Below are 55,015 nucleotides of genomic sequence, written 5' to 3' on the forward strand. Positions count from 1 at the left end.
CTGTATGTGGCGGTAGGGGTAGGGTTAGTTTTAGGGCTAGGTGCCCTAGGACGTGGTCAACTCTGGTGTGGGGCGTCATTCAGATGGTGTGTGTTGCAACTGCTAAACAGCTGTTCGGGGAGGAACTGTCAGTGATAACATACTGTGAAGTGTTTCACTCACTAAATCATCACACACCCACAGACACACATAGCCAGCCTCTAGGTCAGGACTCAGGAAAGGAGAGCATCACTCTTCTTGCTCCAAAGACATATGACAGCTCTAGCAGTAGAGGTTTTGTGTGTGTGTGTGCGCGCGTGTGAGTTTGTTTTTATATTTTTACCAAAAGCTTCCAGCTGACCTGTTTTCTCCTGCTGACACACTCCCTCTTCTCTTTCTGCTCCCTCCTCTCTTTCTGACTCTCCCTCTTCTCTTTCAGCTCCCTCCTCTTTTTCTAACTCTCCCTCTTCTCTTTCTCTTTCTGCTCCCACTTCTCTTTCTTCTCCCTCTTCTCTTTCTGCTCCCTCTTCTCTTTCTGCTCCCTCTTCTCTTTCTGCTCCCTCCTCTTTTTCTAACTCTCCCTCTTCTCTTTCTCTTGCTGCTCCCTCTTCTTTTTCTGACTCTCCCTCTTCTCTCTTTTTCTGCTCCCTCTTCTCTTTCTGCTCCCTCCTCTCTTTGTATCTCCCTCTTCTCTTTCTGCTCCCTTTTTCTCTTTCTGCTCCCTCCTCTTTTTCTGACTCTCCCTCTTCTTTCTCTTTCTGCTCTCTCCTCTCTTTCTCCGTCAGTCCCTCTCCTTGTTTTCTATCTTACAGAGAGGTTCCATCCAACCCACATGAACAATCTAATTGTAAGGGTTTTTGACTCAAGCTGATGTCAGCACATGTCCTACACTCACACTCACACATGCACGAACGCACGTACGCACACACGCACACACTCACACAAACACACACACAAACGATGTCAGTCTGATGTTTTTAGACTAGAATGCCTGTGTGTCTGTCCAGGCTGGAGTTTGTCTGTGCATCTGTCCAGTGAAAGGTTTTGCTGTCATGATTCAGCGTGAGCCATCACACATGGAAAGGTGCTTTATATGTTGGATGACGGACAGATGGAGCCAATCATACATTTTTCTGTCTGTCCTGTCCTGACCTAAAGTACTCATAACCATGCACGTATGTGTGTTTGATTGTGCGCGTGTGTGCGTGTGTCACGACTTCCACCGAAGTCGATTCCTCTCCTTGTTCAGGCGGCGTTCGACGGTCGGCGTCACCGGTCTTCTAGCCATCGTCGATCCACTTTTCATTTTCCATTTGTTTTGTCTTGTTTTCCTACAAACCTGGTTCTCATTTTCCTCATTAAGTGTTGTGTATTTAACCCTCTGTTCCCCCCATGTCTTTGTGTGGTATTGTTTGTTGTACGTGCTTGTGCACATGGTTGCTGGTGCGCGTCGGGTTTTGTACCCATGTTGGTTATTTCATGATGCAGTTGGTTTTGGAAATTAAACTGCTCCGGCTATTACCTAGTTCTGCTCTCCTGCGTCTGACTTCACTGCCACCAGTTACGCACCCCTTACAGCGTGTGTCGCGCCAATCCTAACTGTACCCCTTGGCTCATCTTTGTCATATTTTTGGAAAAGGGGCTGTACTACCTGAAATTGAATTGTACTACCTTGTCCAAAAACAAACCATAATTTTAGTTTTCTGCTTCAAATTGTTTTGCTACAGTGTTTGCTACGGAAACCTACTGAACAAAACCAGGCAATTAGCCAGCTGAAGTAGGCCAAAGCAGGCTCCAGGGCCTTGTAATCTGATTCTGTGTTAATATGCAGGGTTTTGGACCTCCCCAGGTTGAAAGTCCTTCCTTTTGTGAATCATTAGTTATTGGTGGTCAGCAGAGTTGTCCAGAATACCATTATGGTTTCTATAGCCACATCTGCCCGGCGTAATATAACAATATCTTGGGATTAAGTTTAATTACAGATAAGCAGAGCCCCTTACTAACAGGCTAATAACACTCTGCCTCTTATTAACTCTGGCCTCATTCATTATCCTCTCTTCCCCTCCAGTGACTTCTACGGAATATGTTTACATGCACACTAATAATTAAATATTAAACTGATTATGGGAGTAGGCCGAGTATGGCATTAGTCATGTAAACACCTTACTCTTCTTATCTTAATCGGTTTAAGGTCATAAACGAAGTAAGCATACACTGATTATAACACCTGATTTTCTGAGCAATCTTTCAAATTATTAGGACATGTAAACAGCTTAATCAGAGTTCAAGCGGTGTATTTGATCTGCACAAGTGGCAGCACCAGAGCGCAAACCTCCCTCTTATGTGCAAGTGAAGTGAGTTCAGAACAACCGAAAGCATGCATCTTAGAAATAGTTTGCACATACAAACTTTATATGCCCCAACTCAGAGTCAACTACGCTTCTCAAAAATAACATTTATCAAAGTCCCATCAGGTACCCTGTTTTTATATATATATAAACTCAGCAAAAAAAGAAACGTCCCTTTTTCAGGACCCTGTCTTTCAAAGATAATTCGTAAAAATCCAAATAACTTCACAGATCTTCATTGTAAAGGGTTTAAACACTGTTTCCCATGCTTGTTCAATGAACCATAAACAATTAATGAACATGCACCTGTGGAACGGTCGTTAAGACACTAACAGCTTACAGACGGTAGGCAATTAAGGTCACAGTTATGAAAACTTAGGACACTAAAGAGGCCTTTCTACTGACTCTGAAAAACACCAAAAGAAAGATGCCCAGGGTCCCTGCTCATCTGCGTGAACGTGCCTTAGGCATGCTGCAAGGAGGCATGAGGACTGCAGATGTGGCCAGGGCAATAAATTGCAATGTCCGTACTGTGAGACGCCTAAGACAGCGCTACAGGGAGACAGGATGAACAGCTGATATTCCTCGCAGTGGCAGACCATGTGTAACAAAACCTGCATGGGATCGGTACATCCGAACATCACACCTGCAGGACAGGTACAGGATGGCAACAACAACTGCCTGAGTTACACCAGGAATACACAATCCCCCCATCAGTGCTCAGACTGTCCGGAATAGGCTGAGAGAGGCTGGACTGAGGGCTTGTAGGCTTGTTGTAAGGCAGGTCCTCATCAGACATCTCCGGCAACAACGTCGCCTATGGGCACAAACCCACTGTCGCTGGACCAGACAGGACTGGCAAAAAGTGCTTTTCACTGACGAGTCGCGGTTTTGTCTCACCAGGGCTGATGGTTGGATTCGGGTTTATCGTCGAAAGGAATGAGCGTTACACCGAGGCCTGTACTCTGGAGCGGGATCGATTTGGAGGTGGAGGGTCCATCATGGTCTGGGGCGGTGTGTCACAGCATCATCGAACTGAGCTTGTTGTCATTGCAGGGAATCTCAACGCTGTGCGTTACAGGGAAGACATCCTCCTGCCTCATGTGGTACCCTTCCTGCAGGCTCATCCTGACATGACCGTCCAGCATGACAATGCTACCAGCCATACTGCTCATTCTGTGCGTCATTTCCTGCAAGACAGGAATGTCAGTGTTGGATTGGAGGGTGAGGGCTAGGGCCATTCCCCCCTGAAATGCGGGAACTTGCAGGTGCCTTGGTGGAAGAGTGGGGTAACATCTCACGGCAAGAACTGGCAAATCTGGTGCAGTCCATGAGGAGGAGATGCACTGCAGTACTTAATGCAGCTGGTGGCCACACCTGGTACTGACTGTTACTTTTGATTTTGACCTCCCCTTTGTTCAGGGACACATTATTCCATTTCTCTTAGTCACATGTCTGTGGAACTTGTTCAGTTTATGTCTCAGTTGTTGAATCTTGTTATGTTCATACAAATATTTACACATGTTAAGTTTGCTGAAAATAAACGCAGTTGACGGTGAGAGGACATTTCTTTTTTTGCTTAGTTCATATGTATATTTTTTATTTAACCTTTAACCTTTAGGGCACACATCACAACAATAGAGACAACACTACATAAAGATAGACTTAAGACAACAACATAGCAAGGCAGCAACACATGACAACACAGCATGGTAGCAACACAACATAACAACAACATGGTAGCAACACAACATGGTGGCAGCACAGAACATGGTACAAACATTATTGGGCACAGACAACAGCACAAACGGCAAGAAGTTAGAGACAACAATACATCACACAAAGCAGTCCATGTAAACATTGTTATTTTTGCAAAGAATTGAAACATTTAAATCAAACTATTAAATTAATCTGACTATCCATAATAATTGTATTATTGTGTGCGTGTAACCACACTCACTGTTTCTCTGCTTTTCTCTGATTATCTGCAATTTTTTTTAAATTCTGAAAATCAGTTCTGAAATCTATTAGAAAACCATTAAGAAGTAACACACAGAAACAAAAATATACTGTAGTTGTTCATAGGCTGAACCATCACAGTGTAGAAACCCAGGGAGGAGGCCACTGCCTTTATGACTTTACCATCCTCAAGACTAGTCTACATCCCCTGCTACCACAGATAACTATTGTGACCATTGCAACCAATGCAAGGTCTCTCTGGGCGCTATTACAACTGATGTTATAGTGTTGTAACTGTATTGTGAATGTAAGTGACTGTAGTCACGTAATTCATACAGTACACAGCTGCAGTTGAGGCCTGATTTCCTATCACTTCTGTGTTGAAAATAGCACTATCATGATGTGCTATTAGTGGTAGTAACTAAAGTAAAATGGTATTAGTGGTTACAAAAACTAAACTGCTCTTTCGGTAGTTCAGGGTAATTAGTTTGAATGGACTTAATTAAAAAGGAAAAAGTCTAACAAAGGACCTAGCAAACTGCAATCAGATTACTAAATAATCCAAATAAGTGTGTGTGTCCACATAGCGTTGGTGCTTGATCTTTATTGCAGTCTCTGTTTTTTTGTGCCTTTCATTTAGTGTTTTGGTTATTTTCTCACCATTTTTAAAGCTTCCACATTAACTGGATACACATATCAACAGCTAGCCTTGCGTCAGAAGATAGGGAAAGAAGGAGAGATCTAGAGGTGACTGAAGTAGAGTCCCCTCGCAACCCCTCTCTCCTCTTCTCTTACTCTCTCCTCTCCTCTCTCTAGTCTGAAACAGAACTGATATAGTGTATATAAAGTATACAGTATATCAAATCAAATTGCAATCGTCACATGCTTTGTAAACAACAGGTGTGGACGTGAAATGCTTAATGCTTAACAGTGAAATGCTTAATTACAGGCCCTTCCCAACAATGCAGGAAGAAAATAGAGAAATAACTAAGTAATAACAGATACACAATGAGTAATGATAACCTGGCTATATACAACGGGTATCAGTACCGAGTCCATGTGCAAGAATACAAGGTAATTAAGGTAGGTATACAGTATACTGTACATATAACTAGGAATAAGGTGACAGATAGTAGCAGCAGTGTACGTGACGGCTCAAAAAAGTTAGTGCCAAAAGTGTCAATGCAGATAGTCCGGGTACTTATTTAGTTCACTTTTTAACTAACTATTTAGTAGTCTTATGGCTTGGGGGTAGAAGCTGTTCAGAGTCCTGTTGGTTCCAGACTTGGTGCATCGATACTGCTTGCCATGCGGTAGCAGAGAGAATAGTCTATGACTTGGGTGGCTGGAGTATTTGACCATTTTTTCTTCCTCTGACACTGCCTGATACAGAGATCCTAGATGGCAGGGAGCTCGGCACCAGTGATGTACTGGGCCATATGCACTACCCTCTGAAACACCTTGAGGTCGGATGCCAAGCAGTTGCCATACCAAGCAGTGATGCAGCCAGTCAAGATGCTCTCAATGATGCAGCTGTATAACTTTTTGAGGATCTGAGGGTCCTTGCCAAATATTTTCAGCCTCCTGGGGGGGGGAATGCATTGCCCTCAGTGATGAGCTTGGAGGGCACTATGATGTTGAACGCTGAGCTGTAGTCAATGAACAGTATTCTCATGTAGCTGTTCCTTTTGTCCAAATGGGAAAGAGCAGTGTGGAGTGCAATTGAGATTGTGTCATCTGTAGATCTTTTGGGGCAGTATGTGAATTGGAGTGGGTCCAAGGTGTCTGAGATGATGATGTTAATGTGAGCCATGACCAGCCTTTCAAAGCATTTAGTGGCTACAGATGTGAGTGCTATGGGGCGATAGTAATTTAAACAGGTTACCTTGATGTTCTTGGGCACAGGGATTATGGTGGTCTGCTTGAAACATTTACACAGTAAAAATAAAAGTTTTAATTGAACTCCTATAGAGTTGAATTCAACACTGTTTCAGATAACATTTGGTCCCAGTCTACATATTGTTGAAGTTACTCTACTGGTAGTGTCACATTTTCAGAGTTAATTTGACACACAATGGTGTTCAAATTCCACTGAATTGAGTTGAATTTACACTGCAATGACTGTACAATTTTACACTCCGATTTAATTTACACTCTGATTTAATGACTCCTCATAATGTTGAAAATACTCATCCTGGGTTAAAATAAGTCAAAACTATAATTTTTACACCCCCTTTTTTACAGTGTTTTTATTACAGACTGGGTCAGGGAGAAGTTGAAAATGTCAGTGAAGTAACTTACTAGCTGGTCAGCCAGCGCATGCTCTAAGTACTTCCTGGTAATCCGTCTTGCCCTGCGAATGTTAACCTGTTTAAAGGTCTTACTCACATCAGCTACGGAGAGTGTGATTACACAGTCGTCCAGAACAGCTAGTGCTCTCAAGCATGGTTCATGTTGCTTGCCTCGAAGTGAGCATATAAAGCATTTAGCTCATCTGGTAGGCTTGCATCACTGGGCAGCTCACAGCTGGGTTTCCCTTTGTAATCTGTGATAGTTTCCAAACCCTGCCACATCCGACAAGCATCAGAGACGGTGAAGTAGGATTCGATCTTAGTCCTGTATTGTCACTTTGCCTGTTTAATGGTTCATCGGAGGGCATAGTGAGATGTCTTATAAGCATGCCGGTTAGTGTCCCGTTTCTTGAAAGCAGCAGCTCCAGCCTTTAGGTCAGTGCAGATGATGCCTGTAATCCATGGCTTCTGGTTGGGATATGTACATATGGTCACTGTGGGGACAACGTCATTGATGCACTTATTCATTTTTACATTTTAGTAGACGGTCTTGCCCAGAGTGACTGCATACATTTTCATATTTTGTTTGTACTGGTCGTCCATTGGAATCAAACCTACAACTCTGGTTGTTGCAAGTGCCATACTCTACCAACTGAGCCACACGGGACAATGAAGCTGCTGACTGATGTGGTAAACTCCTCAATGACATTGGATGAGTGCTGGAACATATTCCAGTCTGTTCTAGTGAAACATTCCTGTAGCTTAGCACCCGCTTCATCGGACCACTTCCTTATTGAGCACGTCACTGGTACTTCCTGTGTGATTTTTGCTTGCAAGCAGGATTTTACAAATGGAGGGCGAGAGAGAGCTTTGAATGCGTCTCTGTGTGTGGAGTAAAATGTGATCTAGAGTTATTTTGCATCTAGTTGCAGAGGTGATATATGGTTGTGGGCTACACTAGTTCATTTAGCAGGCAAGATTTGCTTAGAATTCCCGTGGCATTATTTTATAGTATGAAGAATACAATTGAACAAAGCTGGATAAAATAGAAAGGATATTTTCTCCAAACGATTTGAGGGAGTGCACACATGCTGTTATTCTGTGTTGAGCAGTTAACAAAAAATAGGTCCTCCTTCTTGCTTCATTTAGAGTTACTAATGTGACTTTAGTTGTTCTACAAACGTTGGGCTATATGTTTAGATTTTTCAATTATTGTAAGGTTGCATGATGTGACTAATGATGATTTGAAAAAAGTTGCTTGAAAGGCATGAGGTCTGCTTTGTTTATTGTGCAGGCTGTGAACACTGCATCAGTCACTCATTCACAATTTGACAAGCACTTGATAATGAATAGAATTTCACGGAGGCATCCCCTTTGTGTGGCCGTAATGCACCCTAAAAAAATCAGCCAACAAGATGAGTAGGCCTAAAGGACAGCAAAAGCACTAGCCTATGTCAATCTATTCTATTCTGTGCGTGAAATAAGTATTTCAAACATAGTCTGGGACAGTTGTGGGATGCGATAGATCCCAAATTAATACAACCACTAGCATCAAAAAATGTTTTGTTGATCAGAACATTTAGCTTAAAACGTTGACAAACTATTAGGCTATTTCTTCACATTATAAGCGCAGCAATGCGCACCTGACAGCGCGAAAGTTCCATTAGCAGAAAACACCATCATCAAAAGTGACCGCAAGTGCAATTATTACTATAAAGGTGCATTTCTATGGTGAAAATGATCTTCCCCAAACTTGAAACTCACGAGCTGCTTATATATGCCAGTTAGGCTACACCCCTTGTAAAGTGGATTAATGAGCTTACTTTTAAGAAGTTATTTAGCCACTTTAGTTGTGATACAAACCTTATTAAAACATATAGGCCTATGGGCTAGGCTACATGTCACTCCCTGACCTGAGTATTCTTTGTTTTCGTTTTATATTTTGGTGAGGTCAGGGTGTGACGAGGGTGATATGTGTGTTTTTGTCTCATCTAGGGTTTTGTACTGTCTAGGGGTTTTGTAGATTTATGGGGTTGTTTACCATCTAGGTGTTTATGTAGGTCTATGGTTGCCTAGATTGGTTCTCAATTAGAGGCAGGTGTTTATCGTTGTCTCTGATTGGGAAACATATTTTGGCAGCCATCTTCTTTGGGTATTTCGTGGGTTATTGTCTATGTCTATGTCTAGTTGCCTGTGTATGCACATTTATAGTATAGCTTCACGTTCGTTTTGTTGTTTTTGTAGTTTGTTTAGTGTCCGTCTTTATTAAAATATATAACATGTATTCTAATCCCGCTGCGCTTTGGCCTCCTCTTTACGACGAACATGACAGAATAACCCACCATAAAAGGACCAAGCAGCGTGGTAAAAGGCAGCGGCAGCGATCGCAGGACTCATGGACTTGGGTGGAAATTCTGGACGGCGAAGGACCCTGGACACAACCAGGGGAATATCGCCGCCCCAAGGCAGAGCTGGAGGCAGCGAAAGCAGAGAGGCGCCAGTATGAGGAGGCAGCACGGCTGCGCGGCTGGAAGCCCGAGAGGCAGCCCCAAAAATGTATTGGAGGGGGGCACTTGGAGCAGTCAACGAAGTTGAGGAGGGAGTCTGAGATTGTCGAGGAGTTATTGGACAGATTGGAGGAGAGTGAACGGAGGGGAGATTATGAGACATTCGAGGAGTTGTTGACGAGATTGGAGGAGAGTGAAGAGAGAGAGCTGTTGGTTTGGCGTAGTATGCCCAGCATTCGCCCTGAGGAGCGTGTTAGCTGTTCGATGCCACCTGTGTCAGTTCCTCGTACTCAGCCTGAAACTTGTGTTAAAGTTCTGGAAGATTTGATGGCGGCTATACACACCAGGTCTCCAGTACACCTTCACAACCTGGTGTGTCCTGTTCCTGCTTCTCGCACTCATCCTGAGGTGTGTGTTCTCAGCCCGGTACCACCAGTACCGGTACCACGTACCAGGCCTATAGTGCGCCTCGACAGTCCAATACGCCCTGGTCCTCTTCCCCGCACTCGCCCTGAGGTGCGTGTCCTCGGCCCAGTACCACCAGTGCCGGCACCACGTACCAGGTCTATAGTGCGCCTCGGCAGTCCAGTACGCCCTGTTCCTTCTCCCCGCACTCGCCATGAGGTGCGTGTCGCCAGCCCGGTACCACCAGTGCCAGCACCACGCACCAGGCCTATAGTGCGCCTCGGCAGTCCAGTACGCCCTGTTCCTTCTCCCCGCACTCGCCCTGAGGTGCGTGTCTCCAGCCCGGTACCACCAGTGCCGGCACCACGCACCAGGCCTATAGTGCAACTCGGCAGTCCAGTACGCCCTGTTCCTCCTGCCCGCACTCGCCCTGAGGTGCGTGTCCTCGGCCCAGTACCACCAGTGCCGGCACCACGCACCAGGCCCACAGTGCACCTCGCCAGTCCAGAGCGTCCAGCGACAGTACCCAGTCCAGAGCGCCCGGCTACAGTACCCAGTCCAGAGCGTCCGGCAACAGTACCCAGTCCAGAGCGTCCGGCAACAGTACCCAGTCCAAAGCGTCCGGCAACAGTACCCAGTCCAAAGCGTCCGGCAACAGTACCCAGTCCAGAGTGTCCGGCAACAGTACCCAGTCCAGAGCGTCCGGCAACAGTCTACAGACCGGAATATCCTGCGACGGGTCGCAGTCCGGAACCTACCACAACGGGTCATAGTCCGGAACCTACCACGATGGGTCATAGTCCGGAACCTACCACGGCAGGTCGCAGTCCGGAACCTACCACGACGGGTCATAGTCCGGAACCTACCACAACGGGTCATAGTCCGGAACCTACCACGGCGTGTCGCAGTCCGGAACCTACCATGGCGGGTCGCAGTCCGGAACCTACCAGTCCGGATCCGCCAGAGTCTCCCGTCTGTCCTGAGCTGCTAGAGTCTCCCGTCTGTCCTGAGCTGCTAGAGTCTCCCGTCTGTCCTGAGCTGCTAGAGTCTCCCGTCTGTCCTGAGCTGCTAGAGTCTCCCGTCTGTCCTGAGCTGCTAGAGTCTCCCGTCTGTCCTGAGCTGCTAAGGTCTCCCGTCTGTCCTGAGCTGCTAGAGTCTCCCGTCTGTCCTGAGCTGCTAGAGTCTCCCGTCTGTCCTGAGCTGCTAGAGCCGCCAGTGTATCCTGAGCCGTCAGTCAGCCAGGACCTGCCAGAGCCGCCAGCTGGCCAGTAGTCACCAGATCCGCCAGTCAGCCAGGAGCCGCCAGAGCCGTCAGCCAGCCAGGACCTGCCAGAGCCGTCAGCCAGCCAGGAGCTGCCAGAGCCGTCAGCCAGCCAGGAGCTGCCAGAGCCGTCAGCCAGTCCGGAGCTGCCCCTCAGTCCGGAGCTGCCCCTCAGTCCGGAGCTGCCCCTCAGTTCGGAGCTACCCCTCAGTTCGGAGCTGCCCCTCAATCCAGAGGCATTCCTCAGTCCAGTGGCGCCCTCTACGATGATCTTCAGTCCGGGGCCTGTGTATGCATATTTGTAGTATAGCTTCACGTTAGTTTAGTGTCCGTCTTTACTCAAATATATAACATGTATTGTAATCACGCTGCGCTTTGGTCTCCTCTTTACAACGAACGTGACACTACATGAGCTGTGTGACTATGATTAGAAAAAGTAGCAAAAATGACACTTTTTTATGCCTGGCCTCATTCACAAGTGATAATATATCATTCACAAGTGATATTGTAATGTTGTCACCCATCAGACTATTCTTGATTTAATCTTGTATTTACATTTATGAAATAATATATGTGTGACATTTGTTTTGATTTAGAATGGACCATTATCATGCACCTGTATCGAAACATGGGCAGCGGGAAAAAATACATATAATCTATGCATTTAAATAGAGAATGGAGGATGCTTTTAGTAGTAGGCCTAGTAGTACTTTTATATAGTAGGCCTAGTCTATAGAAAGCTGATGGGATCCTCCTCTTTTTATTAGTGGCCATCACTCTGTTTTCTCAAGCAATTGCATAGCATATAGAAATGAAGCGCAACATGAGCTCATGGGCTCTCATGAAGTGTTTGATTAGATGTTCTAATACATTTGCATTGATGTCAGAGTGATTGGAGGGACAATAGAGTGAGTATAGAGTGAATACCAGGCAGTTAGCTAGTTTAGTAGGCTACTAATGACCAGCAGCAGTATCAGAGCTTGGAGAAGCCTAATTACCGTGACTAAATGGTAATGTGGAATTTGACTGCCTGCATGACTCGTGACCACTGGTGTGGCGGTAATACGGTCACCGTAACAGCCCTACTCATGAGGCGTTTTGATAGTTACTGATGTTTGGTTAAAAAAGTCTGTGCCATACTCTGATGAGTCTCTAATTGGATATGTCTATAGATCTGACAAATCTGGGGGTGTCGCCATATTCATTAAGAACCACTTGAATGTTACTGTGTGTATTACCACCTCTGTCCCCAAGCAATTAGAAAATCTTTCCTAAATGTGGGCCTTGGTAATAATACCCAACTAATGTTAGTGGGAGTTTATCAACCTCCTTCATCCCTCCCAATTGCTCTTAGCAAATTGTCTGACTTGCTATCTAACTATACTAATTCTGAATTCTGAATTATTAATATTGGGTGATCTTAACCTGATCTTAACCTGGATTGATTTATGGCAGTATCAGATAGACAAAAATATATATTTGTACAGAGCTAAATTTAACTCAACTGAATCAACCCTCCCCAACTTAAAACACCCTGAAAAATAAGGTTTTTAAAAATATAATTCTGACAAACGCCCCTCATAAGTATACAGCCAATGGAATCTTCACTAACGAGCTCAGTGACCATTTTCCCATTGTCTACAAGAAAGATACTAAGCTACCGAAATCATGTCAACACATTATTAAAAATATACATTTTAGAACTTTCAATGAGCAACATTTCCTGTATAATCTGGGGTTGTATGATTGGGAGGGTGTGTCCTCTATCTCTGATTCAGATCAGGCCCTTAAATGTTTTACCTCTCTGTTTAACTCTGTTGTAGATAAGTATGCCCCATATAAGAGATTACAGGTAAAGGACAGATCTAACCTGTGCTCCACGCATGAATTGTCTGAAAGATTTTATGAAATAAACTTAACTTGGGCTAAGACTAGATTGGCTGATTCTTCCTGTGACTGGTAGTCCTTTAGTCATTTGAGAAATAGTAGAAAAGCAAAGTCAACATACTTTTTGAATTGTGAATCTGAGAGTGGTGTAAATCAAGCTAAATTCTGAAATCTGGTTAAGTCTTAGAGAAAAGAACTCCACACCCTCATTGCCCCAGCAGGTTGTGACAGCCTCTGGTCCCATAACAGACAAACATGACATTTGTGGTGCTTTTATTCATAACCATTTTGCCTCAACGGGCAAAAATACATCAACCTCCACTAGAGGGAGTCCTTTATTCACCTCTAAAGAAATAGCAGAGAATGATCCACTTCCTAGCACTAACTCTTTTTTTTCAATTGAAACATTTTATGCCAATGATGCCTTGACTTGCAAAAAATGTATGTGAAGAAAATCTAATTTGCTTGATCTAAGCTGACTCGAATCCCTTTCTACTGCAGCTTTCTGCCCCCCTCACTGTAGAACCTTTGGAATAATTTTGCACGCCCAATTTTTCAGTTTTTGATTTGTTAAAAAAGTTTGAAATATCCAATAAATGTCGTTCCACTTCATGATTGTGTCCCACTTGTTGTTGATTTTTCACAAAAAAATACAGTTTTATATCTTTATGTTTGAAGCCTGAAATGTGGCAAAAGTTCGCAAAGTTCAAGGAGGCCGAATACTTTCGCAAGGCACTGTAAATAAATAACAATTAACATTCTAACTCAGGCGAGCAGAACCTTGAGACATTCCTTAATATTAGAGATTGTGCACCAGCTGTTGTTAACAAAGAGACACACACCTCCCCCTTGAGCTTACCCGGCCCAGAGGAGAGTGGAATGTGAATGGATTTGGACACTATTTCCCCCTGAAGAACAGTTTTCACTATAAATGTCCATTCCATCAAGATTAAGTAGTTTAGATATCTCAGTCCATGCGATCGCTGTGCTCTGAGAGGATACGGCCAGCACAGTGGCTGTGTAAAAACAGCTATGATGGAAACACAACTACTTGATTATTATTGTTCTCTGCACTTCCTGTCCACTGTAACATTTTCCAGACTTTAGCAAGCCATGAGCTGAGAAACTGTCCCTCTAGGTAAGTCCCTAAAACACCCTCTCACTTTTTCTTTTACACACACACACACACTCACACACACACACACACACACACACACACACACACACACACACACACACACACACACACACACACACACACACACACACACACACACACACACACACACACACACACACACACACACACACACACACACACACACACACACACACAATTATTATCCTCTTATCCACATCTCAATCATCTCATATAAACAGGCAGACCAGAGTATAACTAAGCTGCTTTCACTGAGGAGGAGAGGAGAGAAGAGGACGAAAGGCGAGGGGAGAGGAAAGAATTAACAGAGTAGAGGAGACTTAGAACTCCAGTATATAATGGCCATGGTACAAAATGTCATTTCCATGTGCTCTCTCTTCTCCCTGCTCTCCCAATTTGCTCTTCCAATCTCTCTGTCTCCCTCTCTCTCTGATCTCCTCCTCTCCCCTCTTCCCCCCTCTGCTCTCTCCTCTCCTCTCCTCTCCTCTCCTCTCCTCTCCTCTCCTCTCCTCTCCTCTCCTCTCCTCTCCTCTCCTCTCCTCTCCTCTCCTCTCCTCTCCTCTCCTCTCCTCTCCTCTCCTCTCCTCTCCTCTCCGGTAGCCAGGTGGTCATGTTAATAGTAAATGCTGGTCTTCTCCCAGAGCCCAGTGCTACTAAACCATCTGTCTACTCTTTGTCCGGCCAGTTTACAACATGATGGAACAGCATTTAATCTGTTCTTATATAAACACATTTTTCTCCAAGAGACTCAAGGATACCTGTATTACATAAGCCAGTTAGCCCTTTCTCTCCAAATCTAGAGCTCAAGTCTCATATTCATCAATGTCTAAGGTCCCCAGTAAGCGGATGAAAAAGTCTTGATAGCAGCAGAAGTTTGTAGTTATACTGAAATCTATTCTGACTCTTGACTGGAGGTAAAAGCCTGTCTCACTCTTCTGCCAGGGTCTAATGATAACAGTGAGAATATCTATATTATAAACTCTATATGGCTTGGGGGTGGGTTTCCCGAGCCTCATCTCTTGAGGACACAGACTCACGCATGTCCTACATCAGCAATGTTTTACTTACGCATATAATATTTTATCAGTATTATAATTATTACTCTCTTGGGGATGGGTTGTAGAGTAAAATAATAAACTATTTTAGCCATGAAGGCTTTGGGAATGCCCACTGGATGCTAATAGAAGTAACCTAGCAACAGAGGTGATAATATCTCAGAGAAAACACTTGATAATGGCAGGTGTCCACCTCAGAAAGCTGTCTGTGTGTGCTGCATGTGTATCTGATTCAGATCAGTCAGTGTGCAGCCTGCTGCCTTTAACCCAGAGAGGAAGTAGAGGTGGGACAAAGGCCAGGAGGAGAGAACAAAGGGATGGACAGATCATTCTATACTCCAACCCAGCTCAAATACTGGATAGTTTATCACCTATTGGGATTCAATGAGTTGCAGTAACATCACTACTCTCCTAGAAAGATGTCTAGGATATTTGCTGCAGAATATCAAGCTTAGCAGACTAATGATCTCTGACATGTTGTAAGCTACTGAGGCCAGTGTGCTAGAGTATGAGTAACTGAGTGCACAGGGAAATCATCAGTATGTGTTGAAATCTCTGTAGAGTATAAACACACAAACATATGTAGGATTAATACATCATCAGACTATCATTCCCATCTCTCCTCCTCATTCCCTCTCTTCTACTTTGTCATTACTCTCCTTTCCTTCCATGCCACCCCTCCCCCTCCCTCTCTCAGGGTTTGCTGTGTCAACCAGAGAACTGAGCTGGCATATACATCCAGTTGTAGGTGACACACACACACACACGCACGCACGCACGCACACACACACACACACACACACACACACACACACACACACACACACACACACACACACACACACACACACACACACACACACACACACACACACACACACACACACACACACACACACACACACACACACAGCTCAGTCAGCAGCACTGGGAGAGTCATAATGACCTCATTTCCCCCCTGATGCACTACTACACCCCTGCACCCAACCCACTCCCTGCACAATAAACCACACACTCAAGCACGCACGCGCACACACGCACACACACACACACACACACAAACCCACAAACCTAATGGACCAGATGGGTAAAGATTAGAGAGAAAACACACACCTTGGGATTGAAGCACATTCACGCACATACTTCATATCTTCCCTGATGCCAAGTTGCTGTTAGCCTGAGCCTTGTATTGTTAGCCGCATATGGCTATGACTAAAAGTAGTGCATTATATAGAGCAGGGGCCTCCAACCTTTTCTAGCATGAGAGCTACTTTCAAAAAATGAAACATGTTGCGAGCTACTCATTTTTTTCTATCTTTCAAATAAGCATATTCTTCTCTTCTCCTCTCTCCTGCAACTTTTCCCTTGGGTCCTTAGTGTACAAGAGAAAGTAGTGCGCTATGTTTTCTATCAATATACCTGGTAAAACAATGGTGATAAACTCTAGGGGGGGCCCTATAAAATCTGTGATTTTCCACCCCCTCAAAATTTTGTTGTATATTTATTATTATATATTATATTATTTTCCTCAATTATGTTCTCAGTTTATTTTTCATTTTTAAAATTACTATTGTTCATATAGAAATAACAAAATGTTAATTTTGCATTGATAAGATAGTACCTGGGAGATGTGGTGTCTGATACTTGTGAGATGTGTTTATGACAGTTTGCAGTGGAACACGTGAAAATTGCATGTACTTTCAGATTTGTTTGGCGCGCTACTCATAGGTTGGCTGCAAGCTACTGGTAGCTAGCTGTCACGACTTAGTCGGTCCCTCTCCTTGTTCAGGTGGTGTTCCGTGGTCGATGTCACCTACCTTCTAGCCATCATTGATCCATTTTTGTCTTCCTACACACCTGGTTCCAATCCCATTCATTACATGTTGTGTATTTAACCCTCTGTTTCCCCTCATCAAATCAAATCAAATTTATTTATATAGCCCTTCGTACATCAGCTGATATCTCAAAGTGCTGTACAGAAACCCAGCCTAAAACCCCAAACAGCAAGCAATGCAGGTGTAGAAGCACGGAATGACTTTCCCTCCTCATGTCCTTGTCAGAGATTGTTTGCTGTATGTAGGTGTGTATTTTGTTCTGGTGTGTGACGGGTTTTGCACCCTATTATGTTATTTTTGTATACTTTGGTTTTCTGAGTTTTTTTGAGTGTTTGTTTATCAGCTCCGTTTTTACCAAGTTCATTCTCCTGCGCCTGACTTCCCTGCCACCAGCACTCATCGCATTACACTCGCGATCAACCTGTTGGAGACCCCTGATAAAGAGGGAATCAGGAGCATTTTTGTTGTCTGCTCCTGTGGTGTCCTGTAGGGTTTGGGTTGGGTTTGGGGGTTAGGGTTAATGTTGGAGGTTAGGGGTTAAGGTTTCTGCTCCAGCATGCATGTCTGCATGCTTGTGTCCATGGCAGCCTCTAGTTAGTATGTTATATTACACACCTTTTTCTGCTTGTTAATATGTTGCTGAACATGCCTCTCTGTGCATGTTAGTGTGTTTACTGTGTGTTTACTCTGATTTCACCTTTCAAACAGGCCAAGCCCTGGAGCCACAGCATGACACCCCAATATGACATGCAAATACTACCTTAGATCACTGCTTCACATTCTCTCACGCACACTATTCTTCTTTCTGCTCCCTCCTCTTTTTTGGACTCTCTCTCTTTCTGCTCTCTCCTCTCTTTCTCCGACAGGCGCTCTCCGCATTTTCTATCTCACAGGGAGGTTTCATCCAATTTACATTAATAGTCAGATTGTAAGGGTTTATGGCTCAAGCTGATGTCAGCATGGCAGTCCTGCACACACACACCTCCCACGCCTCATCTCCCACTACTCACCCTAACCTGTCCATCTATGGCTGTGTTTGACACGTGTTTTATGTATTACAGCTTTTACAGCCTGTAATATGGCAGATGTGCATAAGCCATGAGTTCCAGCTCTGAGGATTGCGGGTTCAATCCCAGGGCTAGACACTTGTTTTTGTCTTGTTTTAATCCTATCCCAAACCTTAACCCTTAACCAAACAGAATGAATGCCTAAACTTAAGCGTTGAGTTGTTTCTGTTTAAACCCTGTCCCAAATCCTAACCCTTAACTTAAGCAATCGTAATTAATGCCTTAACTTAACCATCAAAACTCTATGTTTATCGCCCCCTTGGACAAACGTTGAATACTGAAGACCGTATCAAACCGTGAGATCTTGTTGGTATTTGACTCATCAGGAGTCAACGGTATTTGACTTATTTGGGGCCAAATGTATTTGACAGTCATTTGGAGGAGCTGAAAGTATAACCCCCCAAAATATGAAAAAAATAATGTGAAAAAAACGAAAGGTTTTCTGACACATGAACTTATGTATGAACAAATACCATGAAAGTCACGTGAAAACAAACATTCACATGAGTCAGCTGTAATTTAAGATTGTTTATATACAAAGCATTACAAGAATATTGATGTCTTTATTTTGGCCTGATGAAGCACACTTTCTTTAACCTAATGTCAACTTGTTTTGACATCACATTCTTGCTTTTAGCTGTATGGGTGATGTTTTTTGGATGTCTTCAGTGCATTTGGAATGATTTTAGTTAATGACAAAAAGTTAACAGGAGTTAACTGATTAGCCCTAATAGCCCTAATTCAAAATCATCTCTTTGTTGAAATGTATCTGTTTACATTGATTTCCAAAAGCAAACACATTCACACCTTTTCAAATAAATAAACATCTATTTTAGGCCTGTGTATTAAATGTAACAAAAACCAATGGATAGGTAACAATAACAGAAGCTAAAAATAGCTAGCTAGAACGAAATGGAAGGCTAGATATTGCCTATCACTAAGCTAGCGTGTCACGCCCTGACCATAGAAAGCTGTTTATTCTCTATGTTGGTTGGGGCGTGATAGTGACTAGGGTGGGTCATCTCAGTGTTTTTGTATTACTATGGTGGCCTGATATGGTTCCCAATCAGAGGCAGCTGTTTATCGTTGTCTCTGATTGGGGATCATATTTAGGTAGCCATTTCCCCATCGGTATTTGTGGGATCTTGTCTACGGATAGTTGCCTGTGTGCACCAGTAGCTTCACGTTTTGTTTGTGCTTGTTTGTTTTGTTTTGCTGAGTTTCGGTTTATTAAAAATATGCGGAACTCTACTCACGCTGCGCCTTGGTTTATTCATTACGACGAGCGTGACATAGTGTTACACGCCTCGGGCTGAGACGTAGTCTGCAGATAATAAACCTGAATTAAGCGGATAGAATGATAGAATGATGAGATGGAGAAACGTTAGTGGTGTTCAGTAGTAGGCATTCTAAAACAAGGCCCTTCCCACGCCTTCCTTCGGCAAATCTGACCACGACTCCATTTTGCTCCTCCCTTCCTATAAGCAGTCCCCCGTGATAAGGACTATTCAATGCTGGTCAGACCGATCGAAATCAATGCTTCAAGATTGTTTTGATCACATGGCCTGGGACATGTTTCGAGAATTATATTGATTTATACGCTGATTCGGTGAGTGAGTTTATAAGGAAATGCATAGGAGATGTTAAAACCTACCCTAACCAGAAACCGTGAATAGATGGTGGCATTCGATCGTAACTGAAAGCGCGAACCTCCGCATTTAACCATGGAAAGGTGACTGGGAATATGGACGAATACAAACAGTTTAGCAGTGGTGTAAAGTACTTAAGTAAGAATACTTTCAAGTACTGCTTAAGTTGTTTATTTGGTATCTGTACTTTACTATTTATATTTTTGACAACTTTTACTTTTGCTTCACTGCATTCCTGTACTTTTTACTCCATACAATTCCTCTGACACCCAAAAGAACTCTTTACATTTTGAATGCTTAGCAGGACAGGAAAATGGTATGTGTTTATGGACATATTCCATCTCTCCCTATCCCAGTCTGCTGTTCTCCCATGCTTCAAGATGGCCACCATTGCTCCTGTACCCAAGAAGGCAAAGATAACTGAACTAAATGACTAACGCCCCTTAGCTCTCACTTCTGTCATCATGAAGGGCTTTGAGACACTAGTCAAGGACCATATCACCTCCACCTTACCTGTCACCCTAGACCCACTTCAATTTGCATACCGCCCCAATAGGGCCACAGATGATGCAATCGCCATCACACTGAACACTGCCTTATACCATCTGGACAAGAGGAATACCTATGTATGAATGTTGTTCATTGACTACAGCTCAGCATTCAACACCACAGTACCCTCCAATCTCATCACTAAGCTCGGGGCCATGGGTTTGAACCCCGCCCTGTGCAATTGGGTCCTGGACTTCCTGATGGGCCGCCCCCAGGTGGTAAAGGTAGGAAACAACATTTCTACTTTGCTGATCCTCAATACTGGGGCCCCACAAGGGTGCGTGCTCAGCCCCCTCCTGTACTCCCTGTTCACCCATGACTGCGTGGCCATGCACGTCTCCAACTCAATCATCAAGTTTGCAGACGACACAACAGTAGTAGGCTTGATTATCAACAATGACGAGAAAGCCTATAGTGAGGAGGTGGAGGCACACGGAGTGTGGTGTCAGGAAAACAGCCTCTTACTCAATGTCAACAAAACAAAGGAGATGATCGTGGACTTCAGGAAACAACAGAGGGAGCACCGCCCTATCCACAGAGACAGGAAAGCAGTGGAGAAGGTAGAAAGTTAAGTTCCTCGACATACACATCACGGATAAACTGAAATGGTCTACCCATACAAACAGTGTGGTGAAGGTGCAACAGCACCTCTTCAACCTCAGGAGGCTGAAGAAATGTGGCTTGTCACCTAAAACCCTCACAAACTTTTACAGATGCACAATTGAGAGCATCCTGTCAAGCTATATCACCGCCTGGTACGGCAACTGCACCACCCACAACTGCAGGGCTCTCCAGAGCAGGGTGCAGTCTGCACAACTCATCCCCTACAAGCACCCAATGTCACAGGAAGACCAAAAAGATCATAGAGGACAACAACCACCCGAGCCACTGCCTGTTCACCCCGCTACCATCCAGAAGGCGAGGTCAGTGCAGGTGCATCAAAGCTGGGACCGAGAGACTGCAAAATAGTTTCTATCTCAAGACCATCAGAATGTTAAACAGCCATCACTAGCACAGAGAGGCTGCTGCCTACATACAGACTTAATCATTGGCCACTTTAATAAATGGATCACTAGTCACTTTAATAATGCCACTTTAAAAATGTTTACATACCTTGCATTACTCATCACATATATAGTATATAACATATTTTATGCCATCTATTGCATCTTACATATGCTACTCAGTCATTGCTCATCCATATATTTATTTATATGTATATATTCTTATTCCATTCCGTTACTTAGATTTGTGTGTATTAGGTAGTTGTTGTGGAATTGTTAGATTACTTGTTAGATATTGCTGCACTATCTGAAGTAGAAGCACAAGCATTTCGCTACACTTGCAATAACATCTGCTAACCATGTGCATGTGACCAAAAGCATTTAATTTGATTTGAGTTGACATATGCTGAGCACTTGTTGGCTGGTTTTCCTTCACCCTGTGGTCCAACTCATCCCAAACCATCTCAATTGGCTTGAGGTCGGATGATTGTGGACATCAGGTCATCTGATGCAGCACTCCATCACTCTCCTTCATGGTCAAATAGCCCTTACACAGCCTGGAGGTGTGCCACCAGAGACTCTGGGTTCGCACCCAGGCTCTGTCATAACCAGCCATGACCGGGAGGTCTGTGGGGCGACGCACAATTGACCTAGCATCATCCGGGTTAGGGAGGGCTTGGTCGGTAGGGATATGCTTGTCTCATCGCGCACCAGCGGCTCCTGTGGCGGGCCGGGCGCAGTGCGTGCTAACCAAGGTTGCCAGGTGCACAGTGTTTCCTCCGACACATTGGTGCGGCTGGCTTCCGGGTTGGATGCGCAACCTTCGTCTCTCCCGAGCACGTACGGGAGTTGTAGCAATGAGACAAGATAGTAGCTACTAAACAATTGGATACCACAAAATTGGGGAGAAAAAGGGGTAAAACATTTTTTTAAATAAAAACCCTTCAATGAGTAGGTTTGTCCAAACATTTGACTGGTACTGTACATATATATACAGTCGTGGCCAAAAGTTTTGAGAATGACACAAATATAAATTTTCACAAAGTCTGCTGCCTCAGTTTGTATGATAGCAATTTGCATATTTGTATTTATTTATTTTTTATTTCACCTTTATTTAACCAGGTAGGCACGTTGAGAACAAGTTCTCATTTACAATTGCGACCTGGCCAAGATAAAGCAAAGCAGTTCGACACATACAACGACACAGAGTTACACATGGAGTAAAACAAACATACAGTAGAAACAAGTCTATATACGATGTGAGCAAATGAGGTGAGGTGAGATAAGGGAGGTAAAGGCAAAAAAAGGCCATGGTGGCAAAGTAAATACAATATAGCAAGTAAAATACTGGAATGGTAGATTTGCAGTGGAAGAATGTGCAAAGTAGAAATAAAAATAATGGTGTGCAAAGGAGCAAAATAAATAAATAAAATAAATACAGTAGGGAAAGATGTAGTTGTTTGGGCTAAATTATACGTGGGCTATGTACAGGTGCAGTAATCTGTGAGCTGCTCTGACAGCTGGTGCTTAAAGCTAGTGAGGGAGATAAGTGTTTCCAGTTTCAGAGATTTTTGTAGTTCGTTTCAGTCATTGGCAGCAGGGAACTGGAAGAAGAGGCGGCCAAAGAAATAATTGGTTTTGGGGGTGACCAGAGAGATATACCTGCTGGAGCGTGTGCTACAGGTGGGTGATGCTATGGTGACCAGCGAGCTGAGATAAGGGGGACTTTACCTAGCAGGGTCTTGTAGATGACATGGAGCCAGTGGGTTTGGCGACGAGTATGAAGCGAGGGCCAGCCAACGAGAGCGTACAGGTCACAATGGTGGGTAGTATATGGGGCTTTGGTGACAAAACGGTTGGCACTGTGATAGACTGCATCCAATAAAGAGTGATCAGATGAATTGTAATTAATTGCAAAGTCCCTCTTTGCCATGCAAATGAACTGAATCACAAAAAAAACATTTCCACTGCATTTCAGCCCTGCCACAAAAGGACCAGCTGACATCATATCAGTGATTCTCTCGTTGACACAGGTGTGAGTGTTGACGAGGACAAGGCTGGAGATCACTCTGTCATGCTGATTCAGTTCGAATAACAGACTGGAAGCTTAAAAAGGAGGATGGTGCTTGGAATCATTGTTCTTCCTCTGTCAAACATGGTTACCTGCAAGGAAACATGTGCCGTCATCATTGCTTTGCACAAAAAGGGCTTCACAGGAAAGGATATTGCTGCCAGTAAGATTGCACCTAAATCAACCATTTATCAGATCATCAAGAACATCAAGGAGAGTGGTTCAATTGTTGTGAAGAAGGCTTCAGGGCGCCCAAGAAAGTCCAGCAAGCGCCAGGACCGTCTCCTGAAGTTGATTCAGCTGCGGGATCGGGGCACAACCAGTACAGAACTTGCTCAGGAATGGCAGCAGGCAGGTGTGAGTGCATCTGCACGCACAGTGAGGAGAAGACTTTTGGAGGATAGCCTGGTGTCAAGAAGGGCAGCAAAGAAGCCACTTCTCTCCCGGAAAAACATCAGGGACAGACTGATATTCTGCAAAAGGTACAGCGATTGGACTGCTGAGGACTGGGGTAAAGTCATTTTCTCTGATGAATCCCCTTTCCAAATGTTTGGGGCATCTGGAAAAAAGCTTGTCCGGAGAATTCAAGATGAGCGCTACCATCAGTCCTGTGTCATGCCAACAGTAAAACATAATGAGACCAGTCATGTGTGGAGTTGCTTCTCAGCCAAGGAAGTGGGCTCACTCACAATTTTGCCTAAGAACACAGCCATGAATAAAGAATGGTACCAACACATCCTCCGAGAGCAACTTCTCCCAACAATACAGGAACAGTTTGGTGACGAACAATGCCTTTTCCAGCATGATGGAGCACCTTTCCATAAGGCAAAAGTGATAACTAAGTGACTCAGGGAACAATACATCGATATTTTGGGTCCATGGCCAGGAAACTCCCAAGACCTTAATCCCATTGAGAACTTGTGGTCAATCCTCAAGAGGCGGGTGGACAAACAATAACCCACAAATTCTGACAAACTTCAAGCATTGATTATGCAAGAATGGGCAGCCATCAGTCAGGATGTGGCCCAGAAGTTAATTGACAGCATGCCAGTGCGGATTGCAGAGGTCTTGAAAAAGAAGGGTCAACACTGCAAATATCGACTCTGCATCAACTTCATGTAATTGTCAATAAAAGTCTTTGACACTTATGAAATGCTTGTAATTATACTTCAGTATTTGTCATGACTTCCACCAACGGTAGCTCCTCTCCCTGTTCGGGCGGCGCTCAGCGGTCGTCGTCACTGGTCTACGACCTGCCACCGATTCCTTTTTCTTTTCTGTTGGTTTTGTCTTGATTGTTTTCACCTGTATCTTATTTGTCGTTAATTAGGGGCTCTTTAAACTCCCAGGTTCCGCCTGCTTTTGTGCGGGCTTATCCTACGCCAGTGGTGTATTATTGTTTTGCTCTTATGTGTTTGCTGTCTGTTATTTTCCCTGGTTGGGGGACTTATCGGTTTATTGATCATTTTGCCTGGTTGTTGGCTGGACCCAGCTGAATAAAACGTATTCATTGGAAGCACTGATCTCTGCGCCTGACTCCACACCCACCACTCCTAGCGATACGTGACAGTATTCCATAGTAACATCTGACAAAAATATCTAAAGACACTGAAGCCACAAACTTAATATGAAAATGTATATTTGTGTCATTCTACAAACTTTTGGCCACGACTGTATATAACTCTCTGTACTAGCAGTGTCCATTTTCAAAAGCTACAAATGACTGGAGGCCTGTGCTAAACAATGCTACAAGCATTACCTTCTAAACCATTAACACATAATCTAACAATAGCTGAAACCCACTAGCTTAGAGCTAGCTTGGGCTTAGCATATATACATTTGGTTAGCAAAAATTTAGCAAACTGTTAAACGTTACTTTTTCTTTTACAAATCTCAACACTTTAACACGTTATTGTCACATTGCATATTTACAAAAAGGCCCTGAACTAAACTGAGCCTTCGTTCTTCGAAAATAAAACAAATAGGTGTTGTTGTTGAAAAAAAGTACAAAAAGTTTGGGCGCCTTACATGTAAACCTTTAGCATCCTCCATTACTGACAATGGGGAACATACCAATGAGTTTTTCACTCAATTAAAACTCCCTACAATTGCCTTCAAACGTCACCAAACTCATGGACTATGTAATTAAACATGTTCCTTCAATATTTTGATAGTCATATTGCACTTTTGCACATTACATACCTAAATTAATAGGATAGAATTATGAGATTGAGAAACGTTAGTTTTGTTCCAGTAGTAGGCATTCTACAAGATTGATGAAGAAACCTCCAAGATCTCATGATCTCACTAACGCTCCGATTTGACATCACAGCTCCCCCTAGTGGCAGTGCTCATACACATCAATTTAAATGCAAATACCTAGGAGGACTAGAAAATGATACAAGGGATGGCCCCATAAAATAACAAACGATATAAAACATAAAAAATATGACCATACATACATGTGTGTGTGTCACACTAGCTATTATTTAGCAATTATTATGCGACCATTGGATACAAATTTCATAAAAAGTAATCTTTCTAAAATGCGTATCATTAGCACGGTTCATATGTACACATTTAAATCCGCTCAATATAAGCCCTCGTTTGTAAATATAAAACCATTTAATAGCCAAAATATTTATAGTGGAAATAATAAATTATCCAAACGCTATCTTGTTCTCATTGACTTGCATACCAAAGTGACCTAACTAGCTACTTAGCTTAACTACTGTTATGTAAATGGGAAAATCGCACTCATATTCCAAAATTATACATGAAAATGAAAACTCAACATTGTTTAGTTAAACATTTTAGCTCTAGATTTCGAAAACGTAACCATGAGTACAAACCGTAAGCAGGATAAAAATAAGGAGACAGAGAGCTAGCGTCTCTGTTCTTTTCACTGGGCTTCTCTCAATGGTCACAGTGCAACATAAGACAAAGAGAGCCACGTGCCTGCAGCAGTAACACTTTGAATGCCTCTCCCTAGTGATAGCGCTAAGTATACATGTATATCAATGCAACATGACCACAATAATAATGGCTCAGAAATGGTTCAGAAATAAGAAATAAGAATTATTATTATAATCCCTTTTTCTCCTCAATTGGTAGTTACAGTCTTGTCTCATCTCTGCAGCTTCCATACGGACTCGGGAGAGGCAAAGGTCGAGAGCTGTGCGTCCTCCAAAACACAACCCAACCAAACCGCACTGCTTCTTGACACAATGCCCACTTAACCCAGAATCCTGCCACACCAATGTGTCAGAGGAAACACTGTGCACCTGACAACCATGTCAGCCTGCACTGTGCCCGGCCCACCATAGGAGTCACTAGTATGCACTGGGACAAGGTCATCCCTGCCAACCAAACCTTCCCCTAACCTGGACGATGCTGGGCCAATTGTGCACCACCCCATTGGTCTCCCGGTCACGGTCGGCTGCGACAGAGCCTGGACTCAAACCCAGAATCTCTAGAGGCACAGCTAGCACTGCGATGCAATGCCTTTGTTCTCAATATCTGTGATTGTCTGGCTGGTGTTTCCAAAATATCTTTCTGTGAGACTTCCTGTTGTTCCTGGTGTAATGACGACCATGTGGAGTCATCAGCTATGTCAGCAGCTCAGCTCCATCTGGACTCTAGCTGGGACCGGGACTGGGACACATGGACACATGGTGTCTGCCCCAATTACTGTTATTACTGTATTGTTACTATATTACTGCTATCACAATAAAGGCAGAATACGTTGTTATGAAGAATCATTCAATCAATTCAGTATGGCCATTAAATAAAAAGTCAGATCCAATGAAACCAATTTGTGGTGTTAGTTATGTCAGAGAACAAAGATGGAATGGAACTGTCCATACTGTCTATCTGACGGTCATCAGCTATAATACATCCACAACAATGAATAGTGAATTACTAGGTCAATAGACTAGAGGTACTTGACTTGACCCTCTCTGTAGCTCTGTCAGTGTTGCTCTGTTGTCATTCTGTTCTTCCTCTCAATGTTTCACTAAGGACAGTCTCTGTTTAAGCCTCTGGGAAATCATTGTTTCCCATTTTCTCAAATGTCATAATTCTTTGTTTAAATGTCCACAATTCCAAGGCCTCACATAGAGCTGGAATCCCTTGCATGTTAAAAAGGATTTTGGTAGATAATTCTCTCTTAAATGTGTTCAATTAGATCAATATTTATGTCCTAAACAATGAAAGGCTGGTTTGGTTTCTCTGCAGAACTTCTGTCCTATAGGCTACATCCATACTATCCTACATCTGTATGCTACTACAAAGCCCAGTAAAACTTAGACTGCACTTCACTCACATGTTCTTGTGAACAGCTTACCTGACTGGATCGCCAAACGACACACATTAAAGTCACCTAATTCACAGCATTCTGTTTCAACTGCCTTAAAGTGAAGTGTTGACTTACTGAAATGTTGATTTTCTATAACGAGAGCAAATGTAAACCTGGAAAGCAGCGCTGTAGTCAGACTCAGACCAACATGGACAGACAGCCAACAGAGCAGCTCCTTAGCCGTTCTCCCTACTGTATAACCGTGACTAATGCTGTATTGTCACATCAGTGTTTTCAGTATAGAGCAGTGTCTGCTGTAGTGCCGAGGCTACAGGTGCTGTTATGCTAACTAGTTGAAGTCATGTTGATTTAAATCTGTGAAGAGGGAGGGTATGACTAAAGGAAGCCTGACCCCATGGAGCCCAGAGGCCCCGAGGCAAACCTCCAGCCTGACCCTCCTACTTCCACCTCTGTCCTAGCCTAACCCCTCTACTTCCACCCCTGTCCTAGTCTAACCCCTCTACTTCAACCCCTGTCCCAGTTTAACCCCTCTACTTCCACCCCTGTCCCAGTCTAAACCCTCTTCTTCCACTTCTGTCCCAGCCTAACCCCTCTACCTCCACCCCTGTCCCAGTCTAACCCCTCTACTTCCACCTCTGTCCTAGCCTAACCCCTCTACTTCCACCTCTGTCCTAGCCTAACCCCTCTACTTCCACCTCTGTCCCAGCCTAACCCCTCTTCTTCGACCTCTGTCCCAGCCTAATCCCTCTACCTCCACCCCTGTCCCAGCCTAACCCCTCTACCTCCCCCCCTGTCCCAGCCTAACCCCTCTACTTCCACCCCTGTCCCAGCCTAACCCCTCTACTTCTACCCCTGTCCCAGTCTAACCCCTCTACTTCCACCCCTGTCCCAGTCTAAACCCTCTTCAACCACCTCTGTCCCAGCCTAACCCCTCTACCTCCACCCCTGTCCCAGTCTAACCCCTCTACTTCCACCTCTGTCCTAGCCTAACCCCTCTACTTCCACCTCTGTCCTAGCCTAACCCCTCTACTTCCACCTCTGTCCCAGCCTAACCCCTCTTCTTCCACCTCTGTCCCAGCCTAATCCCTCTACCTCCACCCCTGTCCCAGCCTAACCCCTCTACCTCCACCCCTGTCCCAGCCTAACCCCTCTACTTCCACCCCTGTCCCAGCCTAACCCCTCTACTTCTACCCCTGTCCCAGTCTAACCCCTCTACTTCCACCCCTGTCCCAGTCTAAACCCTCTTCAACCACCTCTGTCCCAGCCTAACCCCTCTACCTCCACCCCTGTCCCAGTCTAACCCCTCTACTTCCACCTCTGTCCTAGCCTAACCCCTCTACTTCCACCTCTGTCCTAGCCTAACCCCTATACTTCCACCTCTGTCCCAGCCTAACCCCTCTACTTCCACCCCTGTACCAGCCTAACCCCTATACATCTACCCCTGTCCCAGCCTAACCCCTCTACTTCTACCCCTGTCCCAGCCTAACCCCTCTACTTCCACCCCTGTCCCAGCCTAACCCCTCTACTTCTACCCATGTCCCAGTCTAACCCCTCTACTTCTACCCCTGTCCCAGCCTAACCCCTCTACTTTCACCTCTGTCCTAGCCTAACCATTCTACTTCCACCTCTGTCCCAGCCTAACCCCTCTACCTCCACCCCTGTCCCAGTCTAACACCTCTACTTCCATCCCTGTCCCAGTCTAACCCCTCTACTTCCACCCCTGTCCCAGTCTAACCCCTCTTCTTCCACCTCTGTCCCAGCCTAACCCCTCTACCTCCACCCCTGTCCCAGTTTAACCCCTCTACTTCCACCTCTGTCCTAGCCTAACCCCTCTACTTCCACCTCTGTCCCAGTCTAACCCCTCTACTTCAACCCCTGTCCCAGTCTAACCCCTCTACTTCCACCTCTGTCCTAGCATAACCCCTCTACTTCCACCCCTGTCCCAGTCTAAACCCTCTACTTCCACCTCTGTCCTAGCATAACCCCTCTACCTCCACCCCTGTCCCAGTCTAACCCCTCTACTTCCACCTCTGTCCTAGACTAACCCCTCTACCTCCACCCCTGTCCCAGTCTAACCCCTCTACTTCCACCCCTGTCCCAGTCTAACCCCTCTACTTCCACCCCTGTCCCAGTCTAAACCCTCTTCTTCCACCTCTGTCCCAGCCTAACCCCTCTACTTCTACACCTGTCCCAGCCTAACCCCTCTACTTCCACCCCTGTCCCAGCCTAACCCCTCTACTTCTACCCATGTCCCAGTCTAACCCCTCTACTTCTACCCCTGTCCCAGCCTAACCCCTCTACTTTCACCTCTGTCCTAGCCTAACCCTTCTACTTCCACCTCTGTCCCAGCCTAACCCCTCTACCTCCACCACTGTCCCAGTCTAACCCCTCTACTTCCATCCCTGTCCCAGTCTAACCCCTCTACTTCCACCCCTGTCCCAGTCTAACCCCTCTTCTTCCACCTCTGTCCCAGCCTAACCCCTCTACCTCCACCCCTGTCCCAGTTTAACCCCTCTACTTCCACCTCTGTCCTAGCCTAACCCCTCTACTTCCACCTCTGTCCCAGTCTAACCCCTCTACTTCAACCCCTGTCCCAGTCTAACCCCTCTACTTCCACCTCTGTCCTAGCATAACCCCTCTACTTCCACCCCTGTCCCAGTCTAACCCCTCTACTTCCACCTCTGTCCTAGCCTAACCCCTCTACCTCCACCCCTGTCCCAGTCTAACCCCTCTACTTCCACCTCTGTCCTAGCCTAACCCCTCTACCTCCACCCCTGTCCCAGTCTAACCCCTCTACTTCCACCCCTGTCCCAGTCTAACCCCTCTACTTCCACCCCTGTCCAGGTCTAAACCCTCTTCTTCCACCTCTGTCCCAGCCTAACCCCTCTACCTCCACCCCTGTCCCAGTCTAACCCCTCTACTTCCACCTCTGTCCTAGCCTAACCCCTCTACTTCCACCTCTGTCCTAGCCTAACCCCTCTACTTCCACCTCTGTCCCAGCCTAACCCCTCTTCTTCGACCTCTGTCCCAGCCTAACCCCTCTACCTCCACCCCTGTCCCAGCCTAACCCCTCTACCTCCACCCCTGTCCCAACCTAACCCCTCTACTTCCACCCCTGTCCCAGCCTAACCCCTCTACTTCTACCCCTGTCCCAGTCTAACCCCTCTACTTCCACCCCTGTCCCAGTCTAAATCCTCTTCTTCCACCTCTGTCCCAGCCTAACCCCTCTACCTCCACCCCTGTCCCAGTCTAACCCCTCTACTTCCACCTCTGTCCCAGCCTAACCCCTCTTCTTCCACCTCTGTCCCAGCCTTAACCCTTTACCTCCACCCCTGTACCAGCCTAACCCCTATACATCTACCCCTGTCCCAGCCTAACCCCTCTACTTCTACCCCTGTCCCAGCCTAACCCCTCTACTTCCACCCCTGTCCCAGTCTAACCCCTCTACTTCTACCCCTGTCCCAGCCTAACCCCTCTACTTCCACCTCTGTCCTAGCCTAACCCTTCTACTTCCACCTCTGTCCCAGCCTAACCCCTCTACCTCCACCCCTGTCCCAGTCTAACCCCTCTACTTCCATCCATGTCCCAGTCTAGCCCCTCTACTTCCACCCCTGTCCTAGTCTAACCCCTCTACTTCAACCCCTGTACCAGTTTAACCCCTCTACTTCCACCCCTGTCCCAGTCTAAACCCTCTTCTTCCACTTCTGTCCCAGCCTAACCCCTCTACCTCCACCCCTGTCCCAGTCTAACCCCTCTACTTCCACCTCTGTCCTAGCCTAACCCCTCTACTTCCACCTCTGTCCTAGCCTAACCCCTCTACTTCCACCTCTGTCCCAGCCTAACCCCTCATCTTCGACCTCTGTCCCAGCCTAATCCCTCTACCTCCACCCCTGTCCCAGCCTAACCCCTCTACCTCCACCCCTGTCCCAGCCTAACCCCTCTACTTCCACCCCTGTCCCAGCCTAACCCCTCTACTTCTACCCCTGTCCCAGTCTAACCCCTCTACTTCCACCCCTGTCCCAGTCTAAACCCTCTTCTTCCACCTCTGTCCCAGCCTAACCCCTCTACCTCCACCCCTGTCCCAGTCTAACCCCTCTACTTCCACCTCTGTCCTAGCCTAACCCCTCTACTTCCACCTCTGTCCTAGCCTAACCCCTATACTTCCACCTCTGTCCCAGCCTAACCCCTCTACCTCCACCCCTGTCCCAGCCTAACCCCTCTACCTCCACCCCTGTCCCAGCCTAACCCCTCTACTTCCACCCCTGTCCCAGCCTAACACCTCTACTTCCACCCCTGTCCCAGCCTAACCCCTCTACTTCTACCCCTGTCCCAGTCTAACCCCTCTACTTCCACCCCTGTACCAGCCTAACCCCTATACATCTACCCCTGTCCCAGCCTAACCCCTCTACTTCTACCCCTGTCCCAGCCTAACCCCTCTACTTCCACCCCTGTCCCAGCCTAACCCCTCTACTTCTAACCATGTCCCAGTCTAACCCCTCTACTTCTACCCCTGTCCCAGCCTAACCCCTCTACTTTCACCTCTGTCCTAGCCTAACCCTTCTACTTCCACCTCTGTCCCAGCCTAACCCCTCTACCTCCACCCCTGTCCCAGTCTAACACCTCTACTTCCATCCCTGTCCCAGTCTAACCCCTCTACTTCCACCCCTGTCCCAGTCTAACCCCTCTTCTTCCACCTCTGTCCCAGCCTAACCCCTCTACCTCCACCCCTGTCCCAGTTTACCCCTCTACTTCCACCTCTGTCCTAGCCTAACCCCTCTACTTCCACCTCTGTCCCAGTCTAACCCCTCTACTTCAACCCCTGTCCCAGTCTAACCCCTCTACTTCCACCTCTGTCCTAGCATAACCCCTCTACTTCCACCCCTGTCCCAGTCTAAACCCTCTACTTCCACCTCTGTCCTAGCCTAACCCCTCTACCTCCACCCCTGTCCCAGTCTAACCCCTCTACTTCCACCCCTGTCCCAGTCTAACCCCTCTACTTCCACCCCTGTCCCAGTCTAAACCCTCTTCTTCCACCTCTGTCCCAGCCTAACCCCTCTACTTCTACCCCTGTCCCAGCCTAACCCCTCTACTTCCACCCCTGTCCCAGCCTAACACCTCTACTTCCACCCCTGTCCCAGCCTAACCCCTCTACTTCTACCCCTGTCCCAGTCTAACCCCTCTACTTCCACCCCTGTACCAGCCTAACCCCTATACATCTACCCCTGTCCCAGCCTAACCCCTCTACTTCTACCCCTGTCCCAGCCTAACCCCTCTACTTCCACCCCTGTCCCAGCCTAACCCCTCTACTTCTATCCATGTCCCAGTCTAACCCCTCTACTTCTACCCCTGTCCCAGCCTAACCCCTCTACTTTCACCTCTGTCCTAGCCTAACCCTTCTACTTCCACCTCTGTCCCAGCCTAACCCATCTACCTCCACCCCTGTCCCAGTCTAACACCTCTACTTCCATCCCTGTCCCAGTCTAACCCCTCTACTTCCACCCCTGTCCCAGTCTAACCCCTCTTCTTCCACCTCTGTCCCAGCCTAACCCCTCTACCTCCACCCCTGTCCCAGTTTAACCCCTCTACTTCCACCTCTGTCCTAGCCTAACCCCTCTACTTCCACCTCTGTCCCAGTCTAACCCCTCTACTTCAACCCCTGTCCCAGTCTAACCCCTCTACTTCCACCTCTGTCCTAGCATAACCCCTCTACTTCCACCCCTGTCCCAGTCTAAACCCTCTACTTCCACCTCTGTCCTAGCCTAACCCCTCTACCTCCACCCCTGTCCCAGTCTAACCCCTCTACTTCCACCCCTGTCCCAGTCTAACCCCTCTACTTCCACCCCTGTCCCAGTCTAAACCCTCTTCTTCCACCTCTGTCCCAGCCTAACCCCTCTACTTCTACCCCTGTCCCAGCCTAACCCCTCTACTTCCACCCCTGTCCCAGCCTAACCCCTCTACTTCTACCCATGTCCCAGTCTAACCCCTCTACTTCCACCTCTGTCCTAGCATAACCCCTCTACTTCCACCCCTGTCCCAGTCTAACCCCTCTACTTCCACCTCTGTCCTAGCCTAACCCCTCTACCTCCACCCCTGTCCCAGTCTAACCCCTCTACTTCCACCTCTGTCCTAGCCTAACCCCTCTACCTCCACCCCTGTCCCAGTCTAACCCCTCTACTTCCACCCCTGTCCCAGTCTAACCCCTCTACTTCCACCCCTGTCCCAGTCTAAACCCTCTTCTTCCACCTCTGTCCCAGCCTAACCCCTCTACCTCCACCCCTGTCCCAGTCTAACCCCTCTACTTCCACCTCTGTCCTAGCCTAACCCCTCTACTTCCACCTCTGTCCTAGCCTAACCCCTCTACTTCCACCTCTGTCCCAGCCTAACCCCTCTTCTTCGACCTCTGTCCCAGCCTAACCCCTCTACCTCCACCCCTGTCCCAGCCTAACCCCTCTACCTCCACCCCTGTCCCAGCCTAACCCCTCTACTTCCACCCCTGTCCCAGCCTAACCCCTCTACTTCTACCCCTGTCCCAGTCTAACCCCTCTACTTCCACCCCTGTCCCAGTCTAAATCCTCTTCTTCCACCTCTGTCCCAGCCTAACCCCTCTACCTCCACCCCTGTCCCAGTCTAACCCCTCTACTTCCACCTCTGTCCCAGCCTAACCCCTCTTCTTCCACCTCTGTCCCAGCCTAAACCCTTTACCTCCACCCCTGTACCAGCCTAACCCCTATACATCTACCCCTGTCCCAGCCTAACCCCTCTACTTCTACCCCTGTCCCAGCCTAACCCCTCTACTTCCACCCCTGTCCCAGCCTAACCCCTCTACTTCTACCCATGTCCCAGTCTAACCCCTCTACTTCTACCCCTGTCCCAGCCTAACCCCTCTACTTCCACCTCTGTCCTAGCCTAACCCTTCTACTTCCACCTCTGTCCCAGCCTAACCCCTCTACCTCCACCCCTGTCCCAGTCTAACCCCTCTACTTCCATCCATGTCCCAGTCTAACCCCTCTACTTCCACCCCTGTCCCAGTCTAACCCCTCTTCTTCCACCTCTGTCCCAGCCTAACCCCTCTACCTCCACCCCTGTCCCAGTCTAACCCCTCTACTTCCACCTCTGTCCTAGCCTAACCCCTCTACTTCCACCTCTGTCCTAGGCTAACCCCTCTACTTCCACCTCTGTCCCAGCCTAACCCCTCTTCTTCCACCTCTGTCAAATCAAATCAAATCAAATTTATTTATATAGCCCTTCGTACATCAGCTGATATCTCAAAGTGCTGTACAGAAACCCAGCCTAAAACCGCAAACAGCAAGCAATGCAGGTGTAGAAGCACGGTGGCTAGGAAAAACTCCCTAGAAAGGCCAAAACCTAGAAAGAAACCTAGAGAGGAACCAGGCTATGTGGGGTGGCCAGTCCTCTTCTGGCTGTGCCGGGTGGATTTTATAACAGAACATGGCCAAGATGTTCAAATGTTCATAAATTACCAGCATGGTCGTGTAATAATAAGGCAGAACAGTTGAAACTGGAGCAGCAGCACAGTCAGATGGACTGGGGACAGCAAGGAGTCATCATGTCAGGTAGTCCTGGGGCATGGTCCTAGGGCTCAGGTCCTCCGAGAGAGAGAGAAAAAGAGAGAATTAGAGAGAGCATATGTGGGGTGGCCAGTCCTCTTCTGGCTGTGCCGGGTGGAGATTATAACAGAACATGGCCAAGATGTTCAAATGTTCATAAATGACCAGCATGTTCGAATAATAAGAAGGCAGAACAGTTGAAACTGGAGCAGCAGGATGGCCAGGTGGACTGGGGACAGCAAGGAGTCATCATGTCAGGTAATCCTGGGGCATGGTCCTAGGGCTCAGGTCCTCCGAGAGAGAGAAAGAAAGAGAGAAGGAGAGAATTAGAGAACGCACACTTAGATTCACACAGGACACCGAATAGGACAGGAGAGGTACTCCAGATATAACAAACTGACCCTAGCCCCCCGACACATAAACTACTGCAGCATAAATACTGGAGGCTGAGACAGGAGGGGTCAGGAGACACTGTGGACCCATCCGAGGCCACCCCCGGACAGGGCCAAACCCCTCTACTTCTACCCCTGTCCCAGCCTAACCCCTCTACTTCCACCCCTGTCCCAGCCTAACCCCTCTACTTCCACCCCTGTACCAGCCTAACCCCTCTACTTCCACCCCTGTTCCAGTCTAACCCCTCTACTCTTACCCCAGTCCCATTCCAGCCTACTGCCCTAGCCCTAGCCCCAGGCTAACCTTAAACCCCTGCCCCAGGTCACTGAGACCACTGACCCAGCCTTACACCCTTCTGGAACCAGGCCCCTTACCCCTGACTTACATCTTTACAGCCAGGCACTCTCCCAGCCCTGATCCCGCTACCCCTTCCCTTCCCCAGCCTAACTGAGCAGGCAGACTTCCAGTCCTGACCCCATGGAGCCAGTCAGACCCAGACTAATCTTACAGCCTCCTGCTGGCCCGGTCAACCAGCCTCCTGACCCACCCAACCCAGGCCAGGGTATTAGCCAGGGCCAGCCAGGCATGCTGATGCTCAGACATGTCTGATGTACAGGATAATGCTGCCTACACATTCAGAAATATCTACACAAATACATATTTTAAACCATAGTCCATAATATAAATACTAAAACAGCCTCAGCCAAATAACCACAGTCCTACGGAATCCTTGATCGTGGCTCATGTTATCCACCCTTTGACCAATGACGAGGTTTATTACCTCCATTAGTTTAGCTCATGACTCAGAGAGAATCCACATTGATTTAAGGGAAATCATTTTACAGGGCTGTGCTTCTGACCATGCCCAATATTACACTCTAATCTGCTTCTGACCAGCCCCAAGGCTATATTACAACATTATATAGACCTACCCTAAAAACCATGGCTTCGAACCGTGACCAATATGAGCTATCACAAATGACTGCTTCAGACAATGTCCAGAAACCCCTCAGAGGGAAACGAGTATTTTCTTTCTGCTTTCTGTGCCACTGCGGTGCTCTGTTCTGTCCACATCATGCCATTACAGCATGCAGGCCAGACAGTCAGACACTATGAATTCCAGCAGCATTATGATGGTAACCTCATATTATAATGGGGACTGTGTTGGACTGAATGGGACTGGGTCACTGCTTTGCTGTTATGTAACTGTGTGGGACTGAGGGACTGTCTGAATGGGTTTGGGCCTAATGCTTTCTACAGCCTGGCTGGGTTATACTAGAACAGAAGAGCAGCTACAGCACTACTGATACCTATAACAGAGACATCTCAGACAGAGAGAAAGAGCAAGAAAAAGGGAGAGAGATTTAGAGACGGGACATAGAAATAAAGGACACACCCACGCGGCCAAGGCCCTGAGAACAACAGCTGAGGAGCCCTTGGCTATTTCCACACCTCCAGGTTTCCCCCTTTAGCTCTGGAGGTGTGAGGCCGTGGGACCACCCCTGCCACAACACACACCTGTCCGAACTCTCCCAGCGTCATCAGACCCCCCAGTTGCATCACAACATAACACAGGCACAGTCCCGGACTTGCCACAGCACATGTTCCACTGCTCTAGTCGGGGTGGGGAAAAGGTTAAATATAGACTAATGGCAAACTTATCAGGTGGTCTCACTTTTCATTCCAGATACAATTCTCTGAAAGAGGAAGTCACCCACTCAGACCCCCTCCTCAGCAACCTGGTCTCAGAGCATTTCATATTATTCTGTCTGTAAATCCAAGACACTCTAATTAGTATGATATATTACATTTCGTATGGTATGTATTCATTTGTGTATGTCCATCATCCATTTCTTATAATATGTTACGAATTACAACTGGTATGATATGTAACGAATTTGCAAAATGTACAATATGTTATGAATTTGCAAAATGCATGATATGTTATGAATTTCAATTTGTTGTGGCTAACTTTAGCTAGGTTGCTTAAAAGTAGTAAGTAGGTGAAAAGTTGCTAATGAGATAAAGTTGTCCATGATGAGATTCGAACAATCAATCATTGGGTTGCTAGACATTTGTGTTATACACCCAACCAATCACACTCATTTCGTCTTTGCCTTAAGTAACCTTTTCTGTTATGTAACTATTCCAAACATAACATATCATACTAATTTGGGTGCCCCTGATTTAAATGTACTATGTTACGTGTAGTTTATGAGACCAGGCTATCCAGAGAGAAGTTACCTCGTCCCCTGGCTATTGCGCACAGCGCGTGGGATCGAGATTATTTTTTACAATCCTTTCTTTCTTATCCCTTCCCTTCCTTTCCTTTCAAATGCACAGTGGAACAAGACGTGCTGTGTGGGAATAGCAAATATAGATATATTCGTTTTTTCTTGGATTGTATAGGTTACTGGTTTTCAACTCTGTTATTTTCAATTGATAAAGTTGTAGTCTATTGAAACGTCAGTAAAATTTTGAATGCCAATATTATACTACGTAAATGATAAGACTTTTTATCATTTCTACCGTTGCCAAATCGCCCTTTGGATAAAAATGAGCACTTGATGGGAATTGGACTATAAGGAAATGAAGAATCTTGATATCTTCGATTTGAAGGAATGTCAGGTAAATTGAAAGTTATAGCTCCCAAATGAAATACCTATCCTACTATTCATATTATGACCGGGGAAACTTCTGTCAAAATTCTCGCTAGATGCTAAAATGTATTTAAAATGTATCTAAAATGTTCTTCCATGCAATGTAAAGTTGTAAAGTTGTATCATATTGATGCGTTTACGCACCGAGGAAAAGGTATGCCGTTCTTCAATGTCATCACTCTCTGTGGCAGCTGGTCTTGCAGTCAGTCAAATAATAGCCCGTATCAGCATCGGGTCAAGAGTGTTAATAGTCAGATGGTGATGGTTACCTGCTTGGTTGTGGATTATTAGAGGAAAGGTTCTATGAAGCCCACTCACGCAAAAACAATAGGTAACAGTTGGCGCTTCTGCCCGCAGATGGTGTAAATGATTAGTTGCTGAATTTAGATAGCTCGTTCTTGAGAACGTTACTGTTTACATTTATTCACATAGATTGGAATGTCAGAGCAATGTCAAAGATAGCTGGTCAAGACGTTAGAATAACCAGACTCAGAGTGTTTGTCAGTGCTGTGTGTCAGTGCCATCATGCCCTCAGTAGAACACTGTCCAATTGAACACAATTATTGACCCAGAGTGTTTCGGGAATGCAGAAACTGTAGCTGCATTAGGACACACTTAATTAGGATTGTCCGGATTTAGATACTCTACAGATGGTCATACTATCAACCAGTGGTGTAAAGTACTTAGTAAAAAGTAAAACATATTTTTCTTCACTGTATTCCTAAAGAAAATCATGTACTTTTTACTCCATACAATTTCCCTGACACCCTAAAATACTCATTACATTTTGACACAATGGTCCTATTCACACACTTATCAAGGGAACCGCCCTGGTCATCCCTACTGCCTCTGATCTGGCGGACTTACTAAACAATAATGCTTCGTTTGTGAATTATGTCTGAGTGTTGGAGTGTTCCCCTGGCTATCCGCCAATAACAAAAACAAGACAATTATGATGGCAAGATTTCTTAATATAAGGAATTTGAAATGGTTTATACTTTTACTTTTGATACTTACATACGTTTTAGCTATTCCATTTACGTTTGATACTTACATACGTTTTAGCTATTCCATTTACGTTTGATGCTTAAGTACATTTAAAACCAAATACTTTTCGACTTTTACTCAAGTTTACTGGGTGACATTCACACTTTACTTGAGTCATTTTCTATTAAGGTCTCTTTACTTTTACTCAAGTACGACAATTGAGCACTTTTTCCACCACTGCTATTAACAAAGTATCTGTTGATAAGTAAATGCTTGCTAAGGTTAAAATAAGGTTTAGGGTAAGGGTTAAGTTTAGGGTTATGATAAGAGTTAGGGTTAGTAGATAGTTAGTTGAAATGCTTCTGATAGTCTGTAGAGCATCTAAAGTGTTGCCCTGCATTATAGTTGTTACTGCAGAGACTGTGTGTGTGTGTCACATTGACATATATATTTCTATATTGTCAGTGAGCGGCCCTCCTATATAAGATGGTTCCCAGTGTGTGTGGTGTGTCCCTGGCTGTGGTGTTGCTGACCCTGGTGTCTCCTGGTGGTGCCTGCCCTCTGCCCTGCTCTTGCTACCAGCCCACTGAACTACACTGCACCTTCAGATCTCTGGTCAACATACCACAGCCCCTACCACAACACACACTACACATCAACCTGGGGTAAGGACTGTGCACAAATACATACACAAACTCCCTCTCTCTCTCTCTCTCTCTCTCTCTCTCTCTCTTTCTCTCTCACTTTCACTTTCACTCTCACACACACACATTTTAAAGGCATTCCACGGGTTGATGCTGTTTGTCTCTGGTCTCTAAAAGGTTCAACAGTATCAGCAGGATCCCAGACAGCTCATTGGCCGGTCTGAGGAGGCTGGCGCTGCTGATGCTTCATGGGAATGACATCCATGAGATTCCTGACGGAGCTTTCCAAGATCTGTCTTCCCTTCAGGTACTGAGAGGAGAGGGGTAAAATTAGCTAATAATTGGAAGCAAATGTAAATTGTTCTATTGAGCTTAGACACTGTTATTCTATTGTGTTGTTGTGTTCATTTGACTCATGTATTGTATTTACCATGTATTGTCAATTATCATTCATTCAATGATCCACCCCCCCCCCCAGGTCCTGAAGCTGAGCTATAACAAGCTGAGTGAGATCTCAGCAAAGAGCTTCTCAGGCCTGTCCTCTCTACAGCGCCTCCACCTGGATCACAACTGGCTGCAGTCCCTCCACCCCCAGGCCCTGCTCAGCCTCCCCAACCTCAGACTGATCCGACTGCAGGGGAACCGGCTCCACCAGCTGCACCCGCAGGCCTTCTGCACTCTGTCCCTACTGCAGACATTCTGCTACTCCACCCTCAGGTGGGTTTTCTACAGTCTTCATTTATTCACTCTTAGTCATAGGTCACACCTAAAGAGTAGTGCACTACTTAGTGGATAGTGTGTCATTTGTGACTGGACTATCCCCCTCCTCTCCCCAGGCATCTGGACGTGTCCAACAACAGTCTGACTAACCTGCCCAGAGACATACTGAGGACCACCCCTCTTCTGGAGTCCCTAGCTCTGCAGGCCAACCCCTGGACCTGCGACTGCAGCATGGCTTGGCTGCAGGCCTGGAGCATCTCTCACCCAGGTGACAATCACACTACACTAACCCCTAGATCTTTCACTAACCCCTAGTCCTTACACTAGTCCCAAAATCACTGGAACTGGGATGCTTATTTGGGTTAGGAAATACTGATTCTTCTCTTCTCTCTCAGGGTTGTTGAAATGTCCGGGGCCACAGTGCCTGGTCTGTGCCTCACCCAATCACCTGAAGGGACGTGGTCTTTTGCAGCAGAAAGACTTATCCTGCTCCTCGCCTGTAATTGCCACCAATCCCAGAGCCTCATCTCAGGAGGATGGCGGAATTCAGTCAATAGAAACTTTTAGAGAGGCTTTAGGTCACGCCTCCTTGGGGATGTCCGACCAACAGGGGAATGCCGTTGATCTGAAGTGTAACATCACACACTCCTCACAGACTCCTGACATTACCCCACCACAACTTTCCTCCTCCTTCACCCCCCTCTCCCTCTCTCTTTCCCTTTCCCTGGTCTGTGGGGTGGATGGGCACAGCTATGAGAGGCTGTGGAGGCTGATGGCCTACTACAGTGAGACACCTGCCAGGCTTCAGAGAGAAATCATGTTGAGTAAAGCCCCAACACTTGCCTACAGGTATGAAATTACAGAAACACACACAACACATTCCTCTGTCATTATCCTACAATTTTGTTTTAACCCCAACACATTCATTTCATGTCCTTCAGGTACAGACAGAGAGCAGAGAGAGAGGGCTACTACCATACAGGGGTCAGGGCCAGTGTCCAAGCCCATCCTGCCTGGTTACTGCAGCCCCATGTTAGTCTCCAGTTCAACAGAGCTCAGTCCAGCACCCACAGGGTTAAACTGACCCTGTCCACCCTGGTGTCTGCCCCCCCAGACCCCCCATCCCAACACCCCTGGGTCCTCATCCAGACCAACCACACCCAGACAGCTTTTATAGGAGCCACAGACAGCCAGATCCACCTGCCCTGTCCTGTCCTTAGCTCTACTGAGGACCTAAGCTCTGGAGACCTCAGGCTCCAATGGGTGTTTCCAGATGGTTTAACAGTCTCCTTCCCCTACCATAGCTCAGATGGTAGGGTCCGGGTGTCTGGTCAAGGGCTGATCCTGCAGAGAGTGGATCACTCTGATGCTGGACTGTACTACTGCGTGGCCCGGGCGGGAGGAAATGTCGATGTTCTCCCCCTCCGTCTGGTGGTAGTAGAATCATCCAATGCTCCCCCAGGGGAGGAGCTAGGCGCTGCTGTGACTGGATTGGTTGGAGACCCTGTCAGTCTACCGTGTGAGGCCTCTGGTTCACCGAAGGTTGAGGTGAACTGGGTTCTTCCTGACGGGGAAGTGGTAGGGAGTAGGAACAAGGGGAGAAGAAGGGGGGAGGCAGGGATGACTGTCTTAGCCAATAGTACCCTGTCTCTCCCCTTCCCTGGGCAGAGAGACGCAGGACTATACCGTTGTGTAGCGGTGAACCAGCATGGTGCTGACTCTCACTCCACCAGACTGATTCTAACCCCACGTCCTACCGACACCTCATCAAGCATGAGATATCCCATGAGGCCACAGTCTGTGGTGGGGTTGTCCAACAGGGTACCAGCCCCTCTAGGGGTCAAGGAGGTTGAAGAGGGGGTGTCAGGAAATGACAAGGAGGAGGAGGAGAACATACTGCACACCAGGGCAGGTAACACCAGGAGGAGAGGTCTTAGACCTAAACCTCCTCTGACACGGCGCCCCCCCATCAGATCTCACATGGTGAGGGTGGAGGGAGGCGGACCCCCTCAGAGGGGAAGGAGGCCCCTGAGGAGAGGCTTCCCTGTGGAGCAGAAGAGGAACAGGCTGGAGGGCCGTCGGAGGTTTAACCTGGCCAAACACAAGATAGACCCTCAGAAATGGGCCGAGCTGCTGGCTAAGATACGTGAAAGGACTGCCCCTAAAATCACAGACTCCCTGTATGTATCACCCCCAACTAGAGCACGTACTACTACCTCAGCCCCCCCAACTAGAGCAAAGACAACCACCTCAACCCCAACTGAAGCAAAGGAAACCACATCAACCCCAACTGAAGCAAAGACAACAACCTCAACCCCAAGTGAAGCAAAGACCACAACCTCAACCCCAACTGAAGCAAAGACAACAACCTCAACCCCAACTGAAGCAAAGACAACCACATCAACCCCAACTGAAGCAAAGACAACAACCTCAACCCCAACTGAAGCAAAGACAACCACATCAACCCCAACTGAAGCAAAGACAACAACCTCAAATCCAACTGAAGCAAAGACAACAACCTCAAATCCAACTGAAGCAAAGACAACAACCTCAACCCCAACTGAAGCAAAGACAACAACCTCAAATCCAACTGAAGCAAAGACAACCACATCAACCCCAACTGAAGCAAAGACAACAACCTCAACCCCAACTGAAGCAAAGACAACCACATCAACCCCAACTGAAGCAAAGACAACAACCTCAACCCCAACTGAAGCAAAGACAACCACATCAACCCCAACTGAAGCAAAGACAACAACCTCAAATCCAACTGAAGCAAAGACAACCACACCAACCCCAACTGAAGCAAAGACAACCACCTCAAACCCAACCGAAGCAAAGACAACCACCTCAAATCCAACTGAAGCAAAGACAACAACCTCAACCCCAACTGAAGCAAAGACAACCACCTCAAATCCAACTGAAGCAAAGACAACCACATCAACCCCAACTGAAGCAAAGACAACCACCTCAAACCCAACCGAAGCAAAGACAACCACCTCAAATCCAACTGAAGCAAAGACAACCACCTCAAACCCAACCGAAGCAAAGACAACCGCAGCAGCCCCAACTGAAGCAAAGACAACCAGAATGCAGACAACCAGAATAAAGCCAGGCAGCACACAACCAAAGACCACACAACCAAAGACCACACTACCAAACACCACACTACCAAAGAGCACACCAGAGGTTACAGTGGGAGGAAAATCCCCTCAACGTACTGTATTGGAGTCAGAGGCTGATACCACAGAGGGTTTTTCCACAGATGTCCCCAGTCTACAGGAAGAGGGGTTGAATACTGTCCACACATCACTGATCCCAGACCTGCTAACAAAGGATAGAGTGGCCCCAGAGACAACAAACACTGCAGATAAGACCAATAACTTCCCCCAGACCCCTCAGTCAAACACAGACACAGATACAGGGACAGGAACAGAGACAGAGAGTTCCGCTAAAAGCACAAAGCCAACCTCCAGCATCAATGACATTAGCACAGAGGTGGTCCTTAATCCTGTAAGGACCACAGGTGAGAGGGGGAGGTATGGAACAACAAACTCTGGACAGTTAACATTCTCCAACTCTGTCCCATCGCAATCCAGAATCCCCTGGAATTCCAGGAGAAGGCCCGGCCAGAGGAGACGCAACAACAGACCCAGAGGACGACCCACCGCCCCCCAGAATTCCCCAGGTCCAACCTCCCCTCGCCAGAATACCCCAGGTCCAACCTCCCCTCGCCAGAATACCCCAGGTTCAACCTCCCCTCGCCAGAATACCCCAGGTCCAACCTCCCCTCGCCAGAATACCCCAGGTTCAACCTCCTCTCGCCAGAATACCCCAGGTTCAACCTCCTCTCGCCAGAATACCCCAGGTCCAACCTCCCCTCGCCAGAATAGCCCAGGTCCAACCTCCTTTCGCCAGAATACCCCAGGTCCAACCTCCTCTCGCCAGAATACCCCAGGTTCAACCTCCTCTCGCCAGAATACCCCAGGTTCAACCTCCTCGCGCCAGAATACCCCAGGTCCAACCTCCTCTCGCCAGAATACCCCAGGTCCAACCTCCCCTCGCCAGAATACCCCAGGTCCAACCTCCTCTCGCCAGAATAGCCCCAGAGCAGCACTTGCAGACCCCAGGGGACTGCCAGCAGCTGCAACAACCACTACTAGAACCACTACTACAACCACTACTAGAACTACTGCTCCATCCTCTACTAGGATCACTGCTCCATCAAGCACATCCGTCTCCCCCCCTGCTTTCTTTCCTGCCTCTCCCCCCCAGACACACACAGACAGGGTGACTCACTCAGCATACACTGCTTCCCGGCTCCCTGACAGGTCCCAAACGACTAGCACACACACAGAGATTTGCACACACACTCGCACACACACTGGCAAACATACACCCACAGTCACAACAACTAGTACACACACAGACAAACATACACCCACAACAACTAGTACACACACAGACAAACATACACCCACAGTTACACACAGCGATACAGACAAACAGAGTTATGATGAAACAGAGGGTCAGGTCTGGGCCACTCCAAAAGAGCAGGTTCCATCTGTCTTCAACCAACACAACCCAGAGGATATCAAAACAACTCCCCTTCGGTCTGGAACCACACCAGGCAGAACAACACCTACTGGCACTGAGAAAGAACCCAGTGAGATAGAACCCAGTGAGATAAAACCCCTCTACCCAGCTGCTGATGAAGAACCCAATGAGGAAGAACCACCAGCCACTGATGAAGAACCCAGTGAAATAGAACCACCAGCAACTGATGAAGAACACAGAGAAGTAGAACCACCAGCAACTGATGAAGAACACAGAGAGATAGAACCACCAGCAACTGATGAAGAACACAGTGAGATGGAACCACCAGCCACTGATGAAGAACACAGTGAGATGGAACCACCAGCCACTGATGAAGAACACAGTGAGATGGAACCACCAGCAACTGATGAAGAACACAGTGAGATGGAACCACCAGCCACTGATGAAGAACACAGTGAGATGGAACCACCAGCGACTGATGAAGAACACAGTGAGATGGAACCACCAGCCACTGATGAAGAACACAGTGAGATGGAACCAGTCTATCTAGCACCTGATAAACCAGAGGAGAGACAACCAGATTCAGAAATAAACAGCTCTCTTTCATCTACAACACAACTACTGTCCCCAAACACACCTGATACAGTAGCTCCCACTGTTTCAGCCACCACATCCTCTACAGTCATCACCTCCATTAGAAGAACTAACACTATAACTATTCCTACAACTACTATTCCTACTACCACTTTTCCCACAAATACTACCACTATTCCTACAACTACTACCACTATTCCCACAACTACTACCACTATTCACACAACTACTACCACTATTCCTACAACTACTACCACTATTCCCACAACTACTACCACTATTCCTACAACTACTACCACTATTCCCACAACTACTACCACTATTCCCACAACTACTACCACTATTCCTACAACTACTACCACTATTCCTACAACTACTACCACTATTCCCACAACTACTACCACTATTCCTACAACTACTACCACTATTCCTACAACTACTACCACTATTCCTACAACTACTACCACTATTCCCACCGCTACTACCACTATTCCCACAACTACTACCACTATTCCCACAACTACTACCACTATTCCCAGAATTACGTCTACCACTCCTACTACTACAACAGTCTGGAGGAATCCTGGGCTAAATGCCATCCCAGACTCACATGGCAGTCGCTACCGCCCCCCACCTTACCCCAACGACCCACAACACCGTATCACTAGGCCTGACCCAGTCAGAACTCCACCCCCAATAAAACACGCACCCTCTCTCCCACACCGTGCCAACCCCAAACTTCTTCTCCCAGACATTTTAGAGACCCCTTCCTCTGCAGTCCTCACCACAAGAGCTCCGTCCAGCCCTCCCAAGATCTTCCCACCCACCACAGACCCTCAGGCCGGGGTCAACACAGGCTCTACTCCTCCTCGTTCCCCTCCCCTCTCTCCACACCGTAGTGTGACTGCCCAACGCCCCCCTCAGACCCCTGTCCTGCGTGTCAGGCCCCTTATCACTCCCCCCCACGTACGCTCCATGTCTGTCCCAGCTGAGAGTGATGCCCTCCTGCCATGCGAGGCCATTGGACAGCCTCCTCCCACAATCACCTGGATCAAGGTCTCCACAGGTACGCCACACACTCTACTCTCAATTCTACACACAATACATGCTACTGTCACTCACATACACACAATACGTACTTTGTCATTCATACACCTTACTCAATGCACTCACTACTGTCACACAATACGCCACTCAATATGTACAGTTGAAGTCGGAGGTTTACATACACCTTCGCCAACTACATTGAAACTCAGTTTTTCACAATTCCTGACATTTAATTATATTAAGAATTCCCTGTATTAGGTTAGTTAGGATCACCACTTTATTTTAAGAATGTGAAATGTCAGAAAAATAGTAGAGATAATGATTTATTTAAGCTTTTATTTCTTTCATCACATTCCCAGTGGGTCAGAAGTTTACATACACTCAATTAGTATTTGGTAGCATTGCCTTTAAATTTTTTAACTTGGGTCAAACATTTTGGGTAGCCTTCCAGAAGCTTCCCACAATAAGTTGGGTGAATTTTGGCCCATTCCTCCTGACAGAGCTGGTGTAACTGAGTCAAGTTTGTAGGCCTCCTTGCTCGCACACGCTTTTTCAGTTCTGCCCACACATTTCTATAGGGTTGAGGTCAGGGCTTTGTGATGGCCACTCCAATGCCTTGACTTTGTTGTCTTTAAGCCATTTTGCCAAAACTTTGGAAGTGTGCTTGGGGTCATTGTCCATTTGGAAGACCCATTTGCGACCAAGCTTCAACTTCCTGACTGTTGTCTTGAGATGTTGCTTCAATATATCCACATAATTTTCCTCGCTCATGATGACATCTATTTTGTGAAGTGCACCAGTCCCTCCTGTTGCAAAGCACCCACACAACATGATGCTGCCACCCCCGTGCTTCACGGTTGGGATGGTATTCTTCGGCTTGTAAGCCTCCCCCTTTTTCCTCCAAACAGAATGATGGTCATTATGGCCAAACAGTTCTATTTTTGTTTCATCAGAACCGAGGACATTTCTCCAAAAAGTATGATCTTTGTCCCCATGTGCAGTTGCAAACGGTAGTCTGGCTTTTTTATGACGGTTTTGGAGTAGTGGCTTCTTCCTTGCTGACCGGCCTTTCAGGTTAGGTCGATATAGGACCTGTTTAACTGTGGATATAGATACTTTTGTACTAATTTCCTCCAGTATCTTCACAAGGTCCTTTGCTGTTGTTCTGGGATTGATTTGCACTTTTCGCACCAAAGTACATTCATCTCTAGGAGACAGAACGTGTCTCCTTCCTGAGCGATATGACGGCTGCGTGGTCCCATGGTGTTTATACTTGCCTACTATTGTTTGTACAGATGAACGTGGTACCTTCAGGCATTGGACATTGCTCCCAAGGATGAACCAGACTTATAGAGGTCTACAATTGTTTTTCTGAGGTCTTGGCTGATTTCTTTGGATTTTCCAATGATGTCAAGCAAAGAGGCACTGAGTTTGAAGGTAGGCCTTGAAATACATCCACAGGTACACCTCCAATTGACTCAAATGATGTCAATTAGCCTATCAGAAGCTTCTAAAGCCATGAAATCATTTTCTGGAATTTTCTAAGCTGTTTAAAGGCACATTCAACTTAGTGTATGTTAACTTCTGACCCACTGGAATTGTGATACAATGAATTGTAAGTGAAATAATCTGTCTGTAAACAATTTTTGAAAAAATTATGCACAAAGTAGATGTCCTAACCGACTTGCCAAAACTATAGTTTGTTAACAAGACATTTGTAAAGTGGTTGAAAAATGAGTTTTAATGACTCCAGCTTAAGTGTATGTAAACTTCTGACTTCAACTGTATTTCTGTCTGGCCCAGGAGCTGTGATATCACTGGACACCAAGGCAGAGCGTTTCCAGGTCCTACCCAACGGAACCTTTCTCATCCGGAGCGTGCAGGTCCAGGACCGGGGGACATATATCTGCAGCGCACAGAACTCTGTGGGTCTTGACCGCGTGATGGTGACTCTGGAGGTCTGGTCCCGCCCACCACGCATTCAGCTACCCACTCACAGAGAGGTCACGGTGCACCAGGGGGGAGAGGTGAGGTGGGAGTGTCGGGCTCAGGGGGTGCCTGTCCCTCTGCTGTCCTGGGTGCTACCTGACCGCTCCATCCTGACCCCCGACCTTAACTCCAACCCTGCCCATGGCCCTCACCCCCGGGTGTCTATATTCCCTAATGGTACTCTGCGTATTGTGGCTGTCGGCCCAGCAGACAGAGGACTGTATCGCTGTGTAGCCTCCAACCCAGCAGGGACTAGCAGTCTGTCAGTCCGACTCCATGTCTCCTTCCTGCCTCCAGCCATTCAGCAGCCGAGAGAGGAGAGGGTAACCCTGCCAGCTGGCATGCCTGTTTACGCCCACTGCTCTGCCCGGGGGGCCCCCGTTCCCTCCATCCGCTGGAGGACCCCAGATGGTACGCTGCTGCTCCCCTCTCAATTCCTCAACGGGAACCTGTTTGTCCTCCCCAACGCCACCTTGCTGATACGCCAGCTTTCCACTAAGGACTCTGGGAGCTATGAGTGCCTGGCGACTAATGCAGTAGGCGGGGATAAGAGGACGGTGAGGGTGTTGGTGACTGGAGATGAAGGAGGAGGTGTTGTCTCCACAGATAAAACTACATCCTCCTCTTCCATTAACAGTAACTCTGACCTGAACCCCTCCTCAGCCGTCCTTAACCCTCCTCTCCGGCCCTCCTCCCCCCTCAGTAAGGCTAAGATCCTCTCCACCTCTCCATCCAGTTCTATAGTTGTATATGGAGAAACTCTGCTCCTTCAATGTTCAGTAACCGGCAACCCAGAGCCTAGAGTGGTCTGGAGGGTACCTGGCAAGAAACTAGTGGATGCCCACTACAGGTGTGTGCTTGTCCATATTGATTTGTCATCTGTTTAATCTAGTCTGTCTCTGTTGTATTGATTGATTGTCTGTGTCTTGTGCTGATGTATCAAACCGTATCCTCTCTGTGTTGTATTTCCAGTTTTGACAAGAGGATGAAGGTACACAGTAATGGAACGCTGTATATCCAGTCCATGACGGAGAAAGACGGGGGGGACTATTTATGTGTCGCACGAAATAAAATGGCTGATGACTACCGCCTCCTCCGTGTCACCGTGGTCACGAAGCCCGCTAAACCCGCTAAGATTGAGCCAAAGCAGCCATTCAATCAGAAGGCGGTATCGTATGGAGCAGCTTTAAAGGTAGACTGTCTGGCCACCGGGCAGCCTGACCCCGCAGTGAGATGGAGCCTACCGGACGGAACCTCAGTGAACAGCGTACTGTTGCAAGGGGACGAGAAAGGGGGACGGAGGAGGCGGCTGGTGGTGTTTGACAACGGGACTCTGTTCCTCCCGTCAGTGGGGATGGGGGAGGAGGGGGAGTACGTCTGCCACGCTGAGAACCAGATGGGGAGAGACTCCATGAGGGTGATGATCAAAGTCCTTACCTCACCCCCTTCCTTCCAAAGAACGAGATATGAGGTCATCAAGGTGCAACAAGGGGGCGTGGTGGCGCTGAACTGTGGGGCCAAAGGAGAGCCCATCCCTACAGTCACATGGTTCTCTCCAATAAATCGTGTCATCCCTGTGGGGGGGTCCAGTCCAGTTGTAGTGCGGCCAGATGGCTCCTTGGTGATCCAGGGGGCTAGAGGGGCTGACGGAGGAAACTACACCTGCCGAGCCAGCAACGTGGCTGGGGAGAGGAGCAGGGTGATGGGGGTGGAGGTGAGCGTGACCCCACCCAGCTTCACTCTCAATGGGACTAGGGGTGGACTCGATGGGACAGACAGACATACAGCTGTTGTTAGCAGTAGTGGACTCAGTACTGTGATCACCATCAGTCAGTCTGCAGGGAGGGTTCAGTCGGGCAGGACTGGTAATGGTGTCAGTAGTGGTAATGGTGTCATTAATAATGAAGTTAGTCATAATGGGGTCAGTAATGTAGGGGACCAGAGGGTCTCAGCAGTAAGAGGCCAGACAGTTCTTTTGCCCTGTCCATCCCAGGGCTTCCCTCCACCCCGCTTGGCCTGGTTGCTGCCTGGTAACGGGGTTCTCCCGGCGCCTTACTACGGCAGCAGACTCACTGTGCACCGCAACGGAACCCTGGAGCTGAGGGGGGTGAGGGCAAGCGATGCTGGCCTGCTGGTGTGTGTTGCTCGCGGTGAGAGGGGCGAGGCTCAGATTATGGTACATCTAGAGGTTTTAGACACACAGGACCCACCTCGCTCCAATGGCCCAGTGACCACAGGGAAACCTCGCCCAGTAGGCCTAGTCAGCACAGAGAAACATCGCCCAGTAGGCCTAGTCAGCACAGAGAAACCTCGCCCAGTAAGCCTAGTCAGCACAGTGAAACCTCACCCAGTAGGCCCAGTCAGCACAGAGAAACCCCACCCAGTGGGCCCAGAGAAACCTCGCTCAGGATTCACATTTACAGAGGAGACACCTCACCCCAGAGGCCCAGTCACTACTGAGAAACCTCACTTAGGAGGCCAAGTCAGCACAGAGAAACCTCGCCCAGTAGGCGGGGATAAGAGGACAGTACCAGGAGTTTCATTCCGAGGGGATACACCTCACCCAAGAGGCCCAGTGTCAGAGGCAGCAAGGAGTGTCATCCCGGAGAGGAAGCCTTTGGTCATCAGCAGATCAGCTTCTCTGATCAGCATCATAAGCGGAGAGAATCTACGGCTACCCTGTCCCCAGACAGACAGCCCCAGTCAGAGTTCCAGCCAGACCCAGTCTCTGACCTGGACGTTGCCCAGCGGGGTGATCGTGTCTCGGGGCCAGATAGCAGGGACGGGTCAGTACTCAATCCTGGATGACGGGACTCTGACTGTGCAGCAGGCGTCTGTGTTCGACAGGGGGACCTACTCCTGCCGATCCACCAATCAGGACACCTTGTCTATCCTGACAGTTCCAGTGATTGTCATCGCCTACCCCCCTCGCATCACCAACGGCCCCCCTCCCCTGACCTACACCCGGCCCGGAGTTGCTGTGCAGCTCACCTGCTACGTCATAGCAACCCCCCGAGCAACCATCACCTGGGAGATGCCGGACCAATCCCAGCTAAGGGTCACAGGTCAGGCCCGTCTCTATGGCAACCGGTACCTGAGCCCCCAGGGTTCCCTAGTGATCCAGAACCCGACCAGCAGAGACACTGGGTTCTACCGCTGTACTGCACGGAACGCCATTGGAATCGACACCAAGGCCACTTATCTACATGTGATCTAACAGAACACACACACAGTGAGACCTGGTCCTGCTTATCTTCGTGTCTGGAGGAGGCACACACACACACACTTTTTGCCCTAAGAAACTGCAAAGTTGAGTGCAGAAGATACTGTTCAACCAAAGACTGATAAAAGATAGTAATAGAGAATATAAAACCAAATGCATTTTTTGTGTTATGCATCTTTTTTTAACCTGTATTTAACTAGGCAAGCCAGTTAAGAACAAATTCTTATTTACAATGAAGGCCTACCCCGGCCAAACCCGGATGACGTGGGGCCAATTGTGCTCCGCCCTATGGGACTCCCAACACAGCCGGATGTGTTTCAGCCATAATGTGTTATGCATCTTACAGCCATAGTGTGTTATGCATCTTACAGCCATAGTGTGTTATGTATCTTACAGCCATAGTGTGTTATGTATCTTACAGCCATAGTGTGTTATGCATCTTACAGCGATAGTGTGTTGTGCATCTTACAGGCATAGTGTGTTCTACATCTTACAGCCATAGTGTGTTACACATCTTACAGCCATAGTGTGTTACGCATCTTACAGCCATAGTGTGTTACACATCTTACAACCATAGTGTGTTACGCATCTTACAGCCATAGTGTGTTATACATCTTACAGGCATAGTGTGTTACACATCTTACAGCCATAGTGTGTTATACATCTTACAGCCATAGTGTGTTACACATCTTACAACCATAGTGTGTTATGCATCTTACAGGCATAGTGTGTTACACATCTTACAGCCATAGTGTGCTGCACATCTTACAGCCATGGTGTGTTACACATCTTACAGCCATAGTGTGTTACACATCTTACAGCCATAGTGTGTTACACATCTTACAGCCATAGTGTGTTACACATCTTACAGCCATAGTGTGTTATGCATCTTACAGCCATAGTGTGTTATGCATCTTACAACCATAGCGTGTTACACATCTTACAGCCATAGTGTGTTATACATCTTACAGCCATAGTGTGTTACGCATCTTACAGCCATAGTGTGTTACATATCTTACAGCCATAGTGTGTTACGCATCTTACAGCCATAGTGTGTTATGCATCTTACAGCCATAGTGTGCTACGCATCTTACAGCCATGGTGTGTTACACATCTTACAGCCATAGTGTGTTATGCATCTTACAGCCATAGTGTGTTACACATCTTACAGCCATAGTGTGTTATGCATCTTACAGCCATAGTGTGTTACACATCTTACAGCCATGGTGTGTTACACATCTTACAGCCATAATGTGTTATGCATCTTACAGCCATAGTGTGTTACACATCTTACAGCCATAGTGTGTTACACATCTTACAGCCATGGTGTGTTACACATCTTACAGCCATAGTGTGTTACACATCTTACAGCCATGGTGTGTTACACATCTTACAGCCATAATGTGTTATGCATCTTACAGCCATAGTGTGTTATGCATCTTACAGCCATAGTGTGTTACACATCTTACAGCCTTAGTGTGAGTTATAAAAGCAATGAGCAGCTCTGAGAAGCAACTGCATCATTCAACAACAAGAAATAGTGTCAAAATCACAGACTATATCAGGGAGTAAAAACATCAGCTGTTGCAATACACATCATGCAACATATTCAGCTCTGTATTACAACCTTTCTGAACTTTTACCTCCATAATATCTAAAATGGCCTTTTGAGTCTTGTGTATAGTTGTATATTTATGAGCAGAACAAATGTTTGATAGTGGTCACAGAACTCCTCCAATGATAGTTCTGTGGAGCCACAGGAGGCTGCAGCACTCTGTGTCTGCAGCTGTCTGTGTCTACAGCGCTCTGTGTCTGCAGCTGTCTGTGTCTACAGCGCTCTGTGTCTGCAGCTGTCTGTGTCTACAGCACTCTGTGTCTGCAGCTGTCTGTGTTTACAGCGCTCTGTGTCTGCAGCTGTCTGTGTCTACAGCACTCTGTGTCTGCAGCTGTCTGTGTCTACAGCGCTCTGTGTCTGCAGCTGTCTGTGTCTACAGCGCTCTGTGTCTGCAGCTGTCTGTGTCTACAGCGCTCTGTGTCTGCAGCTGTCTGTGTCTACAGCGCTCTGTGTCTGCAGCTGTCTGTGTCTACAGTGCTCTGTGTCTGCAGCGCTCTGTGTCTGCAGCTCTCTGTGTCTGCAGCGCTCTGTCTGCAGAGCTCTGTGTCTGCAGCGCTCTGTGTCTGCAGCTCTCTGTGTCTGCAGCGCTCTGTGTCTGCAGAGCTCTGTGTCTGCAGAGCTCTGTGTCTGCAGCGCTCTGTGTCTGCAGCTCTCTGTGTCTGCAGCGCTCTATGTCTGCAGCGCTCTGTGTCTGCAGCTCTCGGTGTCTGCAGCTCTCTGTGTCTGCAGCTCTCTGTGTCTGCAGCGCTCTGTGTCTGCAGCCCTCTGTGTCTGCAGACTCGACTACTCTTCCAGCCATTAAGCTGTAGGCTACATACATCCCAAGATCTGTCAAATAAAAACAACATTTAAAGTCTTTGAAGATGGTATTTGTAGTAATTACATATTTTTGTATACAGTAGCATATATGTGTGTATGGCTCCAGTGTCAGATCACACATGTGTAATATCCATATAAAAGCTGATACCATCATGTTTTAATTTTGTGTAAATTATTTGTCTTGTAAAGACTGTAATATATTGTTATTTTGTGCCTCTTATCATAAAGAGAGAGATGTCTCTCGAATCTCTCACTAACCTTCTGCTTTTCCCCCCAACTGCTACATTTTATAAATAAAAGATAAAAGAAATTCAGCCTGATGATCAAGGCATAGTCTGTTGGGTGTGTGTATGTGTCCTGGGAGGGACAGAAACAGTGGGTTTGTTTGGGAACCTGAGGCTTTGTATCCCATGAGTCTCAGCAGAGAAACCAGGAAATGGGTTTGTTTGGGAACCTGAGGCTTTGTATCCCATGAGTCTCAGCAGAGAAACCAGGAAATGGGTTTGTTTGGGAACCTGAGGCTTTGTATCCCATGAGTCTCAGCAGAGAAACCAGGAAATGGGTTTGTTTGGGAACCTGAGGCTTTGTATCCCATGAGTCTCAGCAGAGAAACCAGGAAATGGGTTTGTTTGGGAACCTGAGGCTTTGTATCCCATGAGTCTCAGCAGAGAAACCAGGAAATGGGTTTGTTTGGGAACCTGAGGCTTTGTATCCCATGAGTCTCAGCAGAGAAACCAGGAAATGGGTCTTAATAATCCTTAAGAGTCTATTGTGTCAATCTAAGTAACATAATAAAAGAATCCCCGTCAAAATGTGTTAGTTTAAGCTACAGCATGGGCTGTATCTCAATCCACC

The 55,015-nt window shown here is 46.9% G+C and overlaps 2 protein-coding genes across 2 annotated transcripts; both read left to right on the forward strand.

The window, feature by feature from the left end:
* The first annotated feature begins 37,611 nt into the window (after positions 1–37,611).
* On the forward strand, positions 37,612–54,313 carry LOC109904611 (matrix-remodeling-associated protein 5). The gene is made up of 10 exons (XM_031802170.1): positions 37,612–37,933; positions 39,418–39,617; positions 39,774–39,903; positions 40,075–40,313; positions 40,433–40,584; positions 40,712–41,165; positions 41,258–45,728; positions 45,906–46,533; positions 48,318–49,353; positions 49,476–54,313. The coding sequence occupies exons 2-10, from the start codon at positions 39,439–39,441 to the stop codon at positions 51,718–51,720; spliced, it is 9,534 nt and encodes a 3,177-aa protein (XP_031658030.1). The 5' UTR covers positions 37,612–37,933; positions 39,418–39,438; the 3' UTR covers positions 51,721–54,313.
* Positions 53,464–54,150, forward strand: LOC116356389 (keratin-associated protein 10-2-like). The gene has a single exon (XM_031802176.1). It carries the CDS (start codon positions 53,464–53,466, stop codon positions 54,148–54,150), a length of 687 nt encoding a protein of 228 aa, XP_031658036.1.
* Positions 54,314–55,015: the final 702 nt, after the last annotated feature.

Source organism: Oncorhynchus kisutch, linkage group LG2 (assembly GCF_002021735.2).
Source record: "Oncorhynchus kisutch isolate 150728-3 linkage group LG2, Okis_V2, whole genome shotgun sequence".
Lineage (NCBI taxonomy): Eukaryota > Metazoa > Chordata > Actinopteri > Salmoniformes > Salmonidae > Oncorhynchus > Oncorhynchus kisutch.

Excerpts from the sequence above, each read along its gene's own strand:
- LOC109904611 (XM_031802170.1), top strand. The coding sequence starts at position 39,439 with ATGGTTCCCAGTGTGTGTGGTGTGTCCCTGGCTGTGGTGTTGCTGACC. Across the intron at positions 41,166-41,257 it reads GCCCCAACACTTGCCTACAG|GTACAGACAGAGAGCAGAGA; the intron begins GTATGAAATTAC and ends CATGTCCTTCAG. Across the intron at positions 46,534-48,317 it reads CTGGATCAAGGTCTCCACAG|GAGCTGTGATATCACTGGAC; the intron begins GTACGCCACACA and ends TGTCTGGCCCAG.
- LOC116356389 (XM_031802176.1), top strand. The coding sequence starts at position 53,464 with ATGATAGTTCTGTGGAGCCACAGGAGGCTGCAGCACTCTGTGTCTGCA.